The sequence below is a fragment of the Pelophylax lessonae genome (assembly GCF_965119305.1).
Source record: "Pelophylax lessonae genome assembly, chromosome: 4".
Classification (NCBI taxonomy): domain Eukaryota; kingdom Metazoa; phylum Chordata; class Amphibia; order Anura; family Ranidae; genus Pelophylax; species Pelophylax lessonae.
In genome coordinates, this window is record NC_138771.1 from 165,782,394 (window position 1) to 165,854,482 (window position 72,089).

Here is a 72,089-nt window from a genome sequence, read left to right on the forward strand (position 1 = left end):
ACAATGGCACCAACCTTCTCTCCGCTCTCCGACAGGGACACTTGACACATGTTCCATGCTTGGCACATGTTTTGAATCTGGTGGTGCGGCGTTTCTTGACCAAATACCCGGGCTTCCAAGATCTCCTTAGGCAGGCCAGAAATGTCTGTGGCCATTTCCGCCGTTAGTTCAATGCCAGTGCTCGCTTATCTGTCATTCAAAGGGAATTCAACCTGCCCACCAACCGCCTCATTTGTGACATGCCCACCAGGTGGAACTCAACGTTGGAAATGCTGCAGCAGCTGCACACGCAGCAGAGGGTCATCAATGAGTACCTGTGTGAGTATGGCACAAGGACAGGGTCAGGGGAGCTTGGCTTTTTTTTGCCACGCCAGTGGCTTTTGATTAAGAATGCATGCATCGTCCTGTCACCATTTGAGGAGGCCACAAGGATGGTGAGCTGGGACAATGCATGCATCAGTGACACTATCCCCCTAGTCTACCTGCTGGAGCACACGCTGTGTGGAATCATGGACAGGGCACTTGAGGCAGAACAGCGGCAGGAAGAGGAGGACTTTGGCAGCATGGATGTAGAGGAAGATGATAGCATACAGCAGTCTTCAAGGGATGGTTTTGATTCCCCAGAAACCCCAAGAGTTGTACGTGGTTGGGGAGAGGTTGCTCCTGCTGACAATGTCATCCTCAGTGGCCCAGAGGACTCAGAAGCTCATGCCTCCTCCAACTTACGTTGCATGGGCTCCCTGATTCTGCAAAGCCTGTGAAAGGACCAGAGGAGTCGTGCTATCAAGGAGAGGGATAATTACTGGTTGGCAACCCTTCTTGATCCACGCTACAAGGGTAAAGTTGTCCTGCCTTCGCAGAGGGAGCAGAGGATGAAACATCTTGAGGAGGCCTTGAAAAAAAATTTGTGTACCGCCTTTCCAGACACTGGGAGGTCAACATTCTCCGGATGTGTTTCTGAGGCATCGTTCAGCCAAAGGAGGAGCGGTGGAGAAGGCGACCGGCTGACCGATGCCTTTAAACAGTTATTTTGTCCTCAGCAGCACCCAGGGCTGTTGGTTTAAGCAACCATCGGCAGCATCTCCATCATAAGGTGCATGATTATCTAGGCGCAAGAGCAGACTTGGAGACCTTTCCAGCTGCGCATCCACTGGCTTACTGGGTCTTGAGGATGGACCACTGGCCAGAACTTTCTCAATATGCAATGGAGCTACTGGCCTGTCCTGCTTCCAGCGTGCTTTCCGAACGGACGTTTAGTGCTGCCGGAGGTTTTGTGACGGACAAAAGAGTGCGTCTGTCCACAGACTCTGTTGACCAGCTGAGTTTCATCAAAATGAACCAGTCCTGGATCAACAAAACCAATCAGGCCCCTGATGCTGATGTAACACATTGAATTTGCTAGGGGTCTGCCATCCCTTGAAGACTGCATATGCTGCCTATCCTATTCCTTTACCTTGATTCTACTAGCTTCCAACAATGTTTTTGGTTTCGGTCACTACCAAACCCCCAAAACCTTATTTTTCTGCACTTATATGACAGGTGCCTACAATTTAAATGTCGTATGTCATTTTTAACAGCAGGCCCTGTCCCTGTGCCCTGCTAACTGTAAGGGGTTACGGTGTTCAGGCATCACCTTCCGCAAAGGCCCAATTTTTGGCACTTGTATAGCAAATGCGATTTCAAAATTGCATGGAATTCTTACCAGCAGGTCCCGTTCTGGCACCCAGCAAGAGTAACTGCGAGGCCTTTGTTACGGTGTTCAGGCACCACCTTCTGAAAAGGCACAATTTGTGGCACTTGTATAGCACATGCAATTTCAAATTTGCATTTCATTCTTACCAGCAGGTCCCGTTCCTGCACCCAGCAAGAGTAACTGTGAGGCCTTGGTAACGGTGTTCAGGCACCAACTTCCCCAAAGGCCCAATTTTTGGCACTTGTATAGCACATGTGATTTCAAATTTGCATGGAATTCTTACCAGCAGGTCCCGTTCCCGGCACCCAGTAAGAGTAACTGCGAGGCCTTGGTTACGGTGTTCAGGCACCACCTACCACAAAGGCCCAATTTTTGGCACTTGTATAGCACATGCGATTTCAAATTTGCATGGAATTCTTACCAGCAGGTCCCATTCTGGCACCCAGCAAGAGTAACTGCGAGGACTTGGTTATGGTGTTCAGGCACCACCTTCCACAAAGGCCCAATTTTTGTCACTTGTATTGCACATGCAATTTCAAATTTGCATCAAATTCATATCAGTAGGTCCCGTTCCTGCACCCAGCAAGAGTAACTGCGAGGCCCTGGTTACGGTGTTCAGGCACCACCTTCGGCAAAGGCCCAATTTTTGGCACTTGTATAGCACATGCGATTTCAAATTTGCATGGAATTCTTACCAGCAGGTCCCATTCTGGCACCCAGCAAGAGTAACTGCGAGGCCTTTGTTACGGTGTTCAGGCACCACCTTCCACAAAGGCCCAATTTTTGGCACTTGTATAGCACATGCGATTTCAAATTTGCATGGAATTCTTACCAGCAGGTCCCGTTCTGGCACCCAGCAAGAGTAACTGTGAAGCCTTCGTTACGGTGTTCAGGCACCACCTACCGCAAAGGCCCAATTTTTGGCACTTGTATAGCACATGCGATTTCAAATTCGCATGGAATTTTTACCAGCAGGTCCCGTTCCGGCACCCAGCAAGAGTAACTGTGTGACCTATGTTACGGTGTTCAGGCACCACCTACCGCAAAGGCACAATTTTTGGCACTTGTATAGCACATGCAATTTCAAACTTGCATGTAATTCTTACCAGCAGGTCCCGTTCCGGCACCCAGCAAGTGTAACTGCGAGGCCTTGGTTACGGTGTTCAGGCACCACCTTCCGCAAAGGCCCAATTTTTGGCACTTGTATAGCACATGCGATTTTAAATTGGCATGGAATTCTTACCAGCAGGTCCCGTTCCGGCACCCAGCAAGAGTAACTGCGAGGCCTTGGTTACGGTGTTCAGACACCACCTTCCACAAAGGCCCAATTTTTGGCACTTGTATAGCACATGCGATTTCAAATTGGCATGGAATTCTTACCAGCAGGTCCCAGTTCTGGCACCCAGCAAGAGTTACTGCGAGGCCTTTGTTACGGTGTTCAGGCACCACCTTCCACAAAGGCCCAATTTTTGTCACTTGTATTGCACATGCAATTTCAAATTTGCATCAAATTCATATCAGTAGGTCCCGTTCCTGCACCCAGCAAGAGTAACTGCGAGGCCCTGGTTACGGTGTTCAGGCACCACCTTCGGCAAAGGCCCAATTTTTGGCACTTGTATAGCACATGCGATTTCAAATTTGCATGGAATTCTTACCAGCAGGTCCCATTCTGGCACCCAGCAAGAGTAACTGCGAGGCCTTTGTTACGGTGTTCAGGCACCACCTTCCACAAAGGCCCAATTTTTGGCACTTGTATAGCACATGCGATTTCAAATTTGCATGGAATTCTTACCAGCAGGTCCCATTCCGGCACCCAGCAAGAGTAACTGCGAGGCATTGGTTACCGTGTTCAGGCACCACCTACCGCAAAGGCCCAATTTTTGGCACTTGTATAGCACAAGCGATTTCAAATTTGCATGGAATTCTTACCAGCAGGTCCCGTTCTGGCACCCAGCAAGAGTAACTGTGAAGCCTTCGTTACGGTGTTCAGGCACCACCTTCCACAAAGGCCCAATGTTTGGCACTTGTATAGCACATGCGATTTCAAATTCGCATGGAATTTTTACCAGCAGGTCCCGTTCCGGCACCCAGCAAGAGTAACTGTGTGACCTATGTTACGGTGTTCAGGCACCACCTACCGCAAAGGCACAATTTTTGGCACTTGTATAGCACATGCAATTTCAAACTTGCATGTAATTCTTACCAGCAGGTCCCGTTCCGGCACCCAGCAAGTGTAACTGCGAGGCCTTGGTTACGGTGTTCAGGCACCACCTTCCGCAAAGGCCCAATTTTTGGCACTTGTATAGCACATGCGATTTTAAATTGGCATGGAATTCTTACCAGCAGGTCCCGTTCCGGCACCCAGCAAGAGTAACTGCGAGGCCTTGGTTACGGTGTTCAGACACCACCTTCCACAAAGGCCCAATTTTTGGCACTTGTATAGCACATGCGATTTCAAATTGGCATGGAATTCTTACCAGCAGGTCCCAGTTCTGGCACCCAGCAAGAGTTACTGCGAGGCCTTTGTTACGGTGTTCAGGCACCACCTTCCGCAAAGGCCCAATTTTTGGCACTTGTACAGCACATGCGATTTCAAATTTGCATGGAATTCTTACCAGCAGGTCCCGTTCCGGCACCCAGCAAGAGTAACTGCGAGGGCTTGGTTATGGTGTTCAGGCACCACCTTCCACAAAGGCCCAATTTTTGTCACTTGTATAGCACATGCAATTTCAAATTTGCATCAAATTCATATCAGTAGGTCCCGTTCCTGCACCCAGCAAGAGTAACTGCGAGGCCTTGGTTACGGTGTTCAGGCACCACCTTCCGCAAAGGCCCAATTTTTGGTACTTGTATAGCACATGCGATTTCAAATTTGCATGGAATTCTTACCAGCAGGTCCCATTCTGGCACCCAGCAAGAGTAACTGCGAGGCCTTTGTTACGGTGTTCAGGCACCACCTTCCGCAAAGGCCCAATTTTTGGCACTTGTATAGCACATGCGATTTCAAATTCGCATGGAATTTTTACCAGCAGGTCCCGTTCCGGCACCCAGCAAGAGTAACTGTGTGACCTATGTTACGGTGTTCAGGCACCACCTACCGCAAAGGCACAATTTTTGGCACTTGTATAGCACATGCAATTTCAAACTTGCATGTAATTCTTACCAGCAGGTCCCGTTCCGGCACCCAGCAAGTGTAACTGCGAGGCCTTGGTTACGGTGTTCAGGCACCACCTTCCGCAAAGGCCCAATTTTTGGCACTTGTATAGCACATGCGATTTTAAATTGGCATGGAATTCTTACCAGCAGGTCCCGTTCCGGCACCCAGCAAGAGTAACTGCGAGGCCTTGGTTACGGTGTTCAGACACCACCTTCCACAAAGGCCCAATTTTTGGCACTTGTATAGCACATGCGATTTCAAATTGGCATGGAATTCTTACCAGCAGGTCCCAGTTCTGGCACCCAGCAAGAGTTACTGCGAGGCCTTTGTTACGGTGTTCAGGCACCACCTTCCGCAAAGGCCCAATTTTTGGCACTTGTACAGCACATGCGATTTCAAATTTGCATGGAATTCTTACCAGCAGGTCCCGTTCCGGCACCCAGCAAGAGTAACTGCGAGGGCTTGGTTATGGTGTTCAGGCACCACCTTCCACAAAGGCCCAATTTTTGTCACTTGTATAGCACATGCAATTTCAAATTTGCATCAAATTCATATCAGTAGGTCCCGTTCCTGCACCCAGCAAGAGTAACTGCGAGGCCTTGGTTACGGTGTTCAGGCACCACCTTCCGCAAAGGCCCAATTTTTGGTACTTGTATAGCACATGCGATTTCAAATTTGCATGGAATTCTTACCAGCAGGTCCCATTCTGGCACCCAGCAAGAGTAACTGCGAGGCCTTTGTTACGGTGTTCAGGCACCACCTTCCGCAAAGGCCCAATTTTTGGCACTTGTATAGCACATGCGATTTCAAATTGGCATGGAATTCTTACCAGCAGGCCCCGTTCTGGCACCCAGCAAGAATTACTGCGAGGCCTTGGTTACGGTGTTCAGGCAACACCTACCGCAAAGGCCCAATTTTTGGCACTTGTATAGCACATGCGATTTCAAATTTGCATGGAATTCTTACCAGCAGGTCCCATTCCTGCATCCAGTAACTGTGAGGGGTTGGTTACTGTGTTCAGGCACCAGCAACACCAAAGGCCCAATTTTTGGCACCTGTATGACAAGTACATGCGATTTCATATTTGTATGGATTTTTTAGCAGCAGGGCCCGTTCCGGCACCCAGCAAGAGTAACTGCGAGGGGTTACAGTGTTCAGGCACCATCAACAAGCAAGGCCCAATTTTTTGCACCCGTATGACAAGTACATGTGATTTGAAACTTGTATGTATATATGTATGTGATATTTTTTGCTTTAGAAATGTCAGTATAGCTTCAGCAGGCTACATAGATCGTAGAGATGCACTGCTTTACAGGCACATTCAGGGGACCCCCCAGGCACGATATTTGAATGAATTTTTCTTTTTTATAGTTTCACTTTAAGCCTCATTAAAACCAGTTAATAAGTGCTCCTTTAAAAACAATCGTTTTTAAAAACTTTTTTTTCATTGCTACATGTTCCCCAGGTCAGGACCCGGACCCCCATACACTTTTTTGGGGCAACAACTTGCATTTAAGCCTTCAAAATGAGGCCGTTTGATTTTCGAGGTTCGAGTCCCATAGACTTCAATGGGGTTTGTTTGTTCGAACAAACTTTTCCTTTGTTCGCGATGTTCTGGTGCGAACCGAACCGGGGGGTGTCCGGTTCATCACTACCTAGGACCAGACAGAACCTTTCAACTAACAAGGGATCGATTTTACTGGCCTTTTATGAGAAAGGAAGTAGAGACTTATTGCCACTCTTGTGTTCGATGTATCCAGAGGAAGACTATCGCACAGAGCAGCTGCAATGGGCCATCTGCGGAGCCAAGGTCCTATGGAGCTGGTGTGTATTGACTTCCTGTGTCTCGAACCTGACTTAGGTGGGCGTAGCAATGTTCTAGTTGTGACAGACCATTTCACTAGGTACGCTCAGGCTTTCCCCACACGGGATCAGAAGGCCAGTACTGTTGCTAAACTCCTGGTTGAAAAATTAATTGTTCATTATGGCTTACCACAGTGGTTACATTCCGAACAAGGTCGAGACTTCGAAAGTAGATTGATCAAGAAGTTGTGTGAATTATTGAACATACAAAAATCAAGAACTACTCCATACCACCCGCAAGCAGACCCTCAACCCGAAAGGTTCAATCGCACCTTGTTGAACATGTTAGGGACATTGCCCTCTGAAAAAAAGCAACGTTGGAGTGAACATATTGCAACTTTAGTGCATGCTTACAACAACACAGTGAATGATTCTACTGGGTACTCCACTTACAAGTTAATGTTCGGAAGAGAAGCTTGTTTACCTGTGGACCTAGCTTTTGGGACTTCCCTTGACCATACTTCTCAGAGTTTCTACAAAGGCTATGTTGATAGACTCTGAAGAAATTTCAAATTGGCCTATGAGAAGGCTATGGAGGCTTCTGCGACTCAGGGAACAAAGGAATAAGAAGAGAATTGACCTGAAAGTACAGATACAAGATTTGCAGTCTAGGGATAGAGTTTTGTTGAGGAACTTGGGGGTGCCTGAAAAGCATAAGTTGGCTGACCACTGGCGCCCTCAGCCTTTCATTATCCACAAGAAATTACCATGTTTGCATGTGTACCAGATTCACCCTGAAGGGAAGATTAGACTTCTACGAACATGGCATCGAAATCATCTGTTGCCCATTACTGATGCTGTCAGGGTACCAGTAGTACTTGATGAAGATGATGTTCCTAGAACCCCAAAACTACGGCCTCAAACCCAACAGGATTCTCAGTCTTTGAGTTTGCCAGAAGGAGGAGAAGACAGTGAAGATGAGGACATTATTTTTAATTGGTGGTGGCCTTCTCCTGTAAATGATTCTATTCAGGATAATCACCCTTCTGTAGATGATTGGCTTCCCTTGCCACTACCTGAAAGGAAGAAATTACAAGTGCATCCATCTGTACCACATTGGCTCCCATTGTGGGAGAAGACGAGAGGAGGAATGAAGATGAGACTGATAAACCTCCGGATGCCCCAACATGTGAAGACACTTTAGTTCCTTCTCCATCTCTTGACATAGGAGTGTCCCCTAATTAAGATGTAGGTCACTCACCTGTAGAGAATGTGGGATTCAGCCTTACAGGAAGTTGGGGACTCGGGAAGAATCAGAAGAACCTCAGCCAAGTTTAAGTTCATGGGGGTTGGAAATTGAGCCTGAATCCAGCGAGAAGATGTCATCAAAGCTCAGGAGATAAATACATCCCCCAAAAAGACTGACTTATGATACTTTGGGAGAGAACTCCGAAGAGCAAATTATAACAACTCAACGTTCTACACAAGTAACAACCTCTTCCATTGGAGTTCCAAAGGAAGATGACCCTGTTCCACCCACTTACACTATTGGGTTAGCCATTGAGCTATTGTCGGCCTATTGTGAGAGTGACTCAGACCTTTCCAACAGTTTGTACAGTTAACTGTTTGAAGGTGCTTTTATTGATCAGTTATCAGCTGTCCTTAATTCTACACAAGATTGTTATTAGTTCAGTTGTATGATGTTTTATAACTCAGCAGACTATTCTCTTTAGGAGTCTCTCCATCTTTGGGGACGAAAGACATTTAAGTGGGGGGAGGATGTATCCAGGTAGAGAAGTAGTGCTGCGGTACAATATAAGCCTGGAGTATTATTTCTTTAAGAACTCCAAATAATATGGGTTTCTCCTGTGAGAAGGGTGAACTGGAATATGGGGTATGTAGTTGGAAGAAGTGTGAAGACTATGCAGGATTGGACTGGCTGAACTATACTCCGAAGGAGCCGAGGGATGCGCAGAGGATTATGGGGAAGAAGATAAATTGGGGGCGGAGCTGGATGCGTGCTCTCTTGCTTCGGGACCTCGTGGAGAGCGGAGGTGCTGAGAGAGGAGCAGGACCGACTGTGTGGACAGAGAGAGACCAGAGGCTAAAGCCTGTGCAGAAGGAAAGAGAGGATGCATCCCAGAGACAGCGGGAGTCACGTTGAGGTGACTAGCCCTGTGCGGAGGCCAGTGGATCGGAAGTGGTGTGAAGTTAGGTGAGAGAGGCCTAACTGCCGCCAGTGCGGAGAGAGAGTCTGTGACGTAGCAAGGAAGGAGGGAGACCCTGAGAGGTTGTGACAGTTGCCAGTGGACACTGCGGAGATACTGAAGTGCATGGCGATTTGGAGAATATATTTAAAGTTACACACACTATCTAAACTTAAAGCAGACCCTGGATATACTTATACCCTTTTTTACTGTGGATTACAAATGTCACTTAATTAAGTGACCAGCGCTCCAACTGCTGGCGAAGAATTGCAAGGCCTTGCTAGGACAGTGACTCATAATTATATAAATACTCATACCTAGTTATATTGTTATTTTTGGCTTTTGTGCCTTGGGTCCCACATTCGCATTTGGGACACGGGGAGTAAAAACCCTGTCACAACCTTTTATTGCTAATCCAGTTGTGTTGAACTTATACCTGTTACCTTTTCTCTGCTTGAATTCAGTAAACTACTATACTGATACTTGAGTGTCACGGATATCATTATCTTAATATGTCTGAACCAGTAGTGCCCAGCAGGTCGGAGTTACCTCAGGGTCCAGGGAGTGTGGAGGAAGTGCAATTACCCAGCAGCCCCCATGGGGGTTGTGCCACACTTGCACAACTTGTCAAAGTCATGACACATCTCTTGCCATACATACTTTGCCAGTACCATTTCCTGATTCTGCCTGGGAGAACTTGCTATTGAATAGAAGGTCTTTTCACAGAGGCACCTGTGGACTTCCAATTTTCTAGAACATTAATAGTTTACAGTAAAGGACCAGAAATTGCATTTGTCTCAGCTATAACATCTTCTACTGTAATTACATTTTTATACACTTCAGCAGGGAATGTAACTTGTCTCTGAGTGACAACACAATTTATTTCACCTATATTTCAAGCTTTCCAGAGAAAACCTCAGTTTATTACCTCCAAGCAAATATAGCTATTGAGAGATTTAACAGAAGCCTTAAAGAAGCTCTTTAGACTGAAAATCATACAGGAAATTCTTAGAAATTCTTAGAAATACTTTACTACAGAGTTCTCACTTGTCTACAGATTGACTAGAAATGCAACTGCACAAGCATCACCAGCTAAACTACTACATGGCAGACTAATGCGCACTAAACTACATGTTGCAGACATACAACACCCACAAAGTCCAGTCTCTGAAATCATCAGTTGCTAAGATTTTTAAAGATTGACAGTAAAAAGTAAGTTATACATTAATCGGGAAAGTGTTGGAAGAGAAAAAACTTTAAGCTAAGAACTCTACTAAGAGTTAAGAAACCTGGCTTACTGAAACTGAGCGAATTCAAATTTTCACATTCCCTTACACCTTCAAGTCAACGAAGACCTTACAGCTATGAAATGTCCAGTGCACTCATATAGAATGCCAGTAGTCGTGTACTTGTTACAGTAGGCAAGAATTTTCAGAAGTTTAATTTGAGGAAGGATGTTTTCCTAATTCTACTGATAACACCCAACCTGAAGACCATGATTCCACATTGCCCAAGGATTCTGTGATGTAAAAAAAATGCATAGTACTGTCTTGCAATATAATTTTTGCATTTTGGTTGTTTCAGAGGCGTAACTAGAACCTTGAAAAAATCATGAAGGGCCCCCCTTCCACCAAACCAGACCACCAGAGCCCTTTCCATCAGTCCTGGAGCTTTTTCCATTGGTCTCGGGGGCTCTTTTCTCTGGTCCCAGAGTCCTTCACCCTGAGCCACAGGCCTTCCCTCTAAATCCAGGACCCTTCCCACTGATCCCAGGGCCCTTTACTCCCATTATAAGCTCCAGGTCAAACTGTGACACATAAAGTCACAAGACAAATCAAAACACTTTCATTTCAGTAGGTGCCATCTTACTCAATGTGACTGAAGTCCCAGTGACAAAATTAAAGGTTCTTGTACTTTTTTGTGACTTTGGTATGATTTGAGTGGTATAGACTGCAACGTTAAATCATATAGGTTGCAAGCAAGTCCCAAGCAGATCGCAAGGTAATTGCAAGAAATTCGCACAACTGTGGGGTCACAGCAGTGTGAACTAAGGCTTTTGGTCCCGCAGAGGCCCCCCCCATGGTGGCAGAATGCCATGGCCCAGCCGCAAGTGCAAGCTTTGCGACCCTGGTAGTTCCGCCACTGGGTTGTCTGTATTTTTCAATATTGAGCAAAGAGACTCTTATGCATAGGTTGAATATGTGGTGTTCATATCTCTGGCCTGTATATGTCACTATTTACAGTTGTTACCTGTACCTGTATACCTTCTATATTCTGCGCAAGTTAGTTCCAGATCCTCTGCCTGTTATGATACACTTAATGTGTAATATGGATGCCTAAACTTTTTAATAAAGCACTCTGTGGCTACAAGACACAATGCTGGGGATGTAGATATAGCTATACACAAGGAAGAAATAGGTGCCACCTTAATCAATGTGACTGAAGTCACAGTGACAACATAAAAGGTTCTTGCACTTTTTTTGTGACTTTGGTATGATTTGAGTGGTATAGACTGCAACGTTAAATCACATAGGTTGTGAGCAGTCCCAAGCAGATTGCAAGGTAATTGCAAGAAAGTCACACACAACTGTGGGGTCACAGCAGTGTGAACTAAGGTTTATGGTCCTGCAGAGGCCTCCCCCATGGTGGCAGAATGCCATGGCCCAGCCGCAAGTGCAACCTTTGTGACCCTGGTAGTTCCGCCACTGGGTTATCTGTAATTTTAAATATTGAGCAAAGAGACTCTTATGCATAGGTTGAATAAGTGGTGTTCATATCTCTGGCCTATATATGTCACTATTTAAAGTTGTTGCCTGTACCTGTATACCTTCTATATTCTGCGCAAGTGAGTTCCAGATCCTCTGCCTGTTATGATACACTCAATGTGTAATATGGATGCCTTAACTTTTTAATAAAGCGCTCTGTGGCTACAAGACACAATGCTGGGGATGTAGATATAACTATAAACAAGGAAGAAAAAGGGAGGATCTGTTGAGAGAGACAGAAGGTTTTGGACGGAAGGAGAATCTACAATGAGAATTACAGGAAGATAATTTTCTCTGTAAGAATATTTAATAATAATATCTCGCGCTCGTACTTCATTATGTCAGAATATTTATACTGCTCTGAATATAGCAGTGTCTATTTGTGGTTAATAAGCAAGGATCTGTGCGGAAGGAGAATCTCCACTTATTCCACAAATCAATATGTAGTGAATTCTTTTTAATTGATTAATTTTTTTTTAAAAGCATATACCAATCTTAGTGAGTACAGTCTACAGTATGGAATATATATAAAATATTTATTCACAAGACATGTAATCACAATATATGATCAAGCAGGAAGTGACACAACAAAAATAACTCTTACATAAACTACTAACTTCAAGCAATCAATGCAATGTGATGTTTAGCTCAATAATGAAAGTGAAAGTAAAACAAAGTGAAAGTGAAAGCAAGATTACCATTTCTCCAGGTATAGCATAAACCATAGGTATGTGTTCTATATAAACAGACCACAATTGTCTGCGAATTGTATAGCCGAAAGTCATTCCACTGCAGATGGAACGAGAATAAGCCATGCAAAACGGAAGACTAAATTTGCAAATAATGCGCTAAATCTGATATTAATAAAAATGTATAAAAACAAAAATCAGCTATTTAGAGAAAAATCTACTATGGTTTATACGGCTGGGATTGTAATCTCATTACCCTTAAATATGCAATATAAAATATATAAGGAAGGAAATAAACAATATTGAATAAAATCAAATAACATAGCAAGGCATATTTACCACACTTAAGATGGCGGCTAGCTTCAAATAGTCATTACCAGAGTCCTAAGATGGGTGCCTTTCTTAAGATGGTGGTGAGTGAGGGAGGAGTTTCGTTTGGCGTCCCTCAAAGTTTCAGATGAATGATGGAGCAAGATGGAGTATGTCTGGATGAGTATATAGATGGATGTAGTAGTGTGTGTGATGTATGTGTATTGTATGATGGGCAGTGTAATGTGATATGTCCTATCTCTCATCTGGGTTGTTCTTTTATATGGTATGAACAAAGGGCTATTAAAATTACCATAAGTTAAACCCAGAGGGATGAAACATTATCCCCATTGGTTGGGATATTCTATACCTTAACTGGTGAGATCATAGACACACCTCTGCTGATAATTGAATTCTTTTTATAATAAAGTTAAAGGATGATTTCTCTATGTTCAATATTAACTATAAAAGCACAACATAAAACTTTGTCCATACTCTCAGTACATACATAAATGTCCATCTGTATCTCCATCATTCACCCTGGCAAGTAATGCCATTTCAATAATTATATTTTTAATACAATATAATATTTCTATATGGGAAATATCTAAAATACCCCAAGACTGCATTTGGTATTTCGTCTAAAGAGGGCAGTATTGTACCGTTCATTAGATTTTGTAGTTAACAAACAATTAAAACATATTGTTATCTGATGACCTTTGACCTGTTGCTAGTGAAAGTCCATTACTTATTTGAATTCTGACATAACTGTCAGACATTTAGTCTAGGACTGGTAGAATTTATGATACCTCGAACACTTAGCCTAGTCCAAAGCAATTCTTATATAAACACTCCTACCACATGCCTTAAAATGAAGTAATTTAAGTGGAATTACTTTTATTTAGCAAAAATATAAACCCAACATATGGTAGACAAACAATTTCTAAATATATATGTATATGCCTTACATAATATAATGACATAATTATGGCTAATATCTTCTCACGCATAATAATGTATCTTTAAGAACGTATATAGTTCATTTTAAATGTCTGCTAGAGTATACTGTGGTATTGTCCATTGTTATATACAGATAAGATTACAGGCCAGACTAGCCATCAGTGACTAGTACGGTGTCTCGCTAATTGATTCTTATCTGATGAGATGTGTAAAGGCATCTTATTTATGACCAAAGACTTACAAGGATTTTCTGTAGAACTTAAGACTCTGTAAAGGCATCTTGTAAAAGAACATGAACTTTCTTTCACCTTGAACAAAATGGACACTATACTGTTCAGAATCTTATATGCATAATATGGAATATACATGGCTTTTTAAATCCATTTTTTTTCCTATTATTATATTATTCACCCCCAATAATCCTGACATCTCCATTAAATACAGAGGAAAATTTGAGAAAATGGTACAAGTGTGTTGTGTATATATCAAAGCAACAGCTTGCACAATTATATTATATATTGACTAAATATTATTATTCCTACAAAACCCCAACCATGAATGATTTTCTTAAAAGCTACAGACAGGAGTTGTGCCCACCACTTTTTTTTACCTCTCAAATAAAATTCAGCCTACACCCTTGATGGTACAGACTGATATAGTAAAGCAGCAAAAAAAACAACAAAAAACCAAAAACAAATGGTAAAACTGTGGTAATAAGGTTTACAGAATAGGTTCTTTGTGTTGTCCCGGTGATCTGTGACTTAGAGAGGAATGACATGGGTAACACCTGTCTAATGCCTTTTAAAATACTGAAAGGAACAGCAGTGATACAGCAGAAGCATAGGTTAAAAGGTGCATTGGGCTGCAGGCCTCAAAAAGTCTATATAAAGCTCCATAAATAAGTCAATGTAGGAGAGAATATAATGAATTATAGTTAAAAGTCCAGAAACTTAGGGCTGCCATCTATAGGAACAGAAACCAAGGTTCCAGTAAGCTGTGATTGAAATACAAAGGGAGAGGCACCTCTAAGAGTAGACTGTAATACTCTTTAATGCTCAATTACAATATAGGCAACTCACATGGAGTAGAGGATAAAAAGAGCACATCAGATGGAAGGACAATCAGGATAAGACTTCGATAGACGTGTGGCCATCCGCTGACATGGCAGAGCCGTGCGAGCTGCTCCTCGTTGATCACCGTAGAAGCCGACCAAGCAGTGGATGATAGCCCAGAAGCCTCTAAAATGTTCTGCTCACTACAGTGATGCTACATGCTAGCCTAAGAATACTGGGAGCTTGCTAAGCATACTAGGAACTCTTGGAAATTCCTGGAAGGAAGAAAATGCCACTAAATCAGTGGGAGAAAGATTGCCTTGGCATTCCTTTCAGTGGAATGAAGTAGGGAAGGGGGCTGGGACAGAAAGGCTCTTTGGGGGCTCTGTGGTGTGCATTAAACTAAAGGGCTCTGGGAAGCTCTGAGGGAGAATGGGGGCTGGGGGCTCTGAAGAGAGAGAGAGTGAGGGGCACTAAGGGGCTTTTGAGCGGCACCTTCTAGAGTTACAGGAAGCTTCCTCTTCTTCCTTTCTCTGCTCAGAGGTATATGATGTGCCACATGGGAGTGGGAGAAAAGAAGAAGGGGACTCCCCAGTGAGTAGCCACACTGAGAAGGGGTTTTGTTTTCAGCTGGCAGACCCTCTTCCTGTTCTGCTCCATCCACAGTAGGCTGCCTGCCATTAGAAGGAGAAGAGTGAAAGCTATATCGGTTCCTGCTCTGTGTGACAGAAATAATGCTGCTGTCATTCTATTAGTCAATGAGCAGCCAGAAATCCGAGGCTGACAACTGGACTTCCAGTAATCATACTGATTAGCCAGCAACTCCAGCTAAAAGCCTGCATGTTATTGAGAGAGCCCATCAACTGTGATTAGGATCTCATGGTGGCAAGGGGTGATAAAAAAAATGAGCAGACAGAAACAGTACTTCCCTCTGATCCCTTCTCTGTCCTATCCTCCAAAACGCTTCAGATTATGTTCACAATTTGAAACACACTGTATATCACTTGCAATAAGTGTTTTACAAAATAAAAGAAGTATATACTCTATACCAGGGTAGGCAACCTTAGAGAGGTGGAGATCTACCTGGACATCATGAAAAAGATCAAAGATGCCCAGTGTGTGGTGCCTTTTTTTACAATAAATAAATAATTTATTAAGCTCCCAATTAAAAGTTGGCATCAAGAACAAACAGTGTGTATCAGTAGTGTCCTCTGCCCCACTTCACATCATCCTCCCCAGAGTATTGTACTTTGGCCCCCCTCCCACTGTAGTGTACTCTACTCCTCTGCCCCCTCACACAGTAGTGTCCTCTGCCCTCCCCCCATACAGTAGTGTCCTCTGCTTCTTTCACATCACTTCCCACAGTAGTGTTCTCAGCCTCCCCCTTACCCACAGTAGTGTCCTCTGCCCTTCTGTCCCTGAACACATTGGTGATCTCTACCCCCCCCCCCACCACACAGTGGTGTCCTATGCCCCTCTGCTGCCCCATAGTAGTGTCATCTTCCTCATTCACATGAACCCCCACAGTAGTGCCCTGTGCCTCTCAATGCAGTGTCCTCTGCCCTCCCTCAAAGTAGTGCCCCCCCCCCCCACACACACACACCAGAGGCATAACTAGATCCTTTAGGGCCCTGGAGCAAGAAACCAGAGATAATCAAATTCAGCAGCTGGGCTTCCCGCTTCCCGCGATGCACACAGGAGAGGAGGGGGAAGAGAAGGAACAGATCGGTTCTCTCCTCTCCCATCCGTGTGAAGGAGGATGGGGGGGGGGACTATCAGTACAAGCTCTGGGCTGTATGAGAGAGACACTCTTAGCTCAGAGCCCTGGGCCCCCCAACAGTGGTGAGATGCCAGGTCCCGGTCCTTAGTGCAACCTTTGTGACCCTGGTAGTTCTGCCACTGCCCCACACACACACACACACAGCAGTGTTCTAGCTCCTAGCTTCATTCTCCAACCTAAACAGGTGTACAGCAGAGCAGAGAGTGGAAAGCAGCACAGTTCTGGACAGAGACTGGGAGCAAGAGCTGCCCAAGTTAACTTTCAAGCTAGTGATTAGTTGCTAGGACCGCCCTGAAAAGTTAACTTGGGCAGCTTTCGCTCCCACCCTCTGTCCAGTACTGTGCTGCATTCCACGCTTCTGTGAGGATGAGAGCGGCAGGGACTGTGGGGAAGGACCAGCACCTAAGTCGTGTGAACAGGACTTGAATAGAGGGTCGACAAAGCAAGGACATGTTAGCAATCTACCCATCACCTGCCCCCTGTCGACGGGTAAAACCCCCCTCTGTACTATACTATACTATATTATAATATCATATATATACTATAATCCTTTGTGTCCTGTTTTTTAAAAGGACTATTTATTTTTTAAATAAGCCCCATAATATATTCTTCATTTCTACAAAACATAACACTTATCTGTAGGAGGCTTGTTTTCTTAAGCTTTGATGTAACAAGTCCTTGAAATAACAGGTCAAGAGCAAAAATTAAGTTTACTAATCTGAAGTTGAAAACTCACAATGTGCTGTTTTCTCACACTTAAGAGCATTGAAATGTTTTTTGTTTTTTTTTATTATTATATCTGTTTTTTAACTGATTTAATTCTACTTACAACAGTAATCATTTAGTGCCGGTTCACATTTCTGCGATCACAGAGCTCGCATGTAATTCGGAGCGCACTGCTCCTAAAATTACATGTGATCTCTGTGCGGTGCAAATTCAGCCGTACAGTTTGTATGGCTGAATTCGCACCGCAATCGCACCTAAGTCGCACAGGACCTTTTTTTTGGTCTGCAGCAGAATCGGATCGCATGGTGGTTCACACTAGTGCGATCCAATTCTGTGCGAACTTTCAGATCGCGTTGCGATATGCGATCTGATCTGGGGTAGTCATTAAATTGACACCCCCAGCGTATCGCATATGGCAGTGTGAACTGCCAGGGGTGCGTATGCAATGCGGGAACACGCTGTATATTCACAGCGTTCCCGCATCGCAGAAATGTGAACCGGCACTTAATTGCTGTTTGAAAAAGCAATGAAGGGAAAATAGTAAGCAATCTGTAAAATATTGGTGTGCAAACTGATTTTTGTTTTGCACTGTTGTGTAGGTGAACACTATTGGGATGTCATGGGAAGCTTGTACAGCGTTATGATGTTCCCCAGTGACCTTGTTGAGAGGAGAGACCTATATCTGGGGCATTGATATGCCCCATTTAACCTGCTCATTTAAATCCCCGGAACTTACTGTATAATGTTTTTGTCTGTTTGTTTAACAGTGTTCCTTGTGTGGGTTATTATCAATTATTATGTCCCTGGTCATCTCAAATTAGCTTTTTATTTTTCGCAGCTGTGGATTTTCAAAGATCTCAATTACTGTCAAAGAGTCTCCTCCAGCAGTTCATCAGGGACGGTGGGTCTATATCTCAAAATTGTCTACATAGGGGTACATATATATATATATATATGTGTGTGTATATATGTACCAAAGATAAAATATCTCAGGTCCCACACATTTTTTGTCATAAATGCAGTTGGTTTTGTATTTTTAAGGGTCCTCAATGGGCATACTACTATGATACACTTATACTCTTATACAGAACAGTCTACCAGGTCTTAACATATTTATCATTTATGGAACCGTGTTCACATGCAGGGGGAGATTCTTTATCACATGACCTGTAAAATTTTGATTCTGTCTGTTTAAATATATAGGATAATGTTTGCATTCTCTGTGCATTTATTCAGTGTCTGCATTTATTTGTGTATAAAATTGAATTTATAATGTATGTTTTCATTTATTTATAGTAATATTCTGTACAGGGCTTTATGAGTCTCCTGAAGAAGCCATATTTCTTGTGAAAGATGTTAAGCAGAAACCACTGTACATACATCATGACCGCAGGAAATTGCTGTTTTTGGTTTTATAAAAAAAATAATTTTAACTTTGAGATAGAATAAAATTTTAACTATTTTTTAACAACATTTTCTGGTATAGCGATATACTTGTTTTAGCACCTTAAAAATCACTCTTCATGCCCCTTCACAAATTCAGCCAGAAAAGTTGTGGAACATTTGACCAGTGGAGGAAAAAGCTCAAAACTAAAGGCTAAGAATATTAAACCAGAAAAGGAAATATTATGAAGGAAACCTCTGCACTGTGTACAATGTGGGTTTGTGCATTGTTCAGTGGTTCGGCAAATGAAAGAACTAATGGGTTATCGGCCCAGTGAACCTCAAGCTGTGGTGTGAAGTGTAACATTTAGCAGCACTGGGAACCCCACAGACAAAGGGAAAGAAATTTCATGCCAGAACTTTATCGAAGCCTGCAGCCTGCTAGTCAGGAAAGGGGGAAAATGAGTATGCGGCCCCTCTTCTGAACCATACCTTGACAGGGCACATCCCCCTGGCAAAGCACATTTTCTGCATGTTGATGATGACAAGGGGCTCTTAACTAATGATCGACCGATATAGTTTTTTTATTGCCGATACCGATATTTTGGTCATTGCATATCGGTATCGGCCGATATTGGCCCATATTTTCGTACATTAAAAAAATGGTACTCTCTTGGAGGGATCTGGGGGTCTAAAAGATCCCAAACTCCTCCTCTGCACTTAAAAGCATTCAAAACGCCAATTCTGGCTGTTTTGAATGCTGTAATTTTTTTTCATTTGGCGCCGAGTTTTTAACATGGAGCCGATTGCAGCTTTGATTGGGTCTTCTCTTCGGCGGCTGTGCAGGCTGGTTGCCCGGGTCTCCTGCAGAAGGCGGCGGGAGGGGAGCATCCCCTCCCGCTCCTTGTAATGACAGCCGAGCGGCTTCTCCGCTGCATCCGTTGTCATTACAAGACAACTGACTGTCGGCTATGGTCGCCGGTACCAGGGTGATGCCTCTAGCTGCATTATTTTAGTACAAGCACTTTCCCGAAATATCGGCAATATTGGTAACCTCAGGGACCGATTCCGATATATCGGGGAAAGTGCATATCGGCCCCCTATATATCGGCTTTGCCGATAATCGGTCGATCCCTACTCTTAACCAGATGCTGGACCCCCTCATGTAAATGAGTAAGGGGTACTCCTTCACAAAAAAAATGGTAATCCTCCATCAACCCTGTTATCCAGTGATGCACATCCACATCAATCACTATGCCTGCCAACCCACAAACAATATCCGCCAAACCACTAAAGGAAAAAACCCACGACCATTGGCGTGATCTGCTTCTCTTGACTGCCCTTGGTCCCTGCTGTGCATTGTAAACAAAAGGACGTGATCTCCAAGGAAGACCGGAAGTGACGCCATGTGTGTATTGGAAGACAGAGTCTGCAAAGGAGAGCTGGCTGCAGGCAAAGCAGGATAAAGTTATAGAGGCATCCCCGGGGACATCTATAAACAGCTACTGATATTGAGAATGCGGGCAACCCCTTTAATGGGGGGGATCCATCTGGTGAATGCAACTACACATGAGGGGGGGGGGGGGATGCACACCATTTACTTGTGTGGAGTTTGCAGCTTTTCACACACTTGTTTTCAAGGACTCTATAATATTTTTTATCCTCACCAAAGGACTTGTTGTTTTTGTTTTTATTCTCACCAAAAGTCATGCTGTTATATGTTATGTGTTCACAATACTCATATATTTTTTATCACTTTACCAATTCAGGTCCTACTAATTAAGGTCTAAACATTTCAGATTATGCACGTTTGATTATATTCTTTGGTTTTGCATTTCATTTACGATGATGTGTATGGTTTTCTATTTTTGATGATTTATGGCACACTGATTGTATCTTACCATTACGCATTTGTGGGACATTATTGGTAGCACCACACCCACTCCCCATTAATACTCTTTTGTATGTTCATCTTGACTTCCTCTCCAGCTGCACAGCTGGTGTGGTTGAGCGCCACCTGCAGTGAAGAAGGTTGATTGCACCTGTCTACAAGCACAAGTTGCCCAAGCTCATGCCTGTGTGGAAATAGAAGCTGCCCATGCAGGAGCACAAGCTGACCAAGCACAAATGCAGGTAGAAGCAGAAGTGGCTCAGGCAGTAGCTCAGCCAGTCTTTTAGAAAGGAAGAAAGGAATAAGCAGCGTTAGTCAAGCTCAAGGTTTTGGAACAAGCTGCAGAGGAAAAAGAAGTCTTCTATCATTCTCTTTTTGCAACCTCTAATGATCCTGCTAAACAGATCATGCAATTCTTCCTAGGCTAGAACAATGGGCATACAATTGCACTGGACAACCTAAACCCTGTTGACCTATTCACTGTACATTTGGCATCAGAAGAAGCTACGGCAAGCCAACACATAGGTCACCCTGGCCTGCTGCATACTTCTCTACCTTCAAAATTACATTCTTTGCAGCAATTCATGTGCCACTGAAGACTATCCTTAAAGCGGAGCTCCAGTCTGAAAAAAAAAAAAAAATAACAGTCAGCAGCTACAAACAGCTTCTGACTTTTAATGTAAGGACACTTACATGTCAAGGGATCCCGCAATGTCGTCACCCCAAGCTGATTCGTCAATCGGCTTCAGGTGCAGATGCCGGCATTGCAAGAAAGGGAAAACAGCTGTGAACCCTGCAGACTTCACAGCTGGTTTCCAACTGCGCATGCGCGAGTCGAGCTGTTCTTTCTTAATGGTTCCGCCATCTTCTGGGACACACACAGGTCCCAGAAAGCAGTGGGGGAGGGAGGAGGGGCCGAACATGTTGTACGTCGCTGATCTGTGATTTTACCTGGAAATGAGAGCGGGTACCTGTCAAAACCAGGTAGCCGCTCCCCCCCTCCCCCCAAAAAGTGCCACATATGGCAGTGGAGGGGGGGGGGAGGGTGCGAACAAATGGAGCTTCCCTTTCTGGGTGGAGGTCTTCTTTAATTCAGCTCAACAAATCATCTCAAAACCTCCTGACTCACACTGTTCTTGAGACCCACACCACGAGACCTCAACATGTCAAAGCTTCACCTCCTCTGAACCCATCATTTACTCTAGTCACTCCTTCAACACCTAAACAACATGAACTAGACACCACCATCTTTACATTTTGTGATTTGGATTCCAATTCTCTATCAACGGTGAAAGGGCACCTGTCACGACATGGCCTCAAGGAACTGATACATTAGACCCTGCTAAGTACCTGACCCGTAGATAACTAATTAAAATTGACCACATGACATGAAGTTTGATGATCACCCAAAGAACTATAGGTGCTAAAGATCCAAGTTTAAGACAGTGATCCAGGGCCTCGACATTCCATCTATGCAATAACTTGATTTGTTATTGAAATGGTTAGGTCCTCAGTAGTCAGATTTGGCTAGGGGAATTAAAACAGTTCATATCAAGTTATTGAGCCCACCTTGTTCAAGAGACTGCAGAACTTTCTGAAGCTATCTGAAGCTATCTAACAAAGACAACCCAAAGTTCAAGTAACTAAGCAATATTCTTCTTGAGCTTGACCCACATCTAGCAGGTCTTAGCTACTTAGACTCTGGTTGTGGTGCTAAACTAGTTGTAGCAAAGTTACTATACAATATCCCAAAAAATGGGCAACAGTGGGTTCTAGATACAAAGAGCAACATCAAGACTCCTTTCCACATTTCTCCTTCGTTTCAAAGTTCATTAAAGACTTAGCCAGAACAATCCAAGCTTCTCAGTTATTATTAACTATTAACAATCCTAGCCCTCCAATAACAAGAAGAGACAACCTGAAAACTAAACACATAGATTATAATAATGTTATTTCTATTAGAAAGGCAAGAGGTATACCCTGTACCAAAGGTGGCAGCTCACAGAAGTCAAGTGACCTCCAGCAATGCTGCACGGCCCAAAAATCAATCAGCCCAGGTTCTTGGAACTACAATAGAACTTCATGATTGTCAGAGGCCGACAGAGGTGCTTCCCCAATTGAGGCTTTGTGCCAGCAAGTCACCGCCCTCACTCAGGCAGTGCAAAGACTCCAGGAGGGTTATTTCCAGTTGGAAGGTCGTCTGCAACACCTGGCCGTTTCGCCTCCTACAGACTCCAATCAATCGCCTGCCAGCACCTCTTCATCCCAGTTACCACAAGGACACGCTAGCTCCGCCCACTCCATGCTAGTCCCGCCTCCTGAACCACGAGTACCCATGCCTGAGCGATTTTCTGGATATCGAAAGAAGTTCAGGGCCTTTAAGAACGCCTGCTTGCTATACTTGGCCTTGCAACCCCGGACCTTTTCTCTGGACTCTGTGAAAGTGGGGTTCATCATCTCTTTGCTGTCTGAAGAACCCCAAACCTGGGCTCATAACTTAATGGAACAGAACTCTTCTGTTCTGGACTCTGTGGACACATTCTTTGAGGCTATGGCTCAGCTTTACGACGACCCCCAGCGCATGGCCACCGCAGAGGTCGCCCTACATTCCCTGCTACAGTTCAAGCGCCCAGTGGAGGACTACACAGTTGAATTCCGTAAATGGTCTGCTGACACTGATTGGAATGAGGCTGCCCTCAAGTATCAGTTTCGCCAAGGACTTTCTGAGATATTAAAAGATGAGCTGGCTCGAGTGGAGACCCCCGCTACCCTTGAGGGTCTCATACAACTCGCCATTCAACTTGATAGACGTCTGCGGGAGCGACGCTCGGAGCGTCTCCAAACATTCCGGCCTACCTGGATGCTTCCCAAGATCTCTTCTGCTCCACCTGCACCTCCGGTCTCTTCCCCCATGGCAGCATCTGAAGGGGAACCTATGCAGCTGGGCCTGGTCCGTTCCTCCCTGACTCCTGATGAGAGACTACGACGTCGGCAGGCCAACCTATGCCTCTACTGCGGCGGGGCTGGACATTTTCTTCGGAACTGCCCCGTGAGACCCAGTAAGCCTTACTCTCAGCCCCCATTTAACTGCCGAGTTTCTGAGCTTTCGCTCTCTCACCTTATTCTCCCGGTCTCCTTACAGGTGGCGGAAGGGGAGGTCCAACTTCGAGCCATCGTTGACTCTGGGGCCTGCAGCTGTTTTCTGGACATTTCTTTGGCCAAGAGACTCCATATTCCTCTTATCCCTAAGACACAAAGGCTCGAGGTCCATCTCGCCGATGGGTCCCTACCCAGTTCCGGACCAGTTATCCTAGAGACTGGACCCATCCTCACCACAGCAGACTCCGGTCATCAGGAGTTCATCCGTTTTGATGCCCTTTGTTCCCCCATGTTTCCCATCATACTGGGACTTCCTTGGTTGCAAGCCCATAACCCCCAAATCGATTGGGCCAAGAAGGAACTCAACTTTTCTTCTGCCTACTGTCAGCAGCATTGCTTCCCTCAAAGACCTAGTGGGCCTGCTAGTTGCTTGTCTGTTCAACCAACACCTGAGCCACTCCTGGATATCCCACCTGCTTACCAGGACTTCAGGGACGTCTTTGACAAGAAAAAAGCAGAGGTCCTTCCTCCCCATCGGCCTTACGATTGCCCTATAGAAATGCTTCCCAGAGCTGAGATCCCGTTTGGAAGGATATTCCCCCTTTCTGAAAAGGAACTGGAGGCCCTACGGGTCTATATTGATGAAAATTTGAAAAAGGGGTTTATTCGCCCATCTTCTTCTCCTGCAGGTGCTGGTATATTCTTTGTGGAAAAGAAAGATGGCACCTTGAGACCCTGTGTGGACTATAGAGAGCTGAATAAGGTCACTATCAAAAACCAGTATCCGCTCCCCCTTGTCCCCGAACTCTTCCAGAGGTTCCGGACCGCCCAGCTCTTTACCAAGTTAGACCTGCGGGGAGCTTATAACCTTGTCCGGATACGGGAGGGAGATGAGTGGAAGACCGCATTCAGAACTCGTTTTGGACATTATGAATACCTTGTCATGCCCTTCGGCCTGTGTAATGCCCCAGCCACATTCCAGCACCTGGTAAATGATATCTTTCGGGAGTTTCTTGACCACTTCGTCATCGTATACCTTGACGATATCCTCATTTTTTCTGCCTCACTGGAACTCCATCGGGTTCACGTTAAAAAAGTCCTTTCTACCTTGAGAAAACACGGACTCTATGCCAAGGCGGAGAAGTGTGACTTTGAAAAGGGGTCCATTCAGTTTTTGGGACTCATTATTTCCACCGATGGGATCGCTATGGACCCACAAAAAGTGAAAGCGTTCCTAGATTGGCCTGCTCCTTCTGACAAGAAAGGTGTTCAGAGATTCGTGGGCTTTGCTAATTTTTACAGGCGTTTTGTGAAAAATTTTTCTTCCATCATCTCCCCCATCACCCAGTTAACCCGCCATCAGTCCCGCTTTCTGTGGTCTCAGGAGGCCCAATTGGCATTTGACAAACTTAAACAGCTGTTTATTTCTGCACCCGTCCTACAACACCCTGATCCGGCTCTGCCCTATGTGTTGGAGGTCGATGCCTCGGAAGTGGCCACCGGGGCAATCCTGTCGCAACGTCAAGGGCCCAAATCTCTCCTCCATCCTGTGGCCTTCTTTTCTAGGAAAATGTCACCTCCGGAGAAGAATTATGACGTTGGCGACCGAGAACTGTTGGCCATTAAATTTGCACTAGAAGAGTGGAGATATCTATTGGAAGGAGCCACTCATCCTATTATGATCTTCACGGACCACAAAAACTTGGAGTACCTCAGGACTGCCAAACGGTTGAGACCCAGACAAGCCCGATGGGCGCTGTTTTTCTCCAGGTTTAACTTCCATATTTCTTATCGACCTGGCTCCAAGAATGGGAAAGCAGATGCTCTCTCCCGGATGTTTCCAGATACCCCAGAAACAGCAGAACCTGATACCATCCTTTCTGCCCATAATTTTCTCCTTATCCAGCCTGACCTGATGACGGCAATCCGACAGGCCTCAGCCCTTTGCTTGGAAACTGAAGTACCCTCCCTGAAAAAACAGGAAGGGTTGCTTTGGCATCAGGATAAAATCTTTGTCCCTCCCCAAGTAAGACCTCAAGTTCTTAAAATATTTCATGACAGTAAACTTGCTGGGCATTTTGGGGTGCGGAAGACCTCGGAGCTTATCCAACGCTCTTTTTGGTGGCCCAACCTTGGGCAGCATTGCAAGGATTACATCGGCTCTTGTACCATCTGCCAACGTAACAAGAGGTCAAGTACCAAGACTTGGGGTTTGCTAAGACCACTTCCCATTCCTGAGCAACCCTGGAAAAAGATATCCATGGACTTTATTGTTGAACTACCCCCTTCAGAAGGATTTTCCACCATCTTGGTGGTAGTGGATCGCCTTTCCAAAATGGCCCATTTTCTACCCATGGTTGGCACACCTTCAGCCCTGGACACAGCCAACATATTCATAAGGGAAATAGTCAGGCTACATGGCCTTCCAGACAACATTGTCTCAGATAGAGGAGTGCAATTTACCTCCAGGTTCTGGAGGGATCTCTGTAAATCCCTGTCCATTGAAGTTTCTCTTTCTTCTGCATACCATCCTCAGAGCAATGGGCAAACAGAGAGGACTAATCAAACTCTAGAACAATACTTACGATGCTTTTGCACCTGTTCCCAAGACGACTGGGTCTCGCTCCTCCCCTGTGCGGAATTTGCTTACAACAATTCTCTTCATGCATCCACCAACCAGTCCCCTTTCTGGGCAAATTATGGATTTCATCCCTCCTTTCTACCTAACACCCTTCCGGAAGCATCAGTTCCTGCTGTCCAAGATCGGATCAGCTTCATTCAAACCAACTATCAAACCCTACAGGAAGCCATGCGTAAAGCCCAGGAAGACTATAAACGGTTTCATGACTGTAAAAGAAAGAAGGGTCCGAATCTCAAGATTGGAGACAAAGTCTGGCTGTCAGCCTTGAACCTTAAACTCTCATGCCCATCCAGGAAGCTCGGGCCAAGGTTCATTGGTCCGTTTGGTCAAGAGGGTGATCAATCCTGTGGCTTTTGAGCTGGCACTTCCCGACTCCTATAAGGTACACCCAGTTTTCCACATCTCCTTGCTCAAACCAGTTGTCCCCAGTCCATTTCCTGGGAGAGACGAGCTACCTCCACCTCCTGTCTCGATCGAAGGGGAGACGGAATTTGAAGTTGAGTCCATACTGGATTGCCGAAAGAAAGGAAGACAAACTCAGTATCTTATTAAATGGAAAGGTTACCCCCCTGAAGACAATTCCTGGGAACCCGCTAGTAACCTGCATGCCCCCAGGCTGGTACAGGAATTCCACAGGAGATTCCCGGGAAGCGTGGCCCGGTTGGGCATCCGGAGGCTGCCCCTTGGGGGGGAGCACTGTCAGAGAAACAGCCATGCTGCAACTGGCGACTCTGCCAGTACTTCCAATGGCCGCAATGGACTCAGGCCATAGACTCATTGCCAGTGAAATGGCTGTGCTGCAAACTGGCAACTTTGCCAGTACTTCCCATGGCCGCAATGGACTCAGGCCATAGACTAATTCACTGGCCTATAAAAGGGCTCTGCTCAGCCCATCAGATTGCTGGATTGTCTTCAGCTCTTCCTGTTTCCTGTGCATTGCTACTTCCTGGATTCCAGTTTGACCCGGCTTGTTCCTGACCTGTCTGCTCTCTCTCCTGACTTTGACCCTCGGCTTCGTCTGACCATCCCTGCTCCAGTTTGGCTCTCCCATTATCTGATCTCGGCCTGGCTCACGGACATGCTTCCTGTCTACCTGCCCTCCAGTACCTGATCTTGGCTTCCCCACGGACTTGTCTGCTTCTGGCTTTCCTACTATACCTTTGGCTTGCACCTGTTGCAGCTTCCTGTGTTTGACCCCCGGCCGGTCTTACACCTACTGCCTGGTTGTTCCTGATTCCTCCTTGGACTGTCCGGTGTATTCCTGCCCAGTACTCTGCTAGAGACCGCCTGTCTACCATCAGGACCCTGCCGGCAACCAGTGCTTCTGTGGACGCTACACCCTCTGTCTCAACCCCAGGGGTGTGCCGCACTCAGCCGCAAGGGGAGCCCTCTCTGCATCTTGGCCTCGGATCAGGTACGTGACAATGATTCACTAGCTATCGACATGTCTAATATGAAAGAGGCTGTGCCAACTTAATCCTCTGAGAACAGGACTGAGACTCTATTCCTGTGATGCTGGCAGAAGTTTAACTGTAGGAAACAACTTAAACATTTTGCACGGGAACACTTTGTCTGAACTGCGTACTCGTCATGTACTGCATGTTCAAGTGGGGTGGGATGTAGTGGATTGGCCCTTTAACCATCTGTCCAAGTAGGGTGAGCAGGTCCCTCTTTACCACAACCCCTTGGGCTCCCACAATCCCCTGGACTGCCCTTAGCCCTAGGACTCCTGAACACACCCAAGGGATATAAAGTGTAGCCTCTCCCTCTTTCCTGGGCTTGTTGGGACAATGCCTGATGGAGCAGCTGTGGCTGGACTAGATAGCTGTGACCAGGTACATGGTCCCTCTGTGTCAGAGTCGGTGTACAGGCCACTGAAAAGCACAAGAGCATGCAGCACAACCGAATGCCCAGTCACATTGGTGGACACAGCCCAGCAAGACTCCCCAGCACAACTATTACAGTGAGGCAGAGTTGCCCTCAGCCACCTGGTCCACTCTTCAAGAGATTTCTTCAGCCATATCTGTGTGCAACCTGTTGCAGGGTTCTTGTCCTTAGATACCTAGGTCATCCTCTGCAAGCAGTACATTGTTGTGAAAGGGAGACATTCGGCCACCTTTTGCAAAAAACTGCAAGTATTTGAATACTGTACAGACTTTGTTCAGTTAAAGTGGTTGTAACTCTAACTCATGACAAAATCATATTTATACACAGTGTGGCAGAGCGTTGCCCTGCCAGGGTCTAGGAAGTAGTGACCCAGAGTTCTTAACAGGACAGATTGAGGGGCTCCAGGGGGTATGCTTAATGCAGGGGAAAATGGCTTTTAAGTTGGAGATTTTGCAGCAATCTGGGTGGGAGGAAATCTCCAATCCTGGGGCCAGGGTTTAGAATTAGCCAGGACACTGGTGGTGCAGGTGTATCTGGGTCCTTTAGTAAAGACAGGACAAAGGTTCTTGGCTCCACCTCAGCAGACAGGAGGTCTGGCCCAGGAGTCAGGAGGGCTCCACGTGGGAGTCAGTGCAGCATGGGGCTGCTATGTATATGCAAACAGTTGGGGAGTTAACAGTCTGTAGGAGACAAGGGCCTGAAGTGTAAGGGCAGAGTAGCAGTGCTGCAAGTGAGAGCCATAGGGGCTGAAGGTCATTTATGGTGATGAGCAAAGGAATGCTGAAAACCCCTGCGAGGGAAACACATGTTTTGTTAACTAAACTGTCTTTTAATAAAAATGGACGAGGAAAGCCCTTAAAGAAGAAACAGCGAGTGGCGGTGTCCTTAAAGCTCTACATTTAATGCGAGTCCCTACAACAGACATGGATACCTGTATGAATTGTGTGATTTATTTTAAATAAAAAAACATCCCTTACAGTTATCTCTAACTTCAGTATTGCAGTTCACGTGATTGCTGTAGCTTCTCATAGCGATGTACAGACCTGTCAGTGGGCGTGTCCAATTTCAGGACATGCACGTCATGACAGAAAATTACGCTGCCGCCGAGCTTCTGGGTTCCCATAGCAATGGAATGCCATCTGTAAGGATGGGCTTGATGTTTGAGTTAACGTAAGTTCGACTCGAACATCAGCTGTTCGTGTGTTCGCTCAAAGACCAGGGCCTATTTTGCGATTCGGCACTGCGTAACTTTAACAGACAATTGCGCGGTCGTGCGACGCTGTACCTAAACAAAATTGACGTCCTTTTTTTCCCACAAACATAGCTTTCTTTTGGTGGTATTTGATCACCTGTGCGATTTTTATTTTTTGCGCTATAAACAAAAAAAGAGCGACAATTTTGAAAAAATAATAATTTTCACATTTTTTTATATGAAATTCTCAAAAAAAAAGGTAAAAATCTAAATTTTTTAACATTTTAGGCCAATTTGTTTTCTGCTACATATTTTTGGTAAAAAGAAAATCGCAATAAGCGTATTTTGATTGGTTTGTGCAAAAGTTATTGCGTTTAACAACCACGGGAAACATTTATGTAATTTTTTTTAACGAGTAATGGCGGCGATCTGCGATTTTTTTTGCAGGACTGCGACATTGCGGCGGACAGATCGGACTCCTCACTGACATTTTTGACACTTTTGGGAGTACCAGTGACATTACTACAGTAATCAGTGCTATACATATGCACTGTTACTGTAAAAATTACACTGGCAGGGACGGGGTTAACTTTATTGGTGATCAGTGGGTTAAATGTATCCCTAGGGGCGTGATTCTAACTGTGGGGGAACGTGGCTAATGATGTAACCACAGAGACATACGATCCTACATAGCAGGATCATGTAGTCTCTGCCTTTACATCAGGGAGAATGACAGGCGGCTGTGTTTACATCAGCCGCCTGCCTTTCTCCCTCTCCAGCGGGAGATCGCAAGTGGCTGGGGGACATCGGAACCGCCGGTCACTCGCGTGGGGATGCCAGGGAACAACCGGGGGCGGGAGCGCGCCTCCGGCGGCGCGCGCTCGCCCCCTACAGGCTCCTGGGCGAGCGATGTAGTACTACGTCACTTTACCCAGGAGGGGCTGACCGCCGCAGTAAATGTACTTGCGGCGGTCGGCAAGTGGTTAAAATTAGGACTTTTGATTTTTCATGTTCCTGTCCCATAAACTTTAATGGAGTTTGCATGTTCGCTAAAACATTTCCCCTGTTTGAGATGTTCTGGTGTGAACCGAACAGGGGGGTGTTCGGCTCATCACTAGCCATCAGGCCTGTCGGCATGCGTCTCTTACTCATTTCCCCGGTCGAGTGCAGTAGAAGGGTGCTGTTGCAGCTGTGACTGACTATGGAAGATATAGGCGCTCTGTCTCTTGCACAGCCCGTCTGTATCTTCAGTGTGATGACACAAGACGTTAACTGACCACGCTAGCATAGATCGGCAGTAGGCTTTCCAACTCATCACTTTAAAATCAAACACATATTAATTACACAGGTTCTGGGGCTGATTAAGGAGGTAATTAAACTCACTTAGTGCCTTATCTGCATTAAATTAGCCCCAGAACCTGTGTAATTAATATATGTTCGGTTTTAAAGGGATGAGGGGTAATCCTAATTGGCAGCCATACTAGCGTGGTCAGTTTACTCTCAAGAGGCGGGGCACAGGCAGGATCAATCAGGTAAAGTGTAACATCGGCAGAGAGACATTTTATAATGATATATTCAATCACATTTCAGTAACCCAAAGAGCCAGCACACTTTTTTTTTTAAAAAAAAAGGCTTACAAACACTTTAACTGATAATGTTGGCAAGCATGTTGTCTATGCTGCTAACTAGTAGTCAAGTGGCAGAAACATTTCTGGCTTATCTGTTACTATACAGTATGTTGAATTCTATCAGTTATTTTGTTTGTCTGTTTTATGCCTTTTGTTTCAACCAATCTGAAAGTAATTGCACCTGAAGGCTCCTCTCAAAAATTCTGAAGGGGATTTTTTTTTCTGCCTCTAAACGCTCCTCTGAAAAGATTTCCTGTTAACTTCCTAATGTACGTGGACACATAGGGGTTGCTTAAGGCAAATAGACTGTGCACTTTACAAAGTGCAGTTGCACTCTGCAAGTGCAGTTGCTTCAGAGATTAGTAAATGAGGTAAGGCTTCACTTTGCAAAGAATACCCAATTCACGTGCAAGGAAAATAAAAAAAACAGCATTTTTGCTTGCACATGATTGGATGATGGAAGTCAGCAGAGCCTCTGCTAATTTACTAAGCTCTGAAGCAACTTTACTTTGCAAAGTGCACAGTCTATTTTGCCTTTAGTAAATAAACCCCATAGGTTAACACAGAGCTGCTTTTAGGCCCGGTTTCCACTGCTGCGGCTACAGAGTCGCGCGACTCTGTAGTGTTCACTTGTTCGCGGCTTTCAGTGAGACTTGTCCCTCATTATAGAAGGAAGTCGCACTGAAGTCGGCCCAAAAGTAGTGCACAAACTACTTTTCAAGTCGCTGCAACTCAAGTCGCGGCAGTGAGAATGGGCCAAATAGAAATTAATGACTTTTCACTTGCTGTGCGACTTGACATGTGTCAAGTCACACAGCAAGTCGCAATAGTGGAAACCGAGCCTTACAGGCTGAAGAAAGACCTCAAAATGCCTGTATAAGCAGAATTTGTTACGCCCATTGTGCATGGACCCTTAAAGGGAAAGTACCATATAGTGTTTTTCAATATATTCTCTTTAATATGTTCAGCCCTTAAGATTAAAATATAAATCATGTTTATTTTTGTTTAAATCATATTGTAAATGAAAATGTTATTTTTACAATTTTCTTTCAGCAGACAACAAATTCTGTGCAGGAGCAGTGGTTTTCTCAAACTTGAGATAGCAGTTCTTAAATACACATAAATGACATATAGGGTGATAAAATCCCCTCTCTCTGTCCTATCAGAGACAAGAGCATTAGTATACACAGGTATCCAAAAAGCAAGAAGGCATTTGTGGTCTCTCTAACTATAACGTTTAGCATGCTTTGAAAACTGAGTGTCATGGGGCAAATGTGAGAGGGTGTGTTTAAAGTATATCTAAAGTCAAAACTTTTTTCATTAGTAATTTTGGATATTACAGGGAATGGCTAAAACCTCTGTCCAGTTTCTTTCTTTTTTTTTTTGCCACTTGTGTTCCTGTAGACAGAATAGGATGTAGGAGGAACACTTTCCAAAATCTCCTCTCAGACAGTTGTCACTGGAACAAGTGTCCTCACTGTTGAGCGCTTCGGTAGTTCGTTGCCTTTTCCTGTTAGGTCTGCAGAAGTCCTGTAGTAGATCTCGGGTGCAATGTTTTCCAGGCTCCAAGTAAAAAAAATATTAAATGCACATTTTTTACCTGCAAAAATATGTGCATTTATTATTTTTTTTTTTTAAAGGTGAATTATTCCTTTAATGTTGATGTGTAAGATATAGATTTTATACAAATACAAAATCAGTTTAAATACTTGTAAACGTAAAAAATAAAACTGAACAAACACCAAGTTTCCGTTTAAAGTGAAAGCAAACACAAATCAGTTCAGGATAGTTATGCATTTTTATTGTACATACTTTATTATAGTTTAATAGAGATTGTCACGGGTATGCTCGATAAGAATGGTAAGGGCCAGCCAGGTCTCCTCAGCAGTAGGAATGATCTGGTTAGCTGGAAGAGCAAATCCATAGCGACCAGTGTCACGAAGCTCAAAGGTATAGGAGTGTTTAATACCCTGGTTGTAGGTCCAATCAATGGTTCCACCACTGGCTTGGTCTGCAAAGAAAAAAAAAAAAAAAAAACTATTGCTGATGGTGCTGTAAATTTAATTTTGAAAGGAATTTTTTTAATTATCTTGTATGCCAGATAGAGCGGAGATAAAATATACAGTCCAACAGCATGATAAATATTATATTTTACAATATATCAAAAAAGGATTATCTGACATTTTGTTAACTGCCATTGAGGCAACGCTAAGTATTTAAGGTAATACTTACAGATGGTGCTGATGATGCTTCCATAGGTGTATGAAGTGCCATAGAGGGAGGCCAAAGCGTTAACTGCATTTCTAGAGACTTCATGCTGCATGGAAAAAAGGCAAACATTTTTTGGACATTGTTTTTCAGATGTATTTTGAAGGCAAAATATGTTGACTGTCATTGAAGTAATACACAGAAATATTGATAAGTAAAGCTCATTGAGCATACCAATTCAGCTTGGTTAGAGGCGGGAGCAGTAGTATATCCATAAGGGTAGAGAAGCATCTGAGAATAGCTGTGGATTGAAATAAATCCCTTGATATTGCCGTGGCTCTTCACAAAGTCCACAATAGCCTTGACTTCTGACTCAGAATGGGCAGCACGTCCTCTGTAGGTCTCAGAGCAAGGGCTGCTGCTGGATCCAGCACCTGGTGAACAATTCAAAAATTCATCAATTTTAATATCCCTGAGTTTCCAGTAGTTTGTGTTTTAAATTATTATATGCTTAGTTGGCCAATATTTTATTTCTGTTTTGGAAAGAGTGGAAAGAATTAAAACCTCTTTCTACACTGCCTGGCCAAAAAAAAAAGTCGCCACCTGGAATTAACTAAGCAACTAACTAAACTAAGCATGCAGTAACTATCCTATTGGATAATTACTGCACGTGCCCAAAGAATGAGGTCAGCTTACTACCTAAATATACTGAATGACCAGGTTATTCCATCTGTGGATTTTTTCTTCCATGATGGCATGGGCATTATCCAAGATGATAATGCCAGGATTCATCGGGCTCAAATTGTGAAAGAGTGGTTCAGGGAGCATGAGACATAATTTTCACGCATGGATTGGCCACCACAGAGTCCAGAACTTAACACCATTGAGAATCTTTGGGATGTGCTGGAGAAGGCTTTTCGTAATGGTCCGACTCTCCCATCATTTGGTGAAAAATTAATGCAACACTGGGTGAAAATAATCTTGTGACATAAGCTTATCTAAACAATGCCACAGGGAATGCATGCCGTAATCAAAGCTAAAGGTGGTCCGATGAAATATTAGAGTGTGTGACCTTTTTTTTTTGGTGGCGACTTTTTTTTTTGGCTGGGTAGTGAAGATTTTTCAGATGACTCCTTACTGGGTTATTTCCCCCTTACTACATTTCCTGGTGATAGGAGGAGAGGAAGTGAAGAAAATATCTGCAACAGAAACACGGCCTTTGTCAGATTTTTATTCTTGTACTCAGAGGAGATATGCCCTTTTGTCCTGTTGTGGGTCAGGATGTAATGGAACTTCCTCACTCTTTTAAAAACTTTAAAAAATACAGTTTTGACATTTAGTGGGATGTAGTATTTGCATTTGCCATTGCATTTGGATTTAAAGATTCCAGTCCTGACTTGGACCACAATATTTTAAAAACCAAGCTCGAACAGTAGAGACATAATCCTTTTTAAAATTCATTACAATTTAATTTCTTAAACTGACTGTGGATGCCCTGGCGAAAGCAAAATGAACTGCAATGCAAAATGCCAAGGTTAAATTTATATTCTATAGGACGTTTAGGCATTCAGCTTTTGTCACAACAAGCCCTTCCCCTTCCGCTACTAGCTTTAGCCTCTTGTTTAAATTGTTCAATAGAAAATTAAATAATTTATAGAAATTGAATTAGGAAACCAGTAAATGTTACCTCCAAAGCCAGCATCCCAGTTTCTGTTGGGGTCAGTTCCTACACAGAGAGAGCCACTGTTAGGGGATCTGGTCTTACGCCACATACGGTTCTGTAACAATAAAGGTGGGAATGCTAAAGTTCTTTCTGATGATATACCGTAAATACATAATTTATTTATGGTAAAATGATGAAGATCACAAAAGAGAACACAGCATTGTTACACTGGTGTGGGAGTAAACATAGCCATCAGGGTTGGTGACGATTTCCAAGAAGATATCCAGTGTGTTCAGCGTGGCAGTGAGAGAGGCATCTTTTCCATAATCTGAGACAATCTGCATGGGAAGACACATAAGGAAATCATGGTATATTCGCTTTATGTAGAATACAGAAATATATGACAGATGCTGGACCAGCGCTATTAAACCCACAGTGTGAGGGGAAATTATAAAAATGAATGTAAACAATAGATATAAAAGCAGATATAAAGAATCAAAAAATATCAAAAAATATTGATAAAAAACACAATGATATATGTTTCAGGTGTATATAGATACAAAGTCCAAGGAGTAGAGTCTATGTACAGATGGATGGCTGGGTGGCTGCCGTCTCTATCAGAGTTAGGAGGAGACTCTGTGCATGGTAGAAAAAGAGAGAGAACAGAGCAGCGCCACCTGAGTGTAGTATTAAAACAATACTTTATTGGCATAAAAGGTAATGCACTCACATGAGTGATAGGAAAGCAGACTTTACAGCAAGTCACCCGATCCACTGCCGGGGAGGCAGGAGAGGTGTAGACAGCCCTGGGTCCTGGCTGTGTCAGTGGCTTCTGGCACTTCCTGGTGTCCTGTTGGCGTCACAGCTTCTCCCTCATCACATCCGGTGAAAGCGGGGTGGTGCTAGCGTTCGAGGCATGCATGCCCCTTCGTCAGGCATTGTCTGACAATGCCTGACGAAGGTGCATGCATGCCTCGAACGCTAGCACCACCCCGCTTCCACCGGATGTGATGAGGGAGAAGCTGTGACGCCAACAGGACACCAGGAAGTGCCAGAAGCCACTGACACAGCCAGGACCCAGGGCTGTCTACACCTCTCCTGCCTCCCCTGCAGTGGATCGGATGACTTGCTGTAAAGCCTGCTTTCCTATCACTCATGTGAGTGCATTACCTTTTATGCCAATAAAGTATTGTTTTAATACTACACTCAGGTGGCGCTGCTCTGTTCTCTCTCTTATTCGCTTTATGTGTAGCCGTGAGTGGACTACCATTATCTGTCCCTGCAGACTTACTTTCTGCTCTCAGACTCTATAATCCCCTAGTGTTGGACTCAAGTTTCATGCATCAATCTCTTGAGACTGGGAGAAAGGCATCATGGGAACTGTAGTCTTCTACAAGGATATTACTGCACTGCTGAGCTGTTTAAGAACTGTACTTCCCAGCAAGCCATGGGCTCCAGGAGAGAATTGTGGGAGTGACTATAAATTAATCTGCTGAACAGGCCCACACTCTTTTGCTTCCCGGGATCCATTGTGTGTGCATGAGTCTGCCACAGAGGGAGCAGACTGAGGCCTACTGCACACAACCCAGCTGTCTTTAGACTCAGCCCAGGTGGGACGGATGACCATCACTGCATCGCGGACATTCCTGCGGTATCTCTGATTGAGTGGAGCTGGTGAGACTCACTGAAACAGCAGAGTGCAGCCATCTCAGTGTCCCACAGCGTGGAGAGTTGCCGCTGCCTGTTCTTTCAGGACTCATAAGAAGGACATCAGGACTGGTGAGAGAGCACCTGCTCAGAGTCCAGTTACCAGTTGCTTCAGTTTCTTAGACACTGAACACAGACACTCTACATCTGGTTTAGTTAGTAGATCATTGATATTCAGATCCAGCTATTCTGCATTGCCTGTTTCACACTGTGCTACACTGGGGAATCATTTGTTCTTTAAGCTCCAACTGCCAGTGAAGATCTTAGCAAGGCCTTGTAAACTGAACATTGCTATATCATTGCTCTTAAAGGGGACACGTTACTGGTATCTAGATGATCTCTTCTCTCATTGGGATACAGGTATTATAGGACGGCCGGGGTTTCCCTTTAGTAAAAGCGTTTCTTATAGCAATATATAGCTTTCTGAGAGATTCATTCACTTACTGCAAGATGCTGAGTACATTTGGCGTATTTACTTGTTATTTTAATTCTTTATTCACTTTTCTTTAGTGTTAATTCAACTGATCCCTGGCTTTTTATCCAGGGTCTAGTTGATTAATACTCTTTTCAAGCCTTTTTCTTGAGTAAAGCTGAGCTAAGGAGTTAAAATCTATTTCCATTGTGTCAGTGTGTCATTTAAAGGTATACACAACATGTCTGAACATAGAGTGTCAGGAGGGCTGGACGGTTCACGGGGTCAAAGCAGCACAGAAGAACATACAATTACCAGCAACACTCAAGGGGGCAGTGCTACATATGCATTACTTTTATTGGACTTTTAATGATGGGTACAGTCTCCATGTTTTTTAAGGAATGCCCTAATTGTTTTGCCATTTCCTAACAAAAGAATAGGTTTGTTTCAATTTCTTCTATTGTCATTTTACCAATGCATTTTTACTTTAGAAAAGACCTTCCTATTTCATTTTTTTATTTAATTTTTTTTTTTAATTCTGCTATCTTTGGTTAAAATGAACCTGTTTTAGAGAATACCTCTAAAACCACTAGTTGATTGGTTGTCATTCTGATCCTCAAGCTTTACTACTAACCTGAGACAATTAAGAAGCCAAAGAAGTCAGGCCTGCATACTTATTCCAGGTAAGTTACTCAATAACAAAGACAAAGGATCGGAAGGCTAGCGAGGCTAATAACATTTTCAGATGAGGACACTAGCACTAGCCTAAACCAGTAATATAGTTTGTATTGGCAGTCTAGTTTAATGTCATACTCAAAATGTGTGCTCTAATCATACATCACTCTAATCCAGAATAAGAAATATAGGAGTAATGGTTATTTACCTTTTTAGCAAACCAGACTCCACTGGCCTGAGTGACCCACTCACGGGAATGAATTCCAGTATCAATCCAGAAAGCAGGACGGTTGGCTCCAGTACTAAACTAAAAAAGAAAGCAACACATTTTTGAAAAAACAATATTTGACAGCACATGTCATTTGGCAAATGCTAGTTACTTGTCACAACAATAAGTTTGAGAAAGTACTACTATATGATCTATTTTATGATCATGTGAATAAGGTCTGTTGGATGCTGAAAACTTCATGACATTAATCTGACATTCCTATCTTATAAACAGAAATCTGATATCCCTATCTGTATATACAGTTAGACACAAGAGAATTGCTCCCTCAGGAGCTGGAATTTTTTAGGTTCCAATAGTGCTTACAAAAGACATATATGAGAACTTTTAGCATGTTTTATTTAATTGATTCAAAAATTATTTTAGAAACAACACATAAAGACATATATTTATATAAAAATTTAAAATCACTCCATCTTCGCATTCTGGAGAGTAATCAATATAGTCAACAGTTGGTGATACTTCTAGGCTAATAATCCCAACATGTTTTGTCGATGGCTTCGGCTTCCTCAGGGGATGTTTCCTATCACACCACTGTATATTGAAAGAGTAATTAATCATCCAGACTGCAGCTTGTTTTTAGAAGTGAGGTCTAATAATACCCAATTAAACTAGCTCAGACAAGAACCCAGCAGTTGGTTGTGGGACGGGACATTCATGTGCCAGCCGCAATAGGGAGAATTCAGATCCTCTCCAATGGGGAGATATTTGTTTCCCAGATCCAGGGCCGCTGATAGAAATCATGGGGCCCCGTACAGCCTACCTGATGGGGCCCCCTTTAGCCCCACCCTCAACTCCGCCCCTGGTCCCGCCCCAGACCCTGCCTTATATGTGCTGCTTTTACTAACAGAACAGTCTGGTTTTTCTCCTTGCTTTGCAGTGAGACTAAATAGCCAGATCACTGATCTGTGTACAAAGCATACAGCAAAGTCAGTATAACTAGCAGAAGATGGAGATATATAGGCTCACAACATGCATTGCTCTTTTACGTTTGGAAAATTGTTACTGCCATCAGAACCTTATCACATGGGTATTTTGTTACATGGCAGGGTCTCTTAAAGAAATACAGTGATTATAAAAATTTTTCATCAGCCATTGCTGACCATTGCTTTTGAAAATGCTAGCTGCTTTACTGGCACATGATGCAGTGGCTTCAATACATTCTGCAATTTTAGCTAAAATTAGCAAAACTAATTTAGGTGGGTCTTATATTACAAAGCAAAGTATGCTTATTTAGTTCGGGCCCCTTCTCCATGCTGCAGTACAATTCAAAATAAAAAACCTGTGGGGGAAAAAAAGTTAATAATTTACTTAGGAAATGTACTAAACCTGCAGCTTACATGTGCTCCATCCACAATATAGTGTGGCTCCCTCTGCTCACTGTAAGCTGTCTCTCCTTGCCACTGCTGCTGCCACCCGCCTCACATAAGCCTCTTGATCTCGGCTGCTGAGTGGGGACCTGAGCGGAGGAAGATCACTCCGCCAGGGTAGGCAATGGGCAGCCACAGTGGCAGGCATCCGGGACTTTAGCACAGCAGCCAGCAACATGCGGAGCAGGTGCGGGAATGCGCATGCGCCGAAAATTGAAAAAAAAAAAGTCCCTCAACTGCTCCGCCTCCACCATCCCATAATCAGAAAGGGGCCCTGGAATTGCATGTAGTATATAACACCCCCTAAGCTAGAAGGAGTGGAATGAGCGGGGAGTGCATTTTGTCTGTGAGGCTGCCCGGGCCCTCCCTGCTAAGCTCATGTACTGGCTTATCAGTGGCCCTGCACTGAGAACCCTCAAGTGTTTTTCTAATGGGGTAATGTCTGTTGAGGACCATAGCATCAGGAAGTCCTGAACCTCTTGCAAGTCAGAACCCGGGATCCATAGGACCTTGAAGTGCCTAGCCCCGAACTGATCCACAATGGGGTCGGGCCCCAAAATCATGCCAATCAATAGCCCTGTCTATGAATGACTTGTAATGTCTCTATGGGTGGCCAGATGTAAATGCACTCATATCCATTTTACATCATGCTAGCTTTGATCTATAACATTTAGGTCTGCAGACCCGGAGGAAGGAGGGTGTATGGACACAAGTCCATTTACATCCAAACCCCCATAGACCTACATGGAACATTCAATCAGATCCGCATGTAAAGCTGACAGGCGGACCTAATTGAAAAGCTTGGTTGAAAGGCTATTTAAGGGGAGCGGTGGTAGTGGGAGGTAAAAACATGGCTCAGCTGCATGTTCTTACTCCCCCTTTCCCCTTCCAAACACAAGAGTGAACTAGCAACTCATGCTTATAATCATATTCATTATGATGATCACAGCACAGCATGTACTTTATGGCTCTGTGTCACATGGCTGCTGGGTGCTGACTTTGTTAAGGCTGCACTGTGTTACAATCAGTATGGCCATAAGTTAACAAAGTCAGCACCCAAAAGCCATATAACACAGAGCCAGAGCCATAAAGTACATGCTGTGCTGTGATCATCATAATGAATATGATTATAAGCACACAGTCAGGGAGTCTGGGAGCTGTACCTTCCTTCCATAGAAGTCTGTCAGTGTCACTGTGTGCTGCTGGTCTGTGTACTGCTGAGCCCTCTCATCCATCTCTCATCAGTCACTTCCTCATTCCACAGCATGCACAAACGAATCACTCCGCCAGGGCGGCCGGAACTACATATTCATTCAGTGCAGCATATTCACAGTGCACAAGGTTAGCGTGCCTACGCCCCGAAAATGGAAATAAAGTCCCTCCTCTGCTATCACCTCCTGGGCCCCTCTGTTGACCTCATGGGGCCCAGGAAAATATATTTATACACCCTGTAATGAAATTGAAGTGGGGGATGGAATTTAAAGGATTTCTATTTATTTAGGCAGAAGTTAACTTTAAAGCTGCCCGGGCCCCTAGTGGAGCTCATGGAGCCCGGGCCCGGTACAGCAGTGCTGGTTGTACTGCCCTATCAGCGGCCCTGCCCAGATCCACAGCTTGTGTGTGTCCCAGCTTTCCCGCTGATCAGCCTGAAACTCAGATTCCAGTCCCCCTGAAACTCAGACTCCAGTTTTTGGTTGATGGATCCAACAAAGTCTAGTACCTTGGGGACTTTGGGAGGAAAAACTTCATGGCTAGTTCTCAGTCCTGCATGGCAGCTACAGCTAATATAAGGAACTCTAATTATGTCTTCTAGTTTTTTATTTTATTTTAACATATATATCAAATGTGAATGAAAGCAGCCAGCTGTGCAAGACAAGCAAGAATAAAGCCAGAAAATATGCCAGGCATATTACCACTGGGGTCTCCAAGAACTATAAAAAGGCAAGAAAACTCATAGATGAAAAGATTAAAAATTAGTTAAAATCTGCGTTAGAGCTTACCCTTTTTCTCTTTTTTACACTGAGTGCTACAATCATTGACCCTACTACACAAGCACATATGCCTTCAATGGAAACATCATCATTTGCAATTCACTACAACATAAGATCATTTTCAAAAAACATATATCACTTACCTTAAGGACATTGAGTGGGCGACCTTCATAGCTCTTGCCAATCTCAATCTTGCTCACTAAGCCAGGGTTTTCAGCCACCAATGAGTCAATAAAGTTGTTAATCTGAAGAAACACATAATAGATGTATATGATTTTCAAAAACACATTCATATGACAGATCAGAGTAAGAAACTATGATTTATAAAGACAATTGTCCATCTATCAGGTTAGCTACGACAAGCTAAATGTTTCTTTACAAAGTTAAACATATTCATACCTCATCGAAAGTATGGTAGGTAGCATAGTTAAAGGTGTTAGTGGAACGGGAATTTTCCATGGAACGAGCAATCTTCATTTCTCTCTGTTCTTCATCCAGCAAAGCCTGTCATAATATAAAAAAGGATGATCATGTATACTAACCTGTAAAAAATAATTTATATTTTTTATTAGAGTAATATATTTCTTTAAGGAGTTTTTAAATAAGGAAGTGCAAAAAATGATCCATTTCTTCCCTGCCTTTTCCTGCAGCAACATATTACTGCAAATGTATTTATTGATGGCTGATAAACAAAAAGTATATCAAAATTAATATATATTTTTTAATTTTGCAGAGATACACGGAAAAGTACCAGATGAAGGCCCCTCTTACCAGACCACCCCCTCACCCCACCATTATGTAAAAGTGTTAACACTACAAGACAAATAATCAGTTATCAAAATAGACACATATCAATAAGGAAAAAGGTAACATAAAACAACCACTCCACCATTAACCCCCATGTAAACACATCATTCTCATTGGCATGTTCACTTCGCATTAAATTCTCATGCAAGCATTTTTGAAAATGAAGATTTGAAAAAACAGCATTTGGACACCAATTCATATTTACACAAACCTGACTTTATCTTTTCTTATAGGTCTATGTATAAAAATGTTGCTGTTTGAATGTGAGAAACAACCGCACAGCCCCAAAATTTGTGTAACATCATTATTATTTTATCGCATCTCCTATGATTTTAAGCAACATCTAGTGACCATAATGCATTTTTTTTTATTATTTTGGCGCTTATGATCATAGAAGATAATTAAATTGCACAAAATATGGAAATTTTTGTTGGGGTTCTGTAAGTGTTCGTAGATTTTAGAAGGGACAGGCCTTAACTGGTACCACTTTTTTCTAAGGATGTGTGTGTGGAGCGGGTCTCAATCTTTCAGTTTTTGGGTACATACATTTCTGAAAACTTGTTATGGACAATGAATGTCAAAGCCATCATGAAGAAATCACATCAATATTTACATTTTTTAAGACTCTTAGGAAGAGTGGCTTGGAGAAGAAAGTGCTAGAGACCTTCTATCGTTCTGCCATTGAAAGTATGTTAATATATTGTACGAGCTGCACATAGATGTATGAGGATGGACACACATGCTTTCAAGAAGCACAGAAAACTGTAGGGGGTGAACTCGCTGAGAGACCAGACCCACCCTGGATGTAATTTCTTTGAATTAATAATGTCTAGGAGATGTTTTAGGACAATGAAAACAAGGACACATAGATATAAAGAGAGTTTTTTTTTCCCAAAGGCTATTAAGGCTATTAATGCAGGAATGAAATGAAAGAGGTCATATAGTATTACGTTATCGTTTTGTTATTTAGTTTTTAGTATGGGGAAGTTTTTAATATGTTTGGGATAATTAAATTATGTATGTGTAGCACGCCCCCTACAGGGGCTGCTGAGTATGTTCGTTTACTCCACATTTCCTTGAACCTGAGACACCTCCAACCCGCTTGACACTATGGGTTCTGACATGATAGTTCAGGAAACACAACAATGACGCATGAATATAGATATATCAGTTTTACTGACTTTAAATGGAAAAGGAACAAATGCAATTTCAACACAACAGGAATTATGACAATCTAGAACCAGAGTGAGATTCTGAGTCTTAAAGTCCCATAAAGCACAAAGTAACCAAAGACTCAGAATCCTTTATTTCAATACCATCAGAGGCAAATAGATCTAATGATATGTAACTGAAGAAATGTACGAATATGTAAGAATAATGCAATCCTGCTATAAAAGTATGAGAGTGACAATATCTAACTCTATACTAACTACAAATAAGACAGTCAGATCTAACTAGTTCAGCTGCAGGAATATCTCTCAATGGAATATACTTCAATAACAAATGTAACCTGACAGAGTGCACTCTATCACCTATAGGGGGCCCCCTTTGTCCCTGAATTAAGTGAGTCTTCTTCCTGAGCAAGGCCTTGCTGGTCTTCGCCGGCAGTAGGAGCTCAAATCATTCCAAGAATGATATTTGTAATCCAAGGGGAAAAGGGGTACTTGTATCCAGGTTCTGACTAAAATAAACAGTAGGATCCGCTGTGTGTATATAGGAGTTCACCACGCACTAGGCAAACTCAGCAGTGTCCCATGGCAACCACTCCACTATCTCCTAGCTCTCACTGTAATTATACTGAGTCACAGGCCTTCTCTCTGTGTCCGTGAGCTGCTGTACCCACTACAATGGGATATCTCTCACCCAACTCCTGAGTACTTCTCTCCAGCAGTCCTCCGCCCTGGGCGTGTCCCCCCCCCGCCACCTCTCAGTTCTCACTAGTGCCTCCACACTAGGCTTCAGTCTCGCTCCCTCTGGTCCCTGAAGCAGGTCTCTGGCTCTGTCCCCCTCACACGCGGTCCCCGAGGCAAGAGAGTGAATCTCTGATCTGCCCTTTATTTATAGACCTCCCCACAATCCCCTGTGGGACCCGTGGCTCCCTGGGAGTATAGTTCTATTCGACCATTCCACATAGTCTTCATCCTCCACTGGACCACATATCCCATAGTCCAATGCGCCACTCTTCAGGAGAAGCTCAGAGCAAACAGCAAATTTAAAGAAACAGTACATCATTCTTAACTATGCTGGTAGCGATTTCCTCGCTTGGCTACATATGATGTGTGTGCAGTTGTATGATTGTCGTGTAGGAATAATGGGTGGAGTAGAATTGTAATTTCATTGGGAATTTGTTTTCTTTAATGATAATAAATCTTATTTTATCTTATCTTGTCACATTCGTACAGCAAATATTTTATACATGGACTTGTTAAAGCGCACCTAGCTGTAACATCCAAGGCTGCTTACAATATCTGGGCCTGTTCACCAAGTATTAGTAAGTACAAATTGTACCGATAAAGAACAAAGTTAGGGGTTATACTTACCTCACTTCTGTCTTTCCCCTGCAGCATCTCAGTAAGGATGACACCACACTCCTTCCGGCTAAATACTGGGGAATGCAAAGCAGCTGAAATCTCATGAGAAGATGAGAAAAAGAAACTCCATGATGCAAAACAAGTTTGCTCAGGGAGATAGAGATTTGGTGGACTTTAAAGGCACATATTAAGTAGGCAAAAGACTACCATAGATATAAAAAACGTATATTCTTTTATTTAACCAAAGTTTTTTTAAAAAAGAACAAAAGTTCAAAAACACAGAATTATACAATGACATACATATTATTTGAAATAAGAACATTTATCATATCTATAGGTCAAAATATTTGATATACAGATATTGTAGTAGTTACACTTTGTGAGTATTAGGATAGTGGTCTGAAGAGGTCGACGCGTTTCGCCTTAGCTTCTTCTGGACCTCAGACGCAAATATACAATTTATCTCTTTTAGTGGAAACAGAAACATGCAATTAGTACAGAGCATTTTATGTTACATTTTATTTCCATATCTTGTATTAAATTGTTAGTCAAAAACAACACACCTCTCAAAATGCAGAAAACCATGTGATCCGTGGTCATCAGTATCAGTATATCATATTGATCATAGAGTAATAAAAAATGGGAAGTGAAGAGGGAGAGAGCCAAGGCCCAAAAAACTGGTGGAGTAGGCCACCTATATATATGGGGCAAAGGAAAAACGTATGAATCTCAAAAGGGTATCTCAGTATCCTCAAATAATAGTAATGATTTATGTTATATTTACCTCAATTCCCACACTGGAATCTATCAAGGATTCAGGTCGGGATCAGAGCAATGATATGGAGGCTGCTATTGGTTGTATCACATGAGGGTCTAATAAGAGAAGTAGTGTATATATTTATATTAGTATTCCCATATCTCATCCATTCAATAGAAATGGAGAGACAAAAACACAAATATATAAAACCACAAGGTTCTATACTTATGAATACATCTCCAAATTGATTCATTATTACCTTTGTATCCTTCTGTTTAATCTTAGACCATATTGGGACCCAGTCCCCTTATAGCAGTAGATATAGGTGTCTTGTAACGTTGGATGGATTTCCATCCAACGTTACAAGACACCTATATCTACTGCTATAAGGGGACTGGGTCCCAATATGGTCTAAGATTAAACAGAAGGATACAAAGGTAATAATGAATCAATTTGGAGATGTATTCATAAGTATAGAACCTTGTGGTTTTATATATTTGTGTTTTTGTCTCTCCATTTCTATTGAATGGATGAGATATGGGAATACTAATATAAATATATACACTACTTCTCTTATTAGACCCTCATGTGATACAACCAATAGCAGCCTCCATATCATTGCTCTGATCCCGACCTGAATCCTTGATAGATTCCAGTGTGGGAATTGAGGTAAATATAACATAAATCATTACTAATATTTGAGGATACTGAGATACCCTTTTGAGATTCATACGTTTTTCCTTTGCCCCATATATATAGGTGGCCTACTCCACCAGTTTTTTGGGCCTTGGCTCTCTCCCTCTTCACTTCCCATTTTTTATTACTCTATGATCAATATGATATACTGATACTGATGACCACGGATCACATGGTTTTCTGCATTTTGAGAGGTGTGTTGTTTTTGACTAACAATTTAATACAAGATATGGAAATAAAATGTAACATAAAATGCTCTGTACTAATTGCATGTTTCTGTTTCCACTAAAAGAGATAAATTGTATATTTGCGTCTGAGGTCCAGAAGAAGCTAAGGCGAAACGCGTCGACCTCTTCAGACCACTATCCTAATACTCACAAAGTGTAACTACTACAATATCTGTATATCAAATATTTTGACCTATAGATATGATAAATGTTCTTATTTCAAATAATATGTATGTCATTGTATAATTCTGTGTTTTTGAACTTTTGTTCTTTTTTAAAAAAACTTTGGTTAAATAAAAGAATATACGTTTTTTATATCTATGGTAGTCTTTTGCCTACTTAATATGTGCCTTTAAAGTCCACCAAATCTCTATCTCCCTGAGCAAACTTGTTTTGCATCATGGAGTTTCTTTTTCTCTAATTAATAGGATTATGGCACACAAGGGTCAGCTCAACCAAAAACCCCCCTCTTTTCTCATGAGAAGATGATTCTTGCAATGGACTGGAATATCCGCTCTCTTGCTTTCACTTGCTTAACATTCTTTAGAAATCTCACTGCAAGGACAGTGACATCTTGCCCAGCAATGGCAAACAGAGGGGCAAGGTATGTGTATGTGTATATATATATATATATATATATATATATTTTTTTTACAGGTACATTTTATACCTACTAACAGTAGGAGATTTGAAAAGGGTGAGGGGCCAGGCAATTTGATTGGATTTTGAATTTTTTTTCAAGGCCTGTTTTAAAGTGGATGTAAACCCTCACATATACCCAGTGAAGTGAACAGCCTTAGATGATATACAGAGATTAAACAAATCCTCCTACATATATTTTACTTGTATATGTGCTGTCTTCATCTTTCTAGACTGTTTAGAAAGTGTACCTCCTGTTAGAATTTTCTCTTCCTGATTCACCTGTGGGAGGGAAGTTTGGCCATACACTGTGGGACAGCTGATTGGAAGAAATGCACGGACCCCCTTTCCACATATGCAGTAACAGGAAGAGCCGTGCTGTGAATAGACCAGCTCTCTGCAATCTATTTATAGCACGCACCCAACACAAAATTCAGCCTGGTTTTATCTCAGTTGACGGGGAACTTGTCAGAAGTTATAATGCTAATAACAGAATAACAGAGCAGCTATGGGAATTAGGGATTTGAAGAGAGATAGGTAAACACTACAGATATATGTGCCCAGGTCAAATTTCATGAATCAGGTTTACATCCACTTTAAGCTAACAATTTACATAAGTAATTTTTTTAAAGTCAAAAATACATTTAGTGACTGTTTTGGAGCCTCAGTATGCACCAAGAAAAAGTGGTCTGGTTTGCTAATTATGGAAAACCTAAAGCGCACATATGTCCAGACAATGGACATTCTAGTATTTACATTTTTAACAAGCAGTAAAAGAGATTTAAAACAAGATCTTTCTACCATTACCACTGAGCAGTAAATGTATGTTATAGAAAGGCTTGTGTGATTAAAATGCTGTATTCTGTATAATTACCTTTAAATATAAAGTCAGTATGTACCTTTTATATATACAGACTGAGACTGGTTTTGCTTTATTTTTTTCCTCCCCCTTTTTGGTGGGATTTACTGGTTTATTGCTTTCATTGTTCTACAAGTCTATAAGCATTCCATTCTGTAACCTTTTGCACAGAGACACTTACTTCTGTATTTTGCTTACTTTTGCAATAAATAGTATTTAAAAAAAAAAAAAAAAAAAACAAGATATTTTCTCATAGATGGGTTTTAACCACTTGAGTCTCCAGGCCATTTTTCTCACTAAATCTCGAAAATCCCTTCAAGGCCTCTTTGTTTGTTTTAGCGATGCCTCAGTTCTGTACATCATAACTTTTAGCATTTGTAGTCTACCCAAAGTATTATAGTATTATACATTGTTTATTTGGGACAGATAAGGATTTAGTTTGCTAGAAAATTTGGATACACATGTTTTTATTTCCTTGTTTTTTTTTTTTTGGAAATAAAGTGTAACAAATTTAAGAAACAAGTTTAAAAAGTGTAAAAAATATATAAAAACTATTAAATAAATGGACAGTGTGTGTGAGTATAGTTCCTTCTCAAAATTATCCCCAGGTCAGAAAAATGATGTGATGATCTAAGTGATATAATGCGATAATATTTTACTTTTCTTTTCATCATCGGGAGTCTGGATCTCGTCAGTGAAGACCTAATCTATCTGAACAGCAACAGATCATTTCCACTGCTGCAGGTTGGGGAAAGAAAGAGCTGCTACAGCTTTGCCTGAGATTTTGTTCTGATAAGCAGTGCTGTTAAAGCGGAGTTCCGGCCTCAAATACCTTTTTTTAACTAAAAATACCCCTATAATACTAATCCATTGCCCTTTACAGAACCGCTATTCTCATACTTACAAGGTGTATAGTATTGGATTTTAGTCAAAATATTACTTTTAAAAACACTGTCTGAGCACGGCCATCTTGGATGTGGGCATCTGAAGCCGCAGTGTAATCTGCTGTGTACCTGATTCCAGGAAGTATTCTGGGAGTTCTTCCTGATTCCAGCCTCCTGGGAGTGATGACAAACAGCTCCCAGGATGCAATGCAAAGGCGGAAGTGATGTCGGTGGCCGCGGCCACAGAGGGGGGAGAAGGAGGAAGTACAATCAAAAATGCCCTGAAAATAAGGTAAGGGACCCCCGAAAAAAATTGAAAATGCCCAATTGTTGATCAGCATAGCGAGCACTCGAGGAATCATTAAAGTTGCAAAATAGGCCGGAACTCCACTTTAAGTCACTATACTCCAAATGTAAACACAACATGGAAGCATTGTTTTAACATTCTCTACAACAGCATGCCCTTATGCAGTTATCTGTAGGAGGAATGGAATCCCAGGGACTGATTATTCCAGCTCCTAAGCTTAGTGCTAGACCCCAACTGTCACTGATGGCTAGCAGTTTTACCACAAGAAGCCGCCGGGACTTACAGGAGCTGCTAAAGTCCATCTAGCATTTTAAAGTGATCCTAGGACTAACAGCTGCTTTCATTTTAAAATTGCACACTTGACTCAAGTGCTTAAGCTTGTGTTTTATATGCAATGCTATTTCCCATGTGTGTATACATTAGAATACTGCTAGGCTGAAACATTCCTGCTCTAGATACAAAATAAAAGGGAAAGGAGCTTTTATTCAAAATGCCTGTGAACTTTGAATATTCATTTCTCCACAATCCTTGCAGCTACATAGGTGAATAAGAGTTTGTTTTAAAGTGCTTTCACTGTTTCTTCAGAATACGTTAATACTTTAATGTTCATATTCTGGGCACAGGTATAGTATAAAGGAAAAGTTATACTGGAAAAATATAAACATTTCCATTGATGATCTCCTTCCTAAAATACCAGTTGCTTGGCTGTCTCTACTTTTGTTTCTGCCTGATTCACTGACCTTGAACAACCATGCAGTAACTGAACAAAAATGATTTTTGTAACTGTGCAAGTGACTCAGAAATAACTCAAGCCAGTTAACTAGCATTATTGGAAGGAGAAGTAAGTAATAGCATTCTGCGTTTTTCTCCCGGTAGATGTTTTCATTCATTATTTATATATAGTGTTGGTCTTGTGAAAATATAATGCAATTTAAAATTTTGTCAGCAATGACTTAAAAAATGATACAAATATTCTAAGATATAGATGACAAAAGAAAGTACTGTAAAGTAATGTGTGGTATGGCCCTGCCTACTAGCAGTTTAACAGGCATTTTAATAAAGACATTACTCTATTGGTTTTTATCAACATTTTCACTTCATCTTATTAGATCATGTGGAGATTTAATAATTTTTTTTTCCCCAAGTCACATCAAGACAGAGCCTTCCTTAACGATTATGGTACCAGTCACCTGCAAGTCCTGGATCATGACACTGTACTGGATGTTGTTGGACTCCAGGTAGACCTTGACATCCTGGAGGCTGTATAATGGCACACGGATGTCAATGTGTCTGTTGGCATGTGAGGGTGATGTCCAGAAGTCAAGCTGCAAGACATAAAGTAAAGATTGTACCTGTGAGGACTTTTTTTTAGCAGCATTGTTTTTAAAATATGTACCCAATGTTCTCAGTGTCACAATTATTTATGTGCAGGTCAAATGTGACTATATGTAATAAAACTCTGTTGGATTGTGAAAATACACAATTAGAAACAAAGTAAAAGTTACACACAGACACAAACAAACCCGCAAGGTACCAGCACTTAACACAAAATATGGTAGGCACTTGTAGGTCTTCCCAAAGGGAACAGAAATAATACTAAGCTTGTTTTAAAAAATATAATAAAACAACCTTACTAATGCTTCTATTTTCTTTTCAAAGATCTACAAGTACCTACTATACTGTATATACTGTATATATATATATATATATATATATATATATATATATATACAGTATCTCACAAAAGTGAGTATACCCCTCACATTTTTGTATATATTTTATTATATTTTTTCATGTGACAACACTGAAGAAATTACACTTTGCTACAATGTAAAGTAGTGAGTGTACAGTTTGTATAACAGTGTAAATTTGTTGTCACCTCAAAATGACTCAACACACAGCCATTAATGTCTAAAGCGATGGCAACAAAAGTGAGTACACCCCCAAATTACAATGTCCAAATTGGGCCCAATTAGACATTTTTCCTCCCCGGTGTCATGTGACTCGTTAGTGTTACAAGGTCTCAGGTATGAATGGGGAGCAGATGTGTTAAATTTGGTGTTATCGCTCTCACTCTCTCATCTGAAAAAAATAATTATTGCTCTACATAAAGATGACCTAGGCTATAAGAAGATTGCCAAGACCCTGAAACTGAGCTGAAGCATGGTGGCCATGACCATACAACAGTTTAACAGGACAGGTTCCACTCAGAACAGGCCTCGTCATGGTCGACCAAAGTAGTTGAGTGCACGTGCTCAGCGTTATATATCAGGTTGTCTTTGGGAAATAGACGAGTGCTGTCAGCATTGCTTCAGAGGTTAAAGGAGTGGGGGGTTAGCCTGTCAGTGCTCAGACCATACGCCACACACTGTATCAAATTGGACTGCATGGCTGTCGTCCCAGAAGGAAGCCTCTTCTAGAGATGATGCACAAGAAAGGCCACAAACAGTTTGCTGAAGACAAGTAGACTAAGGACATGGATTACTGGAACAATGTCTTGGGGTCTGATGAGACCAAGATAAACTTATTTGGTTCAGATGGTGTCAAGCGTGTGTGGTGGCAACCAGGTGAGGAGCACAAAGACAAGTGTGTCTGGGCTACAGTCAAGCATGGCGGTGGGAATGTCATGGTCTGGGACTGCATGAGTGCTGCCGGCACTGAGGAGCTACAGTTCATTGAGGAAACCATAAATGCCAACATGTAAGGTGACATACTGAAGCAGAGCATGATTCCCTCCCTTGGGAGACTGGGCTGCAGGGCAGTATTCCAACATAACAACCCCAAACACACCTCCAAGACAATCACTGCCTTTCTAAAGAAGCTGAGGGTAAAGGTGATGGACTGGCCAAGCATGTCTCCAGACCTAAACCCTATTGAGCATCTCTGGGGCATCCTCAAATGGAAGGTGGAGGAGCACAAGGTCTCTAACATCCACCAGCTCTGTGATGTCATCATGGAGGAGTGGAAGAGGACTCCAGTGGCAACCTGTGAAGCTCTGGTGAACTCCATACCCAAGAGGGTTAAGGCAGTGCTGGAAAATAATGGTGGCCACACAAAATATTGACACTTTGGGCCAAATTTTGACATCTTAACTTAGGGGTGTACTCACTTTTGTTGCCAGCGGTTTAGACATTAATGGCTGTGTGTTGAGTTATTTTGAGGGGACAGCAAATTTACACTGTTATACAAGCTGTACACTCACTACTTTACATTGTAGCAAAGTGTCATTTCTTTAGTGTTGTCACATGAAAAGATATAATAGAATATTTACAAAAAAGTAAAAGGTGTACTCCCTTTTGTGAGATACTGTATATATATATATATATATATATAGTATATCTGTATACACTCACATATGTCAATTTGGAAGGATGAAAAAAGTTATGTAATTACCCCTAGGTCCTCAAAGTTTTCGAGTTCCCTGACCACGCTTACTTCATCCTCACTAATGGGAAGAATTCTCAGGACTTGTTGTCTGCAAGTAGATAAAATAATAATGTAAATTACACATTCACACTGTTAAAACACGTAAACTGAAAACTTTATGATGACAATATTGATGAAGCAAATCTCCAGAATAAAAATGGATTGATTTTATGTGATAGTGCAGACTTTTTTAGTGTCAAGTTGTTCCAATTTACACTATAGCTGTTTATGGGGGAACGATTAACTGTCAGTACTTTGAAAGCAGACTGCAAAAGTCAAACACAGTGTCTGCATTTACCGGTACAAAGATACAGACATATAGTCAGTTTCAACTAAAGAAATCATGACTGGTGAATCCAGAGCTGCAGTCAAGAGGTCACCACCTTGTGATGTTATCATGTCACTGCAGTGTTTTGGATCCTGAGATAACTCGCTGCTGGAAAGTCAATAGGAGGTGTTGGTCCATATCACTCAGGCATTGATGTGGACACCCAAAGAAGGATCCTCTTCCTTGGCAGGGAAGAAAAATAATCTATTCTACTCTTCAAAAAACCAAGGACTATGGTTGAATAATAATAAAGAGAAATAATACAAAGACCACAGATTTAGGCAAGTATGTTGAGCATTTGGGTAATTTCTTGAAACTAACCTAGCGGCTGTGCCTGCAGTTCAGTTTTTTAAAATGTGTGTAAAACGTAAAAATTAACATGAATTACCCCCTTTTGCTTTGTTAAACATTTTGTTATAAATATGTTCAATAAGTGCAAAAATGCCAAAAATGCAGTTGAACCTGTCAGAAATGTAATGGTCCAAAAAAGATAAGTGCTGTACAGCACTCCACTCCTGCGCTCAGAACCTGGTCCTCAGGCTGCCTCAATCCCGGAACTCGTGCTAGTACTTGGCATCCATTATGGCTAGGCTTTGCTGCCCCTTACGACTGGGGCAGTCGACCAGACACTGTAGATACAAAACAAAGAAAGGGCGCACCAGCCTAGCGCATTATCCTCAGCGAGTTTATTAAATCAAGATAAAAATCAGCTACTCACAAACATTCGTGAAATACAGGCACATCAATTCCATAGAGCCGCCTCATAGTAGAGGTCCGATATCTCGTTGAAAGCCATGGTCTCCAGGCTCTGAGGAAGAGGCATGGCCTCGAAACGCGTCAGCACTCTGCTTTCAACGAGATATCGGACCTCTACTATGAGGCGGCTCTATGGAATTGATGTGCTTGTATTTCACGAATGTTTGTGAGTAGCTGATTTTTATCTTGATTTAATAAACTCGCCGAGGTTAATGCGCTAGGCTGGTGCGCCCTTTCTTTGTTTTGTATCTACAGAAATGTAATGGTGTTCTGTGTACTCTGCAGTTTTATCTCAAACAATGTTATAAGGAAGATTATTAGGACTATACAACACCACCTACTATAAATATGAGAAGAGAGGGAGTTTTTCTTTAGTCTGAGCACTCTTCCTGTCCTAGGGTAACAAGGTTGCTCCTTCATAGATACAGCAAAGGGAGTGAGCTTTGTAGTTTTATGACAGTAAATGTATTATTGCCAAGAACACCACATAAAAATAAAGGAAAAAGGCCTGATAAAAGAAAGCCATTGCAACCACCAAATATAAGTACCGGTAAGATGAAATATATTACGTGTTTGCTCTTGGCTTTAGATACACTTTTACTGAAAGCATTAAAGGAAACCTGTATTCAGAGAAATACATGGACTGACACTGCTGACATTCTTGTGAACAAGATATTTGCCTGCCTGTCTCTGGCTTCAATAATTTATAAGTAATTGGCCCAGAACAGTCATACAGCCAGTGATCTCAAAAGCTACTCAACCTGATATTAAAAGCAGACTGCATTTGGCCATCAACACAAGCCCAATGCCTAGCATCAAAGGTCCTATATTACATTAGAGCTTTGAATACATAAACTTTTTCTTTTTACAAATTCTCTACATACCCGCTGAAATCCCCGGCACTGTAGACGGCAGCCACCAAGGCAAGGAATACCAGTACGCCCTTCATCGTGGAATGCTTAGAGGTTTTACCGTCCAAGTCATTATATATATACTCTTGTCTGTTCAATGATTGCACCGTGCGGCCAAATTTTCTGGCACTGGCTGAAGAGCACCTGATGTTTTCCCACACATACCCAATTAATATAATGGGAACATAGCAGCTGTTAACCAGATTACTATATTTAAGTTCTCTTTTATCAAGAGGCCCTCCTCACTATTGTTTCTTTTTTTTTTTGCAGTACTGTGGAGTACTTACAGTAGCATGTTTAAATAAACTACCTTGTATTGCATCATAAGTTGAATGTGTAAGACAGATTTTGAATTAAATCTGGTTGATGAATTCCTGACAAAGATTTGTGAACTACTGTATATATTAAGTGAATAACTTAATACTATTAACTATACTATAAAAATACTATTGCGGGCGCTGCACTCACTAAAATATCTCCTAATACATGATATAATCAAAAACTCTAAACATTAATATGTTGTGCTTCTCTTTTGAATGTGCAATCAATAACAGTGCAAACAACAAAAAACACTAAGCAGTATACAGTGAAAGTGATGTAAATTTTGCTTAAACAATTTAGTGAGAAAAAAAATCATACTATACAAATAGTCCATTTCCAATGGGTACACAGGTAAGCGATATTCACGTGACAACATCAGTGCTTCACCACCACTGCAAATACAAGCCTCTTACCAGAAACTTAGGACCTTCTGTGATATAGCTATAAGGCCCACATAGACCATCTTGAGAATCCAACACATGGACCACCATGCTTTACAGATAATCATCACCTCAGCAATGCCATGTCTTGCAAGCCATAGAAAAGGAAGAGGACAAGGCACATAGGGTAATCCAGAATGAATGAAAGTTTTGTTAATAAAATAAACTGATGGGTACTCACAAAGGAAGAGATGTACACAGCATTTAATGCACAGAATGCCATCCGCCAGCATGCATGATGATGTCAACCTGCTAAGCTCAGGTCAGAGTCTAGTGTAAAGATCTGTGAAGCCTGCCAAATTATTAGGATTTTTTTTATGCAATGATGACTATCCAAGTGTTTGTGGTGTAGTAAAGTTGAGAATGGGAGTCATGCAAGATGCTGGACATCTTTTTGTTCATTATCATAGTAGTCAAACAGTCTTTCACAACTGAAAATGAGACCATAGGTTTCTCCCAGGCCTTGGCTATGACATTCCTAGCCACAAAAAGTAAATAGGTGGGAAGTTTCTGTTGATAGAAGAATAAACCCGGGACAGGGCAGAACACTAGGTTCAACTTTGGCATGAAGGAGCCTGAAGATCCTTGACCAAAAGCCGGTTAGACTAGGGCACGTCCACCAAAAATGGGGGACATCTCCACGTTGGCCACAGCCCGTAAAACATCTATCCCTATATGAAAGATTTGCATGTGCAATGCAGGATGGGACCCAGTACCAACTGAGTAAAATTTTATATGCTGCCTCCAAGGTTGTGGAGCGGTAATGTTCAAGAACCAAGAAAAAGGTTGGCAGGTGATGCAGCACACTTTACCCTTTAGCTCTGCCCAAAACTTAAATTTGAGATTTTGGCCGAAAAAAAAAAAAAATAGGTCAGTTAAAAAAGATGTTTATACAAATTTGTATAGAGGTGTATCAAACAAAGATTCCATCTGTAAAAGGAACTGTATGGCCAAAAGGTTTATCTCATGTGGTAAATTAGAGTATAAAAATTCTACATTGCAAGTTGCTATTATTTCATCTGGAGGCACAGTAAACCCATCTAATATTGTATATTGAGCACATGTGATGAGTCTTTTTATATGATGGATATATGTATATTTCAAATGTATATATTTCATTATGTATATTTTTACAATGACCATGTGTCACTGTAAAAATCAAATGTTTTGAAAAAAAAAAAAAAGTTTATTTCCTCAGGGTATTTGAAATTGCTTCAAATTTAGGCCAACTTGCCAATTTTTTTTTAAATTTAAATAATATAAAACAAAATTGGGTATAATTAATAAAAGTACTTTTGGGGGCACTGTTATGTTCAGTCCTAGTTCCCTTAGAAAATATATAAACTTACCTGGGGTGGTTTTCATTAAATATAGTTATTCATTTCATTGCCATGACAGACTGAACAGAGGTCATTTGAAACGTGCAAAAAATGTACATTTGTTGAACATGTCTTACCAAGTATGATAAAAAAGTATTTATAAAAAAATGGACGATGAACACATTTAATTTTATGGAAACCAGCATTCTGATGATTTAGGGTGTAGCTGTAGCTGTTTGAAAAGGTGGAAAAATATAGATATCAGATGAAAACCTCTTACAGTTCACATGTAGTCCACACATAGTAAGGTATGCTGTGCTAGGACATAGACCAACTCTTCAACTACATGGGTTCTACTGTACTAATGTTCATACAGAGAGGGCTGCTTGTTCCTGCATCTGCACATGAATGTCAACATAAGTGTTCAGCTCTTCCATCTAGCATTTCTGCGTGAAACCTGCATCTTGAGTCCACAGTTAGTGAAAGTGGCTTTGGAGCGATAAGTTGGTGCATTACTTGCATCAAGCCATTTGGTCAGTTTGATTTCCTCCCCTACAATGTCCCAGCAGTGTTGAACCAATCAAGTGTCTTTTCTTGTTGCTCAGGTTAGTAATTGACACCAATTATTTTTTTTGCATTCTGTAAGAGTGGCATAATCCTTTACTGACCAGCAGAGTAAGGGGAGTTTTTCCACTAACCATGAATGTAAATTACATCCTAACTCTCACTGAACACCAACGTGAATGGGCACTTTTCCACTGACAACCAAAGTAAGGGGACCCTTCTGGAGAGAAAAAAGACAAGCAAAACTACAAGAAATTATTCTGCAAATTTCCCCTAAAGGAAAGTAACTTAAATAGATTGTTTTGTGGCCTGACAGTGTCTGTATAGCCATTGTCATTACAGAGTCAGAGCTGTGAAGATAGTGGAGCATCTCATCTCAACTTATCTTTCAGATAAGTAGCAGCTGACTACCTTTTCTGATTATCTTTCAAATATCTATAAGGAGGCATTCTTTACAGTGATCCTTTTCTGTACAATCATCCCAATTGAAATGGGTACTTGTTCACCACCAATGTCAGAGGGTAATTTTCCTTTGACTGCGTGATGTGAGGGGCACTAAACTAACCATCAACGTAAGGGGGTACTTTTCATAAGATCATCAATGTCTCTTTTCTACTGATTGCCAATGTGAATGGGTCCATTTGTACTGAGCAGAAATGTATGATAGCTCTTCTTTACTGACTACAAATAAATGGAGGCTCTGCACTGACCACCAATATAAGGGGGCACGTCTTCGCTGCTGCAGTTCTCTATTCATCACCAATATAAGAGGGCACTTTTCTTCTGACCAACAATGTAAGGGGGACCCTTCTCCCACTAACCTTGAGGCATGGATAAAAGGAGGGAATGTGGAGGTCCATATGCTCCCAGAATTAGTTAAGAGCCCCAACACAGCACCTAGCCTCAGCTGACAGATCTGCGGTGGGCTTTGTAAATGTTCGTACCAAGTCCACCATGCTCATATTACAGATTCACTAGTTTCTTGGTGAATACGGTGCATGTGTTTTGCTGGAATAGTATTTTTAATGTGATCTTATGCAAGTTCATATTGTTCATAACCTAGCGCATTATATGACTGGCATACCAATGTTACTTTCACTGAACACTGTACATTGGGTTGTATATGACATACTCCTGACTCCTGCAGTCTGAGCCAGCTTCTCCCATCCCCTCCACATCCCAGTGCTCCAGTAAGCAATGGAGGGGCAAACCAGAGAACCAGTGACTGACAGCCACCGGCTTTCTGCTCACCTAAGACTGAGAGCTGAGTGATCAGTGGTCTGTGATCACTCGGGTCTTGGTCTTAGAGGCAGTGGGGGACAGATTCAGCATCAGACCAATGCTGCATCCACTTAGGTGAGTATGAATGCCTATTTTTCAAAATTTTAATAATACAGACATGTGGCAGCCATCTTTAAGGACACCAGTGGGGGCAGTCATTTTGGAGGTGTCTGGTTCTATCTAAAAGATGAGGAGCTGGATGAAGGAGAGGAGAGTGGACACATGCAGTCAGTGGGTGCAGGAGTGTGTGGGGGACTGAGCTGTCATTTGGCAAGGTACCCCATGGCTGGAGATTGCCCCCAAATGTGCTCAGATTTCTGCTGCTGGAGATGATAACTGGGCGTGCTGGGGACCTACTGTGGGTGGTGGTCACCCAAGAACACATCCAGAAGGCCAAAGGACAAGGTGCTATTCTGAGCTTTGAATTGGAAATCATGAATATACTTGGGGTTACTTTACTAAAACTGGCAAGTGCAAAATCAGTGCAACTGTGCGTGATAGCAAATCAGCCTCTAACTTCAGCTTATTCAGTTAAGCTTTGACAAAAAAAACAAAAACTGAATGATTGGTTTCTATTCAGAGCTTAACTAGATTTTGTACTCTCCAGTTTAAATAAATCAACCTCTATGTTTTTTAAACATGAATTTACAAGTAAAATATGGTTTAAATACTGGCCAAGACAGACTTCAATAGGGACACCCTTCATTTTACTGAGTAAATTTATAGTTTTCTTTGTAAAAATAAAAAGATTGTGTATATTTCAATGATGCAATAAGGAAGTAAACTTGCCTGAGCCTTGCACCACTTGGAGGCGAACTGGTGATAAATTACTTAGTTATGTGAACCTTAAGGTGTTTATGAACTTTCATGTGAGATAGGATAATTTATCAACTGAAAATTGTCATGATTATGGATAATATTAGTATTAGCCTTGCACATAACAACTTCCTGATGGCCCCTGTTAGAAATGACATTTGCATGATAAATTCCAACTAAACTAAGTCATTTATCAGTCACAAAAAGACCTGAGCAAAATACCTAGAATTATGAGGACCAGCACTGTCAACTTTCATGTTAATGTGAGATTTAGTATTGCAGATTGTTGAGGCAATGACTTTGCATGCTGCAACAATATTCATAAAATTGCAACTTTTCAAATGCATCAAAAATTACAAATAGGATGTGTGTGTATATAAATATAGCTTTGATGTACTTAAAGTCAACTCTTGGGATTTATCTTCTCCACAAATCCACAAAGCAAACAACACCAGATTCGTGCTAACATTCTTTGAAAAACCTGGGATCCACTGGTATGCAATTGCCATCCACAGATGACCTTTGTGCCAATCCTTCCCCCTAACTTATTCATTTAGTTTGCCCATCGTATTTAGTCACCAAGGATAAGAAGAGCAGAGCCAGAAACTGACCATGGTTGCTACATCAAATATCTGCATAATATAGTGCCATGTTTGGGGATTTGGGCTATACTGCAGATCCTCTGACAGTCAAGAAGTCATCTAGAGCAGGGGTAATGAATTAAAATTCAAGGAGGTCCGGTAGCTAAAATTTTCATTGGGCCGAGGCCCGAATCTCAAGTCGGTGCTGACTCAGAAAGATTGTAGTCACCGTATGTCTTATCAAATCAGTGTGCCCCATAGCATAAATATGTCAATTAGAGTGCCCCTTAACATAAAATATGCCCATCAGTGTGCACCACAGCATAAATATGCACATCAGCATGCCCCTTAACATAAAATATGCCCAACAAAGTGCCCCTTAACATAAAATATTCCCATCAGCGTGACCATTAACATAAAATAAGGGGCAAGCTGATGGGCACATTTTATGTTAGGGGGCACTCTGAGGGGCACATTTTATGTTAAGGGACACTCTGATGGGCAAAACAAAACGGGTAAATCAGCATTGCTCTTAACATAAAATATGCCCATTAGAGTGCCCCTTAACATAAAATATGCCCATCAGCGTGCCCCTTAGCATAAAATATACCCATCAGCGTGACCCTTAACATAAAATAAGGGGCACGCTGATGGGCATATTTTATGTTAGGGGGCACGCTGATGGGCACATTTTATGTTAGGGGGGCACTCTGATGGGCACATTTTATGTTAGGGGGCACTCTGATGGGCAAAACAAAACATTTAAATCAGCGTTGCTCTTAACATAAAATATGCCCATTAGCGTGCCCCTTAACATAAAATATGCCCATCAGAGTGCCCCTTAACATAAAATATGCCCATCAGTGTGCCCCTTAGCATAAAATATACCCATCAGCGTGACCCTTAACATAAAATAAGGGGCACGCTGATGGGCACATTTTATGTTAGGGGGCACGCTGATGGGCACATTTTATGTTAGGGGGCACGCTGATGGGCATATTTTATGTTAGGGGGCACGCTGATGGGCATATTTTATGTTAGGGGGCACGCTGATGGGCAAAACAAAACATTTAAATCAGCGTTGCTCTTAACATAAAATATGCCCATCAGAGTGCCCCTTAACATAAAATATGCCCATCAGAGTTCCCCTTAACATAAAATATGCCCATCAGTGTGCCCCTTAGCATAAAATATACCCATCAGCGTGACCCTTAACATAAAATAAGGGGCACGCTGATGGGCATATTTTATGTTAGGGGGCATGCTGATGGGCATATTTTATGTTAGGGGGCACGCTGATGGGCACATTTTATGTTAGGGGGCACGCTGATGGGCATATTTTATGTTGACAGACTCTTGAAGAAATAGGGCTTAAATCGGACTTTGACAGCTTTGTAGATGGGTATGGAATAATTGAATGGGGTTATAGACACTTGCAAGTAGGTGTAGTGACTTCAGTAGATAAGCATGGTGACTCCGAGTGAGGTGTGGATCCAAGGGTGATCATCTGTTGGCCAGTGGAATGTGGATTTCTCCGGGCACTTTTGCCTTTGGCTGTCTTGACGGTTTCGTCTTGGTAGACCGGCCATCAGGGATATCCCGGGGTCCTTCACACTGTACCCCCCCTCGGGTGTCTCAGATACATCAGACTCTTGGTTTCCTGCTTACTTCCTCTTAGTCCTATAAAGGAAAATGGATTCCATGAGAAAATGATACACACAGTTTTCAGCCATAACTTTTAGTTGAAATTTCAATGTGAGGTTGGTATCCTGAGCTTCCTCAGAGTCCTCCTTTAGTCCATCGTGTGATCAGCCTTTTATCTGACCACCATGGAAGGTGAGGCTATATATGCAACCTTTCCCAGGGGAGACTGACTTCTGGGGCTCATTAACATGGGGACGTATTCATCACCATGGATACCACACATTGAACAATTGAACAGTAATATACTATTTTTGTTAGAATTTACCTTCTACTTGGGAGGAAAAAAAATATATATATAATATCCCCCCTATGGGGCATCAATGCAAATCATGGTAGGCAACAAAACTACCTGACATTGAGGATTCTTCTTGGTTACCGTAATACCACCTTTAACCTCGAGCCACACCAGAGAGGCAGCGGGAGATTAGGGTAGTTAACGAGTGGCTGAGGAGCTGGTGTAGTAAGGAGGGTTTCGGGTTCCTGGAGAACTGGGCCGACTTCTCAGTCGGTCACCGGCTCTTTGGTAGGGACGGATTGCACCTAAATGGGGTGGGTGCAGCCGTACTGGGTGCGAGGATGGCCAAAAAGTTAGAGGGGCTTTTAAACTAGGGAATGGGGGGGAGGGTACAGATGTAGAATTAGCCAGTGGAAAGCAAGTTTCAGAGGGCAGAAATGGGGGCATTAGCGGTAGGGTGTTAGGAGCTCCTATACCCAGGGTGGGTACGGGGAAAAATCAAGAGAGCAGCCTAAAAACATCAAAATTACGAGGCTTGTATACCAATGCCAGAAGCCTGGCCAACAAGATGGGAGAGCTGGAGCTGCTGATGTTTGAGGAGGACTTAGATTTTGTGGGGATAACTGAGACTTGGTTTGACAGCTCTCATGACTGGATGGCGACCATTCAGGGGTATTCCCTTTATCGCAGAGATAGAGAGGGTAAAAAAGGGGGAGGGGTATGTTTGTATATTAAGAACAGTATACAGGTAAATATGAGGGATGATATTAATAATGGAGCTATGGACGAGGCAGAATCCCTATGGGTAGAGCTTCAAAGGAAAGGCACGGTGGGGAAGGTAATATTGGGCGTATGCTATAGGCCCCCCAACCAGAGGGAGGAGGGTGAGGCGGACCTCATGTTACAGATAGGATTGGCAGCAAGGATGGGAAATGTCATTATAATGGGGGACTTTAATTATCCTGATATAGACTGGGCAGAAGGAACCGCGCATTCAGCCAAGGCTCGGCAGTTCCTAAATGTTTTGCAGGACAATTTCATGGGTCAGATGGTGAATGAACCGACAAGAAACAATGCGGTACTTGACCTACTGATTACCAACAATACAGACCTGCTCACGGATATAGAAATACGGGACAACTTAGGGAACAGTGACCATAGGTCAATTGGTTTCAGTATTAATTACAGTAATAGGAAACACAAGGGTAATATAAGGACACTGAATTTCAAAAGAGCCAATTTCCCTAAACTGCGCTCGCTGCTAGAAAATATCAAATGGGATAGAACCCTGGGAACAAAGAACAGGGAGGAAAAATGGGAGTGCTTCAAGAGCATACTTAACAAGGGGGTGGGCCAGTGCATTCCACAGGGAAATAAATTTAAAAGAGCAAAACTAAACCCTGGGTGGCTAAACTCCAACATAAAAATGTATATTAGAGCTAAAGAAAAGGCCTTCAAAAAATACAAGACTGAGGGGTCATTGGCAGCATTTAAGCACTACAAAGAGTGTAATAAGAAATGTAAAGACGAAATCAGGGCGGCTAAAATAGAACACGAGAGACATATAGCGGAGGAGAGTAAAAAGAACCCCAAGAAGTTCTTTAAGTATATAAACAGTAGGAAAGCGAGGCCAGAGCACATTGGCCCCATAAAAGATGATAAAGGAAAAATGGCCACAGAGGACAGAGAAAAGGCGGAAGTGTTAAATAATTTCTTTTCTTCAGTCTTCACAAAGGAATCGGGGGGCTACACGAACCCCGCTTGTAAGGCCGAACTAAATAATACACCTCAGGAAGTGCCGCCATGGCTAACAGAGGATAGACTTAGAGCTAGAGAAACTTAACATAAATAAATCCCCGGGACCAGATGGCTTGCACCCAAGGGTTCTTAATGAGCTCAGCCAGGTGATTGCCAGACCATTATTCTTGATCTTTAAGGATAGTTTACAGACGGTATGGTGCCAGCTGATTGGAAAAAAGCCAACGTGGTACCAATATTTAAAAAGGGGCCGAGATATATACCAGGTAACTATAGGCCGGTCAGCCTAACATCAGTAGTCTGCAAAATTTTGGAGGGGATGATAAGGGACCACATACAAGACTTTAGTAATGAAAACGGTATTATAAGTAGTAATCAGCATGGATTCATGAAAAATCGTTCATGCCAAACCAATCTATTAACCTTCTACGATGAAGTGAGCTGCCACTTAGATAAAGGTAAGCCTGTGGATGTGGTGTATCTGGACTTTGCAAAGGCCTTTGACACCGTTCCCCACAAACGCTTACTGTACAAAGTAAGGAAGGTAGGTATGGACCATAAGGTGAGTACCTGGATAGAGAACTGGCTCCAGGGGAGAGTACAGAGGGTGGTGATTAATGGGGAGTACTCGGATTGGGTGGGTGTGGAAAGTGGGGTCCCCCAGGGTTCTGTCCTGGGACCAATCCTGTTTAATTTATTCATAAATGATCTAGAGTAGGGGATATCTAGTACAATCTCAGTATTTGCAGATGATACTAAATTAGGCATGCCAATATCTTCTATGCAGGATGTGGAAATCTTGCAAGCAGACCTGAACAAAATAACGGGGTGGGCAACTACATGGCAGATGAGATTTAATGTAGAAAAATGTAAAGTAATGCACTTGGGGGCCAGAAACCAGAAAGCAAGCTACTCACTAGGGGGGGGAACCTCTGGGTGAGTCTAGGATGGAAAGGGACCTGGGGGTACTGGTAGACAACAGGCTTGGCAGTGGCATGCAATGCCAAGCCGCTGCAAGCAAAGCCAACAGAATACTGGGTTGTATAAAAAAGGGGATTCACTGCAGAAATAAAGAGATTATTCTTCCACTCTACAAGACTCTGGTCCGGCCACATCTGGAGTATGCTGTCCAGTTCTGGCCGGTCCTCAGGAAGGATGTGCTGGAACTGGAGAAAGTCCAGAGAAGGGCAACAAAAATAATTAGGGGAATGGAGGACATCAGCTATGAGGAAAGACTACAAGCACTGAACCTATTCTCTCTGGAGAAAAGACGATTGAGGGGGGATATGATATCAATGTACAAATACTGTACTGGCGACCCTAGCATAAGGAACAAACTATTCAGAGAAAGGAGATACAATAAGACACGTGGCCACTCACTAAAACTTGAGGAAAGGCGGTTTAACCTTAAAGTGCGTAAGGGGTTCTTCACTGTAAGAGCGGTAAGGATGTGGAATTCTCTTCCACAAGCAGTCGTATCAGCGGGGAGCATTGATAGTTTCAAAAAACTATTGGATGGACACCTTAAAGACCACAACATACAGGGGTATACAATGTACGGTTAAAAGCAAACACACACACACATCATAGGTTGAACTGGATGGACTGGTGTCTTTTTTCAGCCTCACTAACTATGTAACTATGTAACTATGTAACGTCATTAGGGTTTGATCCTCCTTGTATCACCGCCATTGGCGATTTTTCGAAATGTGCCCGCTTTGAGCGACCTGTTTGAGTCAGAGGGATGAAGTGACCACTGAAAAATAGGAGGGTAGTTAGTATCTAACAACCAAGATCCCCTGCCAGGGATTTCAGGATCCTTAATACTGTGACCTGGGGTTAAAATGGTGTTAGAACCTCTGTCTGCTATGCATCCATTCAGTGTGTCCCTCTGATCCCTTGCTATCTGGGCATTCAAGGATTTTGTGGCCCTTGGCTGGCCACAGGATTCGTTCCTAAAGAGGAATTATTTTGGTTCTGGGCTGCAGCGTCCTGAGCGAACCAAGTGATCATCCGATCCACTTTGGCATCTACTCGGCTGAAAACCTTTTCAGAATAGAATTATTGGCTCCGCCTCCTGCGGTGCCTATGTCTCTCGGGTACAGACAGATGGGACAGATCCCTATCAGAACCATTTGCTCGGTTCTAGCAGGGGTCTGGGCCTTAATGTCTCTTCATCTTCCCGAGGATTTTGGGAGAGCCCTAAGATGGGGCAAATCCCTATTTATTTGTGGGGTCCCCCCCCCCTTGTTGAGGATATACGGCATAGCGTTGATTTCCCTCCTCAAGGGTGAATTGGGCTCTTTGGGGATACTCCCTGGAGATTCTTTTAAACCTTGGGCCCTGTCCCCTTGGAAGGAAATCCTAAAATGGCCTCTGTTCCCCCCCTTCTAATTGGTGGGGTGTCCGGTGTCCTCCTTGAAGTATCCGGTATAAAATTTTGCTCCTTTTAATTTATTTATTTATTTTTTTAGTGTTAAGGTTGAGGAGAAAGGTGTGTTCCTGCCACAATTTTGGTGACAGGCTCACGCCTTTCTTTGTATTCACTGGTCTGTTGGATGGAGTGCAAATTGTCGCTCTCTTTTGTCAACCATTCCAGTGAACACCCCAACTTGTAGTCCCTGGCCAAACGTATTTTTATGTACCTGGCCGATGCCTCAAAGCACAGGGTTTTAAATTCTGGATGGTTGTACTCAGGCTCCTTCATTGAAGGGTGTTAGGCACTTTTGAGTACAGCTAAAACTTCAGTGGGCTTTGGTGCTGTGTACATTTTAAATTATGTATAGCAGCTCTAGCAGCGGTAAGGGTTTTTTTTTTTTTTTTTTTGTGTGGGCCGACTTTTAAATTACATCCTTGAGGCACAACACAGATAGGCTGTTTTCATAGGCCTCAAGATGATTAGTAATGTCTAAGGACCCTTTCTTAATAAAAATCGGGACAGTACTCTTTTTAAGACAAACTTTTTAAATTCTGGAGGTGTATGGTATCTTTTTAGGGGTGCTAGTCTTTTTGCGGTGACCTGATATGACTCATACCTAGTTATGCATGGCTGCCCAATTTCTGCCCTCCTATATTAGGAATATGGCTGGGGTAGGACGTGGATTCTTTGCCTGACTTCCCCCCCTTGTCTGGGTCATAACCATCAGACTGGGAGTCATATCTGGGTCTAATTAATTACTTCATTTTATTTATAATGCAGGACTGATAAGCAGTACCCTTTTCTATGGACACCATAACCTTTTGGAACCCTCCTATTTATTTATTTATGAATTCCTGTCCTTCCTGGAACTGTTACACTTTTATTTTTATTTATTTATTTATTTTTAAATTTTCCACTGCTGGTTACTCGGCAACTTAATTTTCAAATGTTGGTTACTCGGCAACTTCCGCAAAAAAAAAAAAAACATTTTTCCTTGCTCAAAACTTCCTACTTATTGCATTAATCGTTTACATTGCTCTTTCAAATGGTTGCTTATATTACAGCTTTCTGAATAAAACTTCTGCCACAGTTCTACTTTTTCCTGCAGTTTCACGCTACATTCTCTTAACCTATGTGTCCCAATAGAGGTCACTTTCACCTGCTCAAGGAGGTTCCTTGTCTCACTTCTTATTATTTGGAGTGGAGATTAGAACTTTACTAAATTCCTTTTTGCTGAGCCTTTGGGGTTAGAGAAGCTTTCGGTGAGTTCATACATCAGGTTTTCCTCTACCCACGTCTGGTGCCCATATTTGGCCCGACTTTTACTGAGGATTTTGGTATGACTCCAACCAGCCTTTACATATTCCACCATTTCAGACTCAGAGAGGTGTCTCTACATATTCTAGATCTGCGCCGAATCTACTAGGGCTGTGGGATTGACATCTAGCCAGAGTTGGCAGCGTGAACCTTACCTTATGTAGACATTTTAGGGCATTACTATCAATATTCACAATTAAATAATTAAAAAAAAAAACATTTTATTAAAAAAATTTCTCTTTTTTTTTTTGCAAAGTTATTAATTATGTCCCATGATCAAAATTATGATTGGCATATGTAAGAAATTAATGATATCTCAGCAGTGCCTCCATTTAATATGTTGTGCGTTTTATACGTTCGAGAATATTTTCTGATTATTTTAATTTATTACTAAAAGGCGGTGTCTGAACTATCAATAGAATTATGACGCAGTGCCTCCAGCCGATTACGGCAAATAATTTAATAACTAAGAAAAACCCAATCAATTTTGTTCAGACACTCATAGTATACCACAGCAATTTTCCCAAGTTCTTTTTGATCGATTAATTTCTTTTTAAAAGCATATACCAATCTTAGTGAAACAGTCTACAGTAGGGAATATATATATATATAAGAATATTTATTCGCAAGACATATTTTCACCATAAATGATCAGACTTGAGTGACACAAAGAGGTAACCTTACATAAAATACAAACTTAAAACGATAAATGCAATGTGATATTTAGCTAAACGATGAAAGTAAAATAAAGCAAGATTACATTTTTCCCAGATGTAGTAGAAACCATATTTAAGTATACTATACAATCAGACCACAATTGTCTGCGCAATCACACGGCCGAAAGTCATTCCACTGCAGATGGAGTGAGAATAAGCCATGCAAAACGGAAGACTAAATTCGCAATAATGCGTTAAATCTGATATTAATAAAATGTTATAAAAACAAAAATCATCTCTTTAGAGAAAAATCTACATATGGTTTATACGGCTGGGATTGTACTCTCGTTACCCTTGAAATATGGAATGTAAAACATTTAAGGAAGTACATAAACAATATTGAATAATAATCAAATAATTAGCAAGGCATATTTACCATATTTAAACTGGCCGCTAGTTTAGAATGGTTGTTACCAGGTTCCTTAAGATGGCTGCATTTCCAAGATGGTGGCCAATTAGGGAGGAGTTTCGTTGGCGTCCCTCAAAGGTTCAGATACATGGTGGACCAAGATGGAGTCTGTGTAGATGAGTCTATGCATGGTTGTAGTAGTGTGTATGTTGTAAGTGTGATGTATATTGGGCAAAATGTGATGTGTCCTATTACATCTCTGGTTCCTTTTTATATTGTGTTGAACAAAAGGCAGTAAAAATGATCATAAGCCAAACCCAGTGGGAGGAACATTACCCCTATCGGTTGGGGTTACTTAACCATTAACTGACGAGGTCATTGGGCGACACCTCTACTAGTTAACCAAGATATGGGATATTAAATCTGTATAATTTCTCCATTTAAGATTATCATAACTAACAACATAATAATTTATCCATGCTCTCATCCTCTATACGTGTCCATCTAATATCCACCATGAAGTAAAGATTGGACCTGGTAACTGGACCTGGTAATACCATTGAATTAAGAATATTACTAATACAATATATATATATTGATTGGAAATTACTGATTTACCCCATATACTTTACATTTAGTAGCAGTAAGAATTATATAGATACATATACAGTTATATATATTGATACACAACAACTTGTATATGTAAACTTTTCTACACATGGGTTATTTCCGATCAGAATATTATCCATTAAGGAATTATTATGTTAACAACAGTCCATGATTTGGGACTGGATTATAAAATATGGGCGAAATTTCTGACCATTTGACACTACTATATGATATAATGTACTTCTCAGTAGGAGATTGTCATAACATCATAGTTCCACAACACCTTTTGTATATGATGGGGCAAAGATGTTGTATCAGTTTATGATTATATGAAATTCATTTGAGATTTGCAGTTCATCAGTCTAAGTGACAATGTTTATTTGACACCATGTAGATTCCAACAATCTCTACCCCCCTGTTGGTGTGTAGGTAAATGAATGACAATTTTAGTCTTTGTCAAGGCTGATTTCAATTTGTTTGTCCTCTCATGATTTAGACAATAGCTTATCTGCTGGTGGATGGTTGAACACAAGTGTTATCCTGAATTTGAGTTTTGGTCATTGTGTGATAAACGTCTCATGGCCCGAACATAAAGTTTTATGATCTCTCTGGTTTTTCTTGTTTCATGACTAGGGGAAGAATGTCTTATGTACACCTTCCCCCCAAAGGCCGTTCCACCTGGGATAAGCAATTTAGTTGCCTGTCTTCCTGAGCATTGTATTCAAAAGTTTGTCAAACACAATTATCTCTTGGGGCAGATGACATAGCTTCTCATCTCAAAGTACATGTAAATAAAACCATCTCAACAATGGACGCACTGCGTGTTTCAAACTGAATGGGTTTTGCTCAAACTGTAACAAGGTCAATTGAGGCCTCAAAGTTCACAATTCTTGACCTGTAATAATAAAAATGTATTTCTATTTCGTACTGAAAGTCTAACAGAGTGCCCCTTAACATAAAATATGCCCATCAGAGTGCCCCTTAACATAGAATATGCCCATCAGTGTGCCCCTTAGCATAAAATATTCCCATCAGCGTGACCCTTAACATAAAATAAGGGGCACGCCTATGGGCATATTTTATGTTAGGGGGCACGCTGATGGGCACATTTTATGTTAGGGGGCACGCTGATGGGCACATTTTATGTTAGGGGGCACACTGATGGGCATATTTTATGTTAGGGGGCACGCTGATGGGCACATTTTATGTTAGGGGGCACGCTGATGGGCAAAACAAAACATTTAAATCAGCGTTGCTCTTAACATAAAATATGCCCATCAGAGTGCCCCTTAACATAAAATATGCCCATCAAAGTGCCCCTTAACATAAAATATGCCCATCAGCATGTCCCTTAGCATAAAATAAGGGGCACGCTGATGGGCACATTTTATGTCAAGGGAACACTCTGTTGGGCACATTTTTTTTTTTTATGGGGCACTTTATGGGGCACTCTAATGAGCAGAACAAAATATCGCAAAATATGGCAAAATATGCCAGTCTGCACACTAATGCTTGTGCAGCTATTCTCCCCTAAAATGTGCTCCACATAGCTGAACTGCAGCCAGAAGCTGAGCCAAAAGCCGCGAACAGGGGGGGCGGGGCGTGCACATAGTGTCACGCCCTAGCTCGCTGCCCGAGTGTGAGGGAGCCGCAGTCAGGAGCAGGGGGCGGGATGCGTGCGTGACGTCACGCCCCCTACTCGCGGCCCGACAGGACACCGGCTGCGAGTGAGCCGGGAGCCGCAGCGAGGAGGGGACTGGAGGACTCAACCTAGGTAGCGGCCTCGCGGTCCGGGCGGAAGCATCGCGCGGGCCGCCAATGGACCGCGGGCCGCCATTTAGTGACCGCCGATCTAGAGGGATATATTCTACAGACATGTGGCTAGCTTTTAGTGTAGAGCTCACTGTATAGTTTGCATGACTAGCTAATTATATACAAGTAAATAAAATGTAATTTAATTGAATTAATAATTTAATTAATAAGATAGCTAGTTAATAAATAAATACTATTCAATAATAGGTGTGCTCTCATTTTTATTTCACTGTTACATATGGTTCTAGCATTGGTGCTTTTAAAGATGCAGTGCATTGAGTGCATATGCATGTAACTGCAGCTGCCTTAAAGTGATACTAAGCACACACTGTTTAATTTACATTGTCCCTTTTATTTCTGTATGTGGATGATGGCACTGTAATTATTTTAATATATTAAAATTTTAAAACCCAAGTACCTTTTTCCTAATCGATTTACAGCTGTTACATGACCCAGCTCCTTTCCAGCCTGTCTGCAAGGAAACAAGCAGGGGGAGCTTCCAGTCCTCTGCTACTGGTCACATATTTAAAATAATAATAAAAAAAAAACAGCCTTTAGGATACAGAGTAAAAAAATAGTAATATCAATATACCTTTTAAATTGTCATACAAATATATATTTGAAATCAAATTTGTATTATTATTTTTGCAATAACATGGTATATAATGTGATATGCTTTATAGTCACATGAGCTGCTTAGATGTGATAGGGAGGAAATACTTAGCATAGAAACTCACTGAAAACTGAGCATGTGCAGAGTTGCCACCACAGATGCAAAATCCTTAGCTGAATTGGGGACATGAATAGAAAGTCGAAATAGAGAGCAGCAGGATCAAACAGGTTCTTTGGGAATACAGAAAACGAATTTCATAGTGACTGAGTGAGTAAGAACAGTATGTAATACAGTATTAGTTTATAGTTTTTTATGATGGGGGTTTAGGGACACTTTAACAACTTCTGGACTGGAAGGATTTGCTCCCTTAACCACTTTCATACAGAGCAGGTACACCTGCCCATACCAATTTTCAGCTTTCAGCGCTCTCAAACTTTGAATGATAATTACTCAGTCATGCAACTCTGTACCCAATCAAATTTTTTATAATTTTTTTCACACAAAGAGCTTTATTTTGGTAGTATTTAATCACCACTGGGTTTTTTTATTTTTTGCAATATAAGTGAAAAAAGAGAGAAAATTTTGAAAAAAAAAAACATTTTGTTTTAATTTCTATTATAACATTTTGCAAATAAGTAATTTTTTTTCATGAATTTGGCCCAAAGTGTATACTTCTACATATCTTTGGTAAAAATAACCCAAATTAGTGGTTATTATTTAGTCTGTGTGAAAGTTATAGAGTCTACAAGCTATGGTGCCAATTATTAAAAATTGATCACACCTGATGTACCAAAGGCCTATGTCATTTCTTGAGGCCCTAAAATATCAGGACAGTACAAATCCCCCCAAATGACCCCTTTTTGGAAAGTAGACATTCCAGGGTATTTAGTAAGAGGCATGGTGAGTTTTTTGAAGTTGTAATTTTTTTCCCAC

General features: G+C 42.1%; 1 protein-coding gene across 1 annotated transcript; it reads right to left on the reverse strand.

The window, feature by feature from the left end:
- Nucleotides 1-32,643: 32,643 nt before the first annotated feature.
- On the reverse strand, nucleotides 32,644-54,354 carry CPA1 (carboxypeptidase A1). The gene is made up of 11 exons (XM_082255303.1): nucleotides 54,276-54,354; nucleotides 52,275-52,356; nucleotides 50,072-50,206; nucleotides 41,574-41,678; nucleotides 41,318-41,419; nucleotides 37,736-37,834; nucleotides 34,961-35,071; nucleotides 34,758-34,848; nucleotides 33,305-33,504; nucleotides 33,095-33,179; nucleotides 32,644-32,873 (listed from the first exon to the last, which is right to left on the reverse strand). The coding sequence occupies exons 1-11, from the start codon at nucleotides 54,338-54,340 to the stop codon at nucleotides 32,686-32,688; spliced, it is 1,263 nt and encodes a 420-aa protein (XP_082111429.1). The 5' UTR covers nucleotides 54,341-54,354; the 3' UTR covers nucleotides 32,644-32,685.
- Nucleotides 54,355-72,089: the final 17,735 nt, after the last annotated feature.

Coding starts and splice junctions, on each gene's coding strand:
- CPA1 (XM_082255303.1), bottom strand. CDS start 54,340: ATGAAGGGCGTACTGGTATTCCTTGCCTTGGTGGCTGCCGTCTACAGT. Junction 34,849..34,960: donor ATGTTTACTCCCACACCAGT/GTAACAATGCTG, acceptor TTATTGTTACAG/AACCGTATGTGGCGTAAGAC. Junction 33,505..34,757: donor CTGGGATGCTGGCTTTGGAG/GTAACATTTACT, acceptor ATTGTTCACCAG/GTGCTGGATCCAGCAGCAGC.